This window comes from Pezoporus wallicus, unplaced genomic scaffold, assembly GCF_028554395.1.
Source record: "Pezoporus wallicus isolate ANWC-B61680 ecotype Strahan unplaced genomic scaffold, APGP_CSIRO_Pwel_v1 contig_11778, whole genome shotgun sequence".
In the NCBI taxonomy this organism is placed as follows: domain Eukaryota; kingdom Metazoa; phylum Chordata; class Aves; order Psittaciformes; family Psittacidae; genus Pezoporus; species Pezoporus wallicus.
In genome coordinates, this window is record NW_026642959.1 from 56022 (window position 1) to 125739 (window position 69718).

Here is a 69718-nt window from a genome sequence, read left to right on the forward strand (position 1 = left end):
TCAGCCCATAGAGCTGCAGCCTCTGCCAGGACCATGGTGAAACCTGGAGCCATCGCTGAGCTTTAGGGCTATCCTAGAGACATGCAATAACCTAGGCTGGAGAGAGAAGCTCCATGATTGAATTGAATCAAGCCAGGATCAAAGTGTTTGCTGATTCCTTAACAATACACAACTCACAGGCACCCAGGGTCAATCAGCTGAATCCTGCTTTGTTCCCAAAGCTTCCTGATAACTCCCTGGTTATTATTTAACCCAGATGACTGCTGTTTTCCTCCTGAGCCTTGGGGACAACCAAGGACAGAGGTTTCACACCCTCCCTGGCCCCTATGTCAGTGTTTGGCTGCTCTTACAGTGGGGTTTTCTCTCTCCCTCTGTTTCTAACTGGAATTTCCCATGCTGCACATTCACAATAGGAAATCTCAGATTTACCCTCATCTGCAAGATAAAGCACATGGAGAACTTGCAGGAGGCATCAAGTCAAAAAGAATGGGACACCATTAATTCTTGCAGGAATCCTTTCTCTGTCCCTGAAATCATTGAATCATGGAATGGGTTGGGTTGGAAGGGACCTTAAAGCTCCTCCAGCTCCAACCCCAACCCCTTCCACTGGAGCAGTTTGCTCCAAGCCCCTGTGTCCAACCTGGCCTTGAGCACTGCCAGGGATGGGGCAGCCACAGCTTCTCTGGGCACCCTGTGCCAGCGCCTCAGCACCCTCCCAGGGAAGAGCTTCTGCCTAAGAGCTCAGCTCAGTCTCCCCTCGGGCAGGTTCAAGCCATTCCCCTTGGCCTGTTCCTTGTCCCAAGCCCCTCTCCAGCTTTCCTGTAGTACCCTTAATGTACTGATAGGCCACAATAAGATCTCTCTGGTGCCTTCTACAACAATATTCAATGACTTTATGTCCAGCTGCTCTCTCCTTCACCATCACCAAGTGTTTAAACAGGAACATGAGCTCTTAGTGTCTTGAAAGCACAAGTTTGTGCCTACAACCCTATCGCTCTGCTCATTGTGGCTTCACATTGGAGCTGCTGCCATCAAAACCAAAAGCTTTTTGCTCCTTGTTGTGTGTGTTTAAGGAAACCAGTGGTTTGCTGTGTCTAAGGGCTGCCACTGCCTTCAATGGGGTTATCATCTGACCAGGAGAGCAGAGCAAACACCAGGTGAGGTTCCAGGAAGCAGAAGCAGCAGCCAGCATTGCAATGCATCTTCCTGCTGGGTCATGATGAGCAGGCAATGAGGTGCCTGGCTTCTGGCATTCCTGCTGATGAGCTCCTAATGGCTTTAGCTCCCCACTCTCAGGTGGAGCTGCTTTCATTGTAGTTAAATCTGGTTTAAAGGCAGCTGAGCAATTGCTGGGTAGGAGCTACCTCCCCTTCTTTGGGTACTTAGTGACTGGATTTAGGAATCACCTCAAATGTCCTTAGGGAAGCACTTATCTCCTTACATTGGAATGCACCATGTCACCTCTATGTGTTTACTGGGTCCATCAGCTCCCTTTAGTGTTGAGGGAGATTTGGTGGGATTCATGCCCCTCACTGCAAGGCAGACACCTCCATTGCTCCAGGTGAAGAGATCTGAATGAGCTCTGCTGATTGCATTGGCCTGAGTCTCATCAGCTGTAATGGGACCTTGGCTCATAAATAGGTAAGGAGATGCACTCATTTTTGGCTCTTAGTATTAGCTGTAGCTTGAGCTGGGTGAAACAAATATTCTGATAGGTTAATAAAGGCCCAGAAGCAAGCGAATTATGGGTTTTCCCTTTGGTTGAAAAGGTTTTGAAGATTAGGGCTTCAAATGAGTAGATCCTGCACTGAGGTTGGGATGCCCCTGTTGTGTAAATTCATGTATGGGAAGAACCAGGAACATTGAGTGCTGTTTTCTTGTCTCCAGGTTAGCTGGAAATGGAGCTGTCTTGGTTTGGTCTTACTCCCTTTGAATTTGGTGGCTAGGGTATTTCTCTTATTTTGGGTATTTTTTCTGGGTTTTTCTTTCTTTTTTTTTTTTTTTTAATGAGAATTGAGAGAGATGAGAATGGTTTCTTTTAGTCACCATTTCTACCATGAAGGGAAGCAACCTTCTGAGGTTGTGGTGGAAGAAACAAGGATCTCTTCTTCAAACACTGGTGAGTTCATTTCTGTGTCTGCCTTTATCACTGTTCATGGCTTGGAAAGACATGGGGTGGATTGAGATGAGCTCTTAGGCAGAAGCTCTTCCCTGGGAGGGTGCTGAGGCGCTGGCACAGGGTGCCCAGAGAAGCTGTGGCTGCCCCATCCCTGGCAGTGCTCAAGGGCAGGTTGGACACAGGGGCTTGGAGCAAGCTGCTCCAGTGGAAGGGGTTGGGGTTGGAGCTGGAGGAGCTTTAAGGTCCCTTCAAGCCAAACCGTTCTGTGATTCTGATTTATGATAGTTTGAACTCAAGAAAGAGCAATTTGCATATCCCAGATCTTGAGAAAGGGAAGGTTGGGTTGAGCAAGGAGAGACAAACCCGTAGGTGTTAAAGCTTTAGCAAAGCCCTGTCTGCTGTCAGCTGCTTCTCTCTCCAAGGAACAAGTCCCACTCTTGGTTTCATTTCCTCCTTTTGCAAGTGCCAAAGAGCCATCTCGAGGCATATAATGTAAAATAGCATTTCCAATGCAAAATTTGGGTCCAAAATGGGCAGGTGGAATCAGACTTCAAAAAGGGAAAATGCTGAGTCCTGCCCATGTGGAAGAGGTGCTCTAAGAACCAAGACAGGCTTGGGGGGGGGCAGTTTATCAGAGAGGGACAAGGTGGTTGTGGTGTCCACTGAGTTGAAATGAGCCATCAATGTGTCCTTGCAGCAAAGGCACCCACCAGCAACATGAGAAGAGCACTGGGGGTGAGTCAAGGGACTTTGTGCAATGAACATCTGAGCCCAGGCTGGGGAATGGGGAAGTAAAAGCTGCTTTGGGAAGGGTAGAGGGAGAAGATGAATTGTGCTGAAGAGATGGTCATCTTGCTTGAAAAGGGGCTGATGGAAAGAAGGAAGTGGTAGGGGAAGGGGGAGGAATGCTCATTTCTCAACAGGCAATATGCGTATTTTAAGGTCGTCTCGTGTGCACTCATATATACACACATGTTCTTTAAATATAAGCAAGAGGAAGAAATATATGCAAGAATAATTCAGATGAGAAGCGGCTGGTTTTTCCCTTGAAGCTACAAGTACATGGAATTGCATTCAGGGATTCTGGTCTCACCTTAATCAACTCAAACACCACTACAGAGTCAGAATTTGATTTCTTATCTATTTAATGCAACACTAATCCATGTGGCAGATTAAGGCATGATATTGCTGTATTTACTTGTCCTTAAATAAGAACCCTCCCAAACAGGAAAGAAATCATCCCAAACAAGCCTCCTTGTTAAAAAGAATTTGGTTGCTCATGAGAAGATGCTTATGTTTTGCAGGACCAATTCTTCCCCTAGCAGGCCAGCCAGAGCTTTAGGATTTAAGCGTTAAGATTATTTTTTTTCCATATAGGAACTATTGCCTATTATTTTATCAAGGTATTATTTTTAATATATTATTTAGGACCTTCAACCATCATGGTTTTATCTCCCAGGAATTGGGTGCAGTCCTAAAGGAAACCCCAAATCCTGCATTAACCTCATGCACTGTGTGCCCCTATGAGCTGGGAGAAGTGATTCAACCTCTTCCCATGTTTCTTTGTCTCCTGCTGCCCAGAGAGTGGCTGGAGGAAAGCACTTGAGTGTGACCACGTTTGTCCTCTTGGGCTTCCCCAGTGTGTAGAAGCTGCTCTTTGTGCCTGTTTTACTCATCTCCATCAGCATGGTGGTGGGGAACCTTATGCAGACCAGCTCTCAGCTTCATGTGCCCATCTACTTCTTTCCTCATAGGAAATGTGCTTTTTTTCTTCTGTAGGATGTAGCTGGGCATTTTGCTCTTCTGGATGGGCCTGCTCCATGGGAAGCTGCCACCATGCTGACGTAGGAGCAAGGTGAAATTTCATCCCCTGTGATAAGCAGTCACCCAACTTGGTGCAGGAACAGCCTTTCAAGGCACTGTCTGGGCAGTGTTGGCTTTTCCTTGGATGCCATCTGGAGCTGATGACACAGATGCTCCACGCTTCTGGCCATATGTTGTATGCCGACGTGCCCAACTTGTTTCATGGCCCAAAGACTCTCAGTGTTGTCCAGAACTACCCTATCTCTTCTTCATTTCCTTATCTTTGTCCATCCAGGCCAAGCTTATTTTCCATCCCAGCTGCAGCTTACTCATGATTTCTCATTCCAGGGTTTGAGGGTTGAGTCAAAGGTCAAAGGAGTGATAGTATGTAATGGTAGGTTTCCACATCTGAATTAGTCACAGAAGGTTCCCCTTATGGAGACAAGGATGCATGTGGGGGCTTTGATTCAGCTTGGATCTATTTTAAACATCCATATCAGGGGTTTCTTCTGGAAAAAGTGGATGGTTCTCTGCCCTTGCAGTGAAGGGTGCTGGGCAGACACAGCTACAATGTGGGTTGTGTTCAGAGCAGACAGAGGCCGTGGCCTGAAGAGTCAGTTTAAGCCTAATGGGAAGCATCAGCTCACTGTGCTGATGTGTTGGGGTCCTTGAGAAACCCCACTCAAAAGTGAGGAGGTGAAAGCAGCTTTTCATACAACCATGGAATGGTTTGGGTTGGGTTGGAAGGGAGCTTAAAGCTCCTGAAATTCCAGCTCCCTGCCGCAGACAGGGACACCTTCCACTAGAGCAGGTTGCTGCAATCCCTATTTAATCTGTCTGCTATCAGTTCTATTGATCAGTAATTTCCAATGCATCAAGGCCTCAGTGCTCAGCATCCATAAAACATTTCCTGGACAGAATAGGAATACAAAATGAATGTAGGCAGTGTCCTGGCTGTGCATTTTCTCTTATGAAGGTTGGTAATAGCAGATATTAACTTCCTGATGAGGGGTGTCTATTCTGCATCGATGGATAGGAAATTATTCCTCTAGGAAATACGAGTGTTGGTTTGCTCTTTTCAGAGCAATGAGATAGAAGCTATTCTCCATAAACCTGGCTGGGCCTGAAGGGGCTGAAAGAAAGCTGGAGAGTGGCTTTGGAGAAGGGCCTGTAGGGTCAGGACAAGGGGAATGGCTTTTTTTGGATGCAGGGGCTGGAGCTGGAGGAGCTTTAAGGTCCCTTCCAACACAAACCAGGCTGGGTTTCCATGATCCAGGCCCATGAAATTGTCCTTAATGCCAAAACATGCCAACACACTGACCCTCCAACTCCTTTGCTTTGGGCATGAGCCATCTCTGTCAACAAGGCAGCTGTAGAAGTGAACTTTGCTGTTAACAAAGAAGAAAGTTTCTTTCTTGTTATCCCCAGCTAATTAATCTCTGATGGCTTGTTATGAAGAATGAGGGAAGTCACATCCAAGTCTTCTGAGAAACTTTTGTGGTGATGAGGAAACTTCCTTGGTAAACCCCAGAAGGTCTTGTTAAAGCTGGTGACTCCTGGAAGGGTCCTTGGTCCCCAAGGACCACTTCTTGCTTTGGCAAAGTGAGCAGCATCACTTGTGATGGAAATAGCTGTGACTGCTTGTATTGTGAAAGCCTGGATCTCGGGCCTGCTGGAGGGCTTTCTGTGCCCATGCATGCTTGGTCCTACTCTCTCTTTAAGGACACATCCCTGTCTTCATGACATGTGCAGATCATGTGGTTCTTGCTAATGGGGTGCTTTGTCCCTTCCTGCTTTTGACCCCTAATAAAGGGAGCTGGGGAAGCTCATTGCATTTCTCTTCACTTTTCAACCTCCTCAAGGACACTTCATACATTGAATTTCTTGTTATTAGTTGCCTTTGGATGGATTTATTTGTGTCTTTTAAGCTGTGAGGCAAGTTGAAGTCCCCTACATCCATCCTCCATGCCTGACTGGCTTTCATAAATGTGGTTTTCCTACCATTATGGATTTGGGATTGGAGAATAAGCATGGGAATGGGGTCACCTGACTCAACATCTAAAATTCATTGTCTAGTTATGAGACAGTCAGGTCCCTTCTAGAATGGATAGAAATAAGAGGATGTTTTATCCCATCCTAGGGCAGCTGGTGAGGGTGGATGTGGTCCAGAGCAGGTCCGAACATCAGAAGCACTTGTACCGTGCACCCTCTCTCCATGGTATGTGCATCCCAGAATAGCTTTGTCTGCATTAATCTAATTCCCGTCAGGATGTGAAGGCCTCCTGGAGGTCAAACTAGATCAGCTGCCCCCCTCAAACCTGTTTGCAGTTTGTTTTAATCCAAGAGACAGGACAAGAGGAAACGGCCTCAAGCTGCCCCAGGGCAGGTTTAGATGGAGCTGAGGAACAATTCCTGCCCCAGAGGGTGCTCAGGCATTGGAACAGGCTGCCCAGGGCAGGGCTGTAGTCATCATCCCTGCAAGTGTTCACACACTGTGGAGACGAGGCCCTCATTGCCATGGGTTAGGGATGGCCTTAACAGGGCTGGGCAGTGGTTGGACTGGATGAGCTTGAAGGGCTTTTCCAACCTGGTTGATTCAATGAGTCTAAAAGGAGCCCAGTTCATGCAGCCTGACCCCAGCCTCTGATGGGGATGGAAACACAGGGAGGGGAGAATGCTCTGTGTGTGTGTGCGTGTGTGTGTGTGAGTGTCTTCAAACTTGAACTCTTGAAGCTGCTCTTTATCTGTACAAATACTAGAGATACAGAAACACACCTTCACTGAGCACAGATGGAGACACAAAACTCTGATTGAATGACTCAACTTTTAAGTATCTAAATTTGAAGATGAAACTCCTTCAGATCTCCTAATCCCTCCTCCCTTAAAATATTTTAGTTTTCCTTTCAGTTGGACTAAAACTTTATAAAGGGAAAAAAATGAAGATAATGTAAGAACTAAGAAACCACCTTTTTTTTGCATGTTTTCCTGTAAGTGGTGGTGGAAAGTACCACTTAAGTTGCAGGGAAGGAGACAGATGCAGTGAAATGCCCCAGGTCTGGTTCGGTTGCCCTCATATAGAAATGTGGTGCTATTTCCTCTGTCCTGAAGGGCCCAGGTCACTGGCTTGCACTTGGCATGTACATCATGCAGCCTTCAGAAGGGTTGGGTCGTTCTGGAGCCACATCTGAAAGCTCAGAGGGAGCCCCAGGAGCATCTCCAGGGTGTTAATAGTCAATGTTCAGGCAACTGAACTCAAACCCAGATGCCTGTGTGCTTGTTGACATTGGTTCATGCAATCTGATCTGCTCTACCCATGCTCATGTGTATGTTTCATTGGGATAATAGTCTAGGACTGTGGAATTGTGTCTGTGTGGTTCAATACAGCATCATGAAGATACAACTGGGACAGCTCAGGAACAGGCACACGATAATTCATGACTTCTGGTTGCCCAAGTAAGTGGTAAATGCTCCACCCCTGGCAGTGTACATGGTCAGGTTGGACACAGGGGCTTGGAGCAAGCTGCTCCAGTGGAAGGGGTTGGGACTGGGTGATCTTAAGGTACTTTCGAACCCAAAGCAGTCTATGATTCTCTGACACATGGAGCTTTAGCTGAGCTACTGATTTGAGCATAAGTAATGAATGTTTAATTCAGATGAAGCACAGTGTGAAGGTGATGTGCAACCAACTCAGCTACTGCTATAATCTCATTTTATAGCAAATATCAGTTGTATATGGGGAGAGGTGGGAATGAGAGGAGGTCTGTCTGCACAGTGACACCTCATGTCCACCATGAAGCACTTCAGGATCAGGAGAGCTTATGGTCCTGCATGGACTGTGAAAAGTGACAAAGTAAGACGCAAGCAAGACAAGGTCTGTGCACTTCTTGCTGTGTGCATCATTAGGGACATAACCCCTGGGTTCCTTCTGTTAGGAAGCTGTCTGTCTCTTCAGCAGAGTCTTCAGTGCCTCCTTCACCTCCTGGCTCCTCACGCTGTAGACGAAGGGGTTCAGCATGGGAGTCACCACTGTGTAAAGCACAGAGACCACCTTGTCCCTCTCCAGCACATAGGAGGAGCTGGGCTGAGTGTAAATGAAGAGGATGGAGGCATAGTAAAGGGTGGTGGTGGTGAGGTGGGTGGCAGAGGTGGAGAAGGCTTTGCCCTGCCCCTCGGCTGAGCACATCCTCAGGATAACAACCGGGATGGAGACGTAGGACTTGAGGATGATGTTGAAGGTCAGGATGAAGTATGAAGTAGAGGAGGGACTGGGAACTCTGTCACATCCCAGGAGAGCTTCACCAGTGGAGCAGGTCGCAGAGGAAGCCATCGATGACGTTGGAGTCGCAAAAGCTGAGGGTGAACGTGTAGCTGGCAATGAGGGTAGAGTTGGCAAAGCCGCTGAGGTAGGAGGTGACCACCAGCCCTATGCAGAGCTTCTTGGTCATGGCAGCAGCATGGAGCAGTGGGTTGGAGATGGCCACGTACCTGTCATAGGCCATGGCTGCCAGCAGGTAGCTCTCGGTGCAGGCCAAGCCACCGGAGACAAAGAACTGAGCAGCACACCCAGCAAATGGGGTGCTCTTGTCCTCAGAGTTGTGGTTCAGAAGGATCTTGGGGGTGTAGACAGAGGAATACCAGAGGTCCAGGAAGGACAAATTGCCAGTGAAAAAGTCCATTGGGGTATGGAGGCGTGAGCTGCGGCATATCACCACTATGAGGGTGATGTTGCTCATGAGGGTGTTGATGGAGGCTAAGGTAAGCACCATGAACAAGAGAAGCTGCAGCTTTGGGTCAGTGGTGAGCCCCAGGAGGATGAAGCTGGTGATTGAACTGTGGTTCCTCTTCCATGGATCTGGAGACATGGATCCCAGTGGGTATTTCATAGCTGCAGTGTGGGGTCTTGATCCTGGGTTAAGCGAAGGGCTTCCATGGTGCTGGCATTGCTCTCTGTCCCAAAACACAGCTGCACACACAAAAGAGAAAAGCAGAGTAAATTTTGTATTGAGAAGATCTGTTGTGCTGATTTTGGTTGTGCTCTTCTACGGAGAATGACGGAATGGCTTGGAAACAACCTTAAAGCTCATCCGGTTCCAACCCCCTGTCCACGAGAGGGGCACCTACTAGAGCAGATTGCTCCAAGTCTCATCCAAGTTGGCCTTGAACCCTTCCTTGCATTCCCGAACTTCTGTGAATGGGAAATCTCAGTCTCAGTGTCACATGAAATTGCTCATATATTAAGACTCTTTAATTTGAATTTCATGTGGCGGAACTGGAGGTAGAGGCTGAAGACAAATGTATGTAGGGTCACCATGTGCTACAGCCCAACACAGTTTGATTAGATTCATTGTCATCAGTCCTACCACTAAAAGCATTGTCTCATTGAGTTTTCTCTTTTGCATGAGCAAGCACTGAAGGGTTGGAGGTGCACCTAAAAGCCTTAATTACAAGTGTATGTATGTATATTAGGACCTCTGGTTTTAGGCACATTATTGAAAGCAGCAGTTATTCAGCGCTAGTGTGTGTTTGCACAGCTGAGTGCAGGCCCAGAAGCTGGAATTCATCTCACCCAACATTGCCAGCCTAAAAATGAATGACTTCAGCTCTTCTGTAGCCAATGGAAGTGATAGACTCTTCCATAGGAAGACCAGAAAATGAGCTGTGGCTTGCTGCTTCTTTGCAACTTCATCTATGCTCCAGCCTTGAAGGACCCTCTCTCAATTGCCTCTCGTGCTGGATGCTCCTCAATGGGCTTGATGGTTTTCTTATCTGGCCTCATATGTTGATTCTGATGTTTGTCATCAGGTACCACAAGGGGTGGGCAGAGAGATGAGGAGACAAAGAAAAGAGAGATGAATCCCCTGGAAGATTTACCTTCTTGGCTAATATGATTCTGTACCCCTTGTTGACCCTTTTTACCTGAGAATACTCGCTCACGGTCTTATCCAGCAAGATCCCATGTGTCCCATGGAGCCTTCGGCTAGAGCATATCACCACCATGAGGGTCCAATGTAGAATCACAAGTTTAGAGACCACAAGGACAAAAGCACGCTGAAGATCTCTGTGTGACAGCCCCACAGCAGCTCATCTCCCAGGGCAAAGCAAGCAGGTATGGCCTCTCCTGTCCCAGCATTGCCTGTGGTGTGTGGTTGGGGATATTTATCCATTGCTTCATTCTGTATCTCCTTAGGTACCAGGGCGCTGAAGCAGATACTCAGTGTGTCCTTTGCCCCCAGTGAAGTGTTGCTGCACAGCCGTGCATCCCCCAGAGATGGCCTCAGTTACTCCCTGCACCAAGAAAGACCATTTCAGAGCTTTCATAGCTCTCCATGTTACGTGCTCACTGTTTCCATCACTGCAGCTGCAGAACAAAGGTGCAATCTCAAGAACATCCATGTTCTTTACATTGAGCTGATTATACCTTTTTACCAGCCTGAATGTAGGAGGAAACAAGAACTCATCCTTGGAGTCTTCCCCAGAACATCCTTCAGCTCTGTGCGCCTGCAGATGTGGATCTGGGCTCTCAGCATGGGGATTATCAAGGTGAAGTCAACAGGCACCAGGCTGGACAGAGTCTTGGGTGACTTGGTGTAGTGTGAGGCATCCCTGCCCATGGCAGGGGGTTGGGCTTTCAGGTCTTTTCCAACCCAAACCATTCCATGATTCTATGACACCCCTTTGTCCTGGTGCAGGGAATAACTTGAGCTCTGCAGTCCACAGTGAGAAGTGGGAATTTCTGGGTAGTACTCAGTTCAGCTATTTAGGGTGGTTGTTTCGGAGGAGGTGAATTGCTTCTTAGAGGACCTGGCAACAATAGGGTGAGAAGGGTCAGATGAAGAACCAAGCCTGTAGACGACAACATTCAGCTAAACCATGCTCAGATTTAGCTGGTATGCTCAATATAAGCACCGAGTTAGTTATAAATGATCTGTCAAAGAAAAACCCAAGCAGAGCAACCCCAAATGTTCTTTCTGATTGGATTTTGACATTTCTTCCTGGAGTCCTGCAGGAGAAATCCCATCCCAATCCATTGGACTGACCACAATGACTGGCACCAGCCTGTGCATCACATGCTAAAGCCACGGAATGATTCATTTCATCCCCTTTTAGGCAACTGAGTGCTCATCAAGTCAGTGTTGAAATGATACAGATTGGAGTGGAATGAAATGAAGCTTCAAGTGCAGCTGATGAGCATTTTCTTATGCATTTGTCTGGGTGCCTTTTCTGATTCTCAGGACAACTTCTTGGGGGTTATGGACCCAAAATGGATCTATTTAGGGAAAGAAACCACACAGACCCAATAGTATTTTATTTTTTGGGTAGGTTTTGGTTTCTGCATCCCTTTTCGTTAAAATTCACTGGAGGGGTTTGGTGTCATGGCACATTCGAGCACAGACTGTGTTTTTGAATCACTCCTGAGTGACTGAGGTTTAGTGAATGGAATGAGAATGATTAAAACCAATAACCCAGACACAACCAGGCAGACTCCCTGGTGCTTCAAGCTGATGATGCTTTCCCTACCTTAGATATCTGCCAGAAAATGTTGCTCTTGGCTTTTTAGACATAAACTGTGCTGGAAAGCTGGGCACATCATTGTGTGTAAGTGAGCTGTGAATGTGGGATGAGGTAGAGCTTTGGTGAGAAGCTGCGAGGGCTGGAGCAGCTCTGCTCTGGAGGAGGCTGAGAGAGCTGGGCTGGGGCAGCCTGGACAAGAGAAGGATCCTGAAGGGGAGACCTGAGAGCAGCTCCAGTGCCTGAAGGGGCTGCAGGGAACCTGGAGAGGGGCTTGGGACAAGGGATGTAGGGACAGGCCAAGGGGAATGGCTTGAACCTGCCCGAGGGGAGACTGAGCTGAGCTCTTAGGCAGAAGCTCTTCCCTGTGAGGGTGCTGAGGCGCTGGCACAGGGTGCCCAGAGAAGCTGTGGCTGCCCCATCCCTGGCAGTGCTCAAGGGCAGGTTGGCCACAGGGGCTTGGAGCAAGCTGCTCCAGTGGAAGGGGTCCCTGCCCGTGGCAGGGGTTGGAGCTGGAGGAGCTTTAAGGTCCCTTGCAACACAAACCAGGCTGGGATTCTGTGATGGGTTTGGGAGCATCCATCAGAGTCACCAGTGACAGGGGCAACCCTAAAGCACCCTTCAGAAGGGCCCTTTTCCCCTGGTGCTGCCCATTTCAGTCCTTTACCACACTCCTCACTGTTCTTCCCCATCTCCTTCCTTCCACTTTCTGGCACTGCTTCCTCAGGCTCTCCTTTGTCTCTTGTGCTTCCAGCACGATGGGTGGAAGAAGGTGAACGTCATCATCGGGGAGAGCACAAGGACTGGGGCTGCCTCAGGCCCACTGAGGTTAACATCCAAATTCCCCAGGAAGGCCTCTCCAGGCAGAGGAAGGACAGGAGGGTGACCATGAGCAGCCAGCACAGAGGTACCAAGGAAAAGTCACACCTGACCAGCCTGGTGCCTTGGGTGATGTGAGCATTGATGTTTGCATGGACAAGAAGTAGAGGACAGCATTTACCTTGCTATTAGCAAGGTCACCACGATCTTCTCTTGGCTATCTGCAAGTCAAACTTGTGAGCTATGGTTTGAGTACAAGGAATTGAAGATGGGTTTAAAGCCGGTTCGTTGCACATGATGCCTGACATTGCTGATGGACACTGGTACCAGCTCCCATTGGCGAGGTTCCCCTGCTCTCCCTGCCACGATAATGTCAACCATGGCCCTTGTGAAGCTGTAACTGCCTCAGAAATGCTCCAAAAGTGGATGTCAAAGCTGGGCTTGTTCTGTGCCTTGCTCTAAGGGAGCCCAAAGCCCTGTTGATTGCTCAAGCTGAGGTCATCTCCTCTGGGTATATTTCTTCTCCTCCAAACTAATGAACCCAGAGAAGAGATAATGACCTGCTTTGGGCTTTGTCACCTCCTGGGGCCCAAAGAGATTCACAGTCCCACATCCCCACATCACTTGAAATAGGAAGGGGGTTTGCTGATGCTGGTTCATTCCCAGGCTCCCTGCACAGCTCCAGGCACGTTCATCTTCACATCCATCTCCGAGAGCATGAGGAGGGCAGCAGAGACAGAGCTGAGATGTAAGTGAGGGGCAGCATCTTCCAGCCCATCTTTCTCCTGTGCTTCTCTCTTGCCAACAAGCAGCAGCTCCTGTCTTCATGTCCTGCCCTACTGCAGGGTCCTGGGCTTCTTGATGATGCTCTGGGCTTCCCAGGGAGCTGCTTGTGCTGTGTGCTCCCCATGCTGCTGCTGAGAAGGCAGGTTTGGAGATCACCCTGGTGGAGAGCACCCTCAGGAGGCTTCCTCACCTCTGAGCACAGATGTTTCCTGGGTGAGCACCAGAAGCTTCCCTGTACAGGACATTCAGGGTGCTCCCCATTGCTGAGATGAGGCAGCGCCAAAAGATGACTTTTTTCCCCCAAAACATGTGTGCAAGTAGGGATTTCTGAGCTCTGGGGTTTGCCCATTTCTATTGGAGACTCAAGGAACAGGTTAAAGAACCATGAAAAGGTTTTAGATGTGACAGAGTGTGTCAGGAGGGAGGGGAAACGGATATTAACCCCTGTGTAAGGTTGCATAGGAGCATTGTATGGCTTGTGTTGGAAGAGACCTTAAATCTCACCCAGTTGCAAGCCCCTGTGATGGCCAGGGACACCTTCCACTAGAGCAGGTTGCCCTGTCCAACCTGCACTTTCCATAGGTCAGGAATTTGTTCCAGTTAGGAAGAAACCCAAGCAGAGAGGGAAGGAGCGGGTGGTTAGAAAATGCCCATGAGAGGATGAGGGATCAGCTCTGCACTGTGAAAGCACCACGTTTCTCTGTGTTCCAGGTTGAGCCGGATGGTCTCCAAGCCCCAGGCTCAGGACGAATGCAGACGATGAGGTGCAGCACTAAGGTAAAGTTACTCAGGTGAGTGGAACCTCACCTTTCCACAGAGGTCATTGCTCAACATCTCAAGGTGAGCCAGAGGAGCAGGCACCGCGTTGTGCCATGGTGTTTAACTGCTTGAGCACCCCTTTGTTCTACCTGTGCTGGCACAGGACTTTCACCAACCTGTTCCTCATTGAGCTGTGCCTGAACTCTCCCTTTCCATCCTGCAGGACTGTCTCTGAGCAGCTCCCACCACACAGAGGCTTTTCCACCTGGGACATCCCTGCCTCTTGGAGAAGAAACCTCCAGCCAGGAGCTCACCCACAAAGCACCATCCAGCCCATGGCACAAAGCAACTGCACCCAAGTGACCGAGTTCAGCCTGGCAGGGTTCACAGAGGACCCGGTGACTCAGGTCTACTTGTTCCTGCTCTTCCTGCTCACCTACCTTGTCACCATCATGGGCAACCTGGGCATCATCATCTTAACCAGGGCCAGCCCCCACCTCCACTCCCCCATGTATTATTTCCTGAGCAACCTGGCCTTTGTAGACCTCTGGCTTTCCACCATTGTCAACCCCAAGATGTTGCTTGACTTGATGTCAGAGAAGAAGAGCATTGCTTATGCTGGCTGCGTGGCTCAGGTCTTCCTCTTTCAGCTTTTTGGGATAAGTGAAAGCTTTCTGCTGGCTGCAATGGCCTATGACCGTTACGTGGCCATTTGCCATCCCCTGCTGTACCCCCTTGTCATGTCCCCAAAGTGCTGTTCCCAGCTGGTGACTGGCTCGTACCTCATGGGGCTGACCAATGGTGTGGGACAGACCATCAGCATGTCCACCCTGTCCTTCTGCAGCTCCAGCACCATCGACCTCTTCTTCTGTGACATTTCTGCTCTCATCTCGCTCTCCACCTCTGACCCCACCCTCAGCCACATCATCCTGACCACTGCAGCATCTCTCTTTGGTGTGTCCTGCATCCTGGTTATCCTGCTCTCCTACGTGGCCATCATCGCCACCATCCTGAGCATCAATTCAGCCGAGGGCAAGCGCAAAGCCTTCTCCACCTGCACCTCCCACCTCACCACTGTCAGCATCCTCTATGGGGCATGGTTTTTTATGTATTTATTCCCCAGCTCTCACAGCTCAAGAGCAGCAGATAAATGGGCTGTGGTGATCTACACCGTGGTGACTCCCATGCTGAACCCCTTGATCTACAGCCTGAGGAATAAGGAGGTGAAGGAAGCTTTGAGGGGACTCTTGAAAATAAAATGATCCTGAATTCTCCCAGTATAGGACCAGATAGAATGGAGATGTGGAGGGTAGATGCTCAGCTTTTGGTTAAGTATGGATAACATGTTGGGGGTCTTCTGCACCCAGCCTTATGTGATGCACTGCTTGATGTGACTGAGAATACAAATAATTTCATACTCTAAACTTTGATAAATATATTTAGTAGTTAATTTCACCTAATTGGTTAATTAGTCATTTATTTCACCTAATGAAGACACAAGTAGATAACTACAAGCGTGCGCTTCTCTTCATCTTAGGGTAAGGGGGACCTTACTGCCCTCTACGCCTGCCTGACAGGAGGATGGAGCCAGGAGGGGCTGGGCTCTGCTCCCAAGGAACAAGGGATGGGACAAGAGGAAACGGCCTCAAGCTGCCCCAGGGCAGGTTTAGATGGAGCTGAGGAACAATTCCTGCCCCAGAGGGTGCTCAGGCATTGGAACAGGCTGCCCAGGGCAGGGCTGCAGGCACCGGCCCTGCACGTGCTCACAAAATCTATAGAGGAGGTCTCAGTGTCATGGGTTTGGGATGGCCTTGACAGGGCAAGGGAACACTTGGACTGCATGAACTTAAAGCTCTTTTCCTTTTTGCTCTCCCTTTTGCTTGGCAAATGAGAATAAACAGAGAGTGAATTCTACCGTTCCACTGGATCAAACTCCATTTCTAGACAGTGTTGGTAAATTCATTGAGGGCCTTAAGAAAAAACACCTTTATCAAGACAAATAGAAATAAGAGCAAATAAGTGTGATGCCATGCAGGGAGTAGTATTACGTTTTGATGTACAAACCTCATTAAAAGATTTCCAGCACCATTCACCTCATTTCATTTCAGACAGCAAAGAATTTAAGTGAACTATGGTACTTGTGTGACCTCTGGTATGAATGAAGGTGCTTTGAAAGCATTTTAAGATGTGATAGTGATGAATCTCCTCCAAATGGAAGATACTATCAAGGGACCCCTGTCCACTGCTCCACATCTTTGGTTTCCAGCTTCCTGTTGGCAGCAATAGAAGCCATGATCTCCATGGCAGCCTGACCACAACAGAGCACAGGAGCTGTGGTGTTGCTCAGCAGCCTTCAGACCTCCTGTGTGTAAGCCCATGGCAGCCTGGAGCAATGGCATTGCCTGCCCTGATGTCTCTCCTGTTGCCTTCCTGCGCAGAGAGCTGATGGGTGATGGACACACATTGCATACATAAACCACCCCAAAATACTCCACTGTGTGCATTACCTCAGCCCATAGAGCTGCAGCCTCTGCCAGGACCATGGTGAAACCTGGAGCCATGGCTGAGCTTTAGGGCTATCCTAGAGACATGCAATAACCTAGGCTGGAGAGAGAAGCTCCATGATTGAATTGAATCAAGCCAGGATCAATGTGGTTTGCTAATTCCTTAACAACACACAACTCACAGGCACCCAGGGTCAATCAGCTGAATCCTGCTTTGTTCCCAAAGCTTCCTGATAACTCCCTGGTTATTATTTAACCCAGATGACTGCTGTTGTCCTCCTGAGTCTTGGGGACAAGCAGGGGCAGAGGTTTCACACCCTCCCTGGCCCCTATGTCAGTGTTTGGCTGCTTTTACAGTGGGGTTTTCCCCCTCCCTCTGTTTCTAACTGGAATTTCCCATGCTGCAAATTCCCAATTGGAAATCTGAGATTTACCCTCATCTGCAAGATAAAGCACATAGAATCATAGAATCATAAAATAATTAGGTTTGGAAAGGACCTTAACATCTTCCAGTTCCAACCCCCCTGCCATGGGCAGGGACACCTCACACTAAACTATGGCACCCAAGGCTCTGTCCAACCTGGCCTTGAACACTGCCAGGGATGGAGCATTCACAACCTCCCTGGGCAACCCATTCCAGTGCCTCAGCACCCTCACAGGAAAGAATTTCCTCCTTAGATCCAATCTAAACTTCCCCTGTTTCAGTTTGAACCCGTTACCCCTTGTCCTGTCACTGCAGTCCCTAATGAAGAGTCCCTCCCCAGCATCCCTATAGGCCCCCTTCAGATACTGGTAGCTGCTCTGAGGTCTCCCCGCAGCCTTCTGTTCTCCAGGCTGAACAGCCCCAACTTCCTCAGCCTGTCTTCATACAGGAGGTGCTCCAGTCCCTGAGCATCCTCGTGGCCTCCTCTGGACTTGTTCCAACAGTTCCATGTCCTTTTTATGTTGAGGACCCCAGAACTGCACACAATGCTCCAGGTGAGGTCTCACAAGAGCAGAGCAGAGGGGCAGGATCACCTCCTTGGACCTGCTGGTCACGCTGCTTTGGATGCAGCCCAGGACACGGTTGGTTTCTGGCCAGAAGCGCACACTGAAGCCGGCTCATGTTCATTTTCTCATCAGGCAACACCCTCAAGTCTTTCTCCTTGGGCTGCTCTGAATCTGGATGGCATTCCTTCCCTCCAGGGTATCAACCGAACCACCCAGCTTGGTGTCATCGGCAAACTTGCTGAGGGCGCACTCAATCCCACTGTCCATGTCACCAACGAAGATGTTGAGCAAGACCGGTCCCAACACCGATCCCTGAGGGACACCACTCGTTATGCATCTCCAGCTGGACATTGAGCCATTGACCACAACTCTTTGTGTGCGGCCATCCAGCCAGTTCTTTATCCACCGAGTGGTCCATCCATCAAATTGATGTCTCTCCAATTTAGAGACAAGGATGTCGTGTGGGACAGTGTCGAACGCTTTGCACAAGTCCAGGTAGATGACATCAACTGCTCTACCCCTGTCCATCAGTTCTGTAGCCCCATCATAGAAGGCCACCACATTGGTCAGGCAGGATTTCCCCTCAGTGAAGCCCTGCTGGCTGTCACCAAGCACCTTGTTGATTTTCATGTGCCTTAGCATGACTTCCAGGAGAATCTGCTCCAAGATGTTGCCAGGCTCAGAGGTGAGACTGACTGCTCTGTAATTCCCCGGGTCATCCATTTTCCCCTTCTTGAAAACGGGGGTTATATTTCCCTTTTTCCAGTCATGGGGAACTTCACCTGACTGCCAGGATTTCTCAAATATGATGGCCAGCGGCTTCGCAACTTCATTCTCCAGCTCCTTCAGGACCCGCGGATGGATCTCATCAGGACCCACGGACTTGTGCACGTTCACATTTTTAAGATGGTCTTGAACCAGTTCCTCTCCTACGGTGGGCGCAAGGTCTTCATTCTCACAGTCCCTGCATGTGCCTTCCAAGACTTGGGTGGTGTGGTCAGAGCCTTTGGCAGTGAAGACCGAGGCAAAGAAGTCATTCAGAACCTCAGCCTTCTCCAAATCCTGTGTAGCCAGTTCTCCTGAGAGCTTCCTAAGGGGGCCTGCATTCTCCCTTGTCTGTTTTTTATTTGCTATGTACCTGTAGAATCCCTTCCTGTTATCTTTAATACCTCTAGCTAAGTTTAATTCTAACTGGGCCTTAGCTTTCCTAACGTGGTCCCTAGCTTCCCCGATAACATCCCTGTACTCTTCCCATGCCACCTGTCCTTGCTTCCACTTATTATAAGCCTCTTTTTTCAATTAAATTTTCCTCAGGAGCTCCTCATCCATCCAAGGAGGTCTCCTGGACCTCCTGCACTTCCTTCTGGTTGGGATGCAACACTCCTGAGCTTGCAGCAGGTGATCCTTGAATATCAACCAACAGTCTTGGGCCCCCCTGCCCTCTAGGGCTGTATCCCATGGAACCTTCCTAAGCAGGTTCCTGAAGAGGCCAAAGTCTGCTCTTTTGAAGTGCAGGGCAGTGAGCTTGCTGCACGCTCTTCCCACTGTCCTGAGGATCTCAAATTCGACCATGTCATGATCGCTGCATCCAAGGCTGCTCTGGAGAGTCACATTTCCAAAGAGCCCTTCCCTGCTGGTGAGCACGAGGTCAAGCATGGCACCTCTCCGTGTTGACTCCTCTATTACTTGCAGAAGGAAGTTGTCTTCCACACAGTCGAGGAACCTCCTGGAGTGCTTGTGCCGGGCCGTACCGTTGTTCCACAAACTCTCTGTTAACTGCTCACCTGTTCCCAGACAGAGTTCCACACTCTCCAGCCTACCCCTAACATGAAGGGCAGCCCCCCACTCCCCGCCTGCCAGGCCTGTCTTTCCTAAAGAGTCTGTAACCTTCCATCCCAACACTGCAGTCATAGGAGCCATCCCACCATGTTTCTGCGATGCCTGTTATATCATACCCCCGTAGACGTTCACACATCTCTAATTCCTCATGTTTGTTCCCCATGCTACGGGCATTTGTATAGAGGCATCTGAGCCGAGCTCCAACTGAAGCCGGCTCATTGGCTGGAGTGGCTGGAATATCTCTACATTGCTCTGAGCATTTATTAGGTGCTGGACACTGACTGGGTGTGTTGGGATGGAACGATGCCCCCCTCCCCCAACACATCTGGTTTAAAGCCTCCTTGACCAGCCTGGCAAGCCTCCTACCAAAACTGCTCTTTCCCTTCTTTATCAGACCAGCTCCACCAGCCCCCACTAGATCTGGCCTACAAACTTGGGTCCCGTGTTCAAGGCACCCAAACCCCTGACTATGACACCACCCTTTTAACCATTTATTAACCTGGCTAATCCTCCTAGCTTTTTTTAGGTCCTTCCCTGTACCCTGGAGAATTGATGAAAAGACCACCTGAGCTCCAGAGCCCCTTAACCACCTCCCCCAGGGCTCTGTAGTCCTTCTTTATGTTCCCCAGGCTACTACTATCTATATCCGTAGCACCCACATGTATCACCAGGAGTGGGTAATAGTCCGTGGGACTTACTAGAGCAGGCAGCCTCTCTGCCACATCCCTGATCCATGCCCCTGGTAGGCAACACACCTCCCTTGAGACGGGGTCAGGACAGCATACGAGTGCTTCTGTCCCTTTCAGTGTAGAGTCCCCTACTGCTACGACCCGCCGCTTTTTCCTGGCAGCACCAGCAGAGATCTTCTTTAGCAGTGCATCAGCCGGCTGCTTCTTTCTCATGAGCCTCCTGCAGGACAGCAAAGCGATTCTGCCTGGGGACAGGGGATTTAGGGGGAAGCCCCTTGCTTTTGGTTGTTCTTTTCCTACCTTGTTGGGTTTTTTGTCACTAATTCCCGGGTTCCCGGTTTAACGGCCTCCTTCTTTCCTTCATGAGGCAGAGGTGAAGCTCGAGGCCCCTGCACAGTTTGGGCCAGGAGAAAACATTCCTGCCTCCTCTCAGCTTCCCTGACATCTCGCAGTCCATTAACAGCATCCCGCAGCTCAGCCCCTGCTGCAGGAGGACCTCCACCAGGGAGCACCGAGTGCAGCCCTGCCCATTGCGCACCATTCCCTCACCAGACCGGTGCAGGCACTCTCTGCACTGCAGCCTCCCTCCCCTCTCATCGGCTCTGTCTGGGTGCCTACGCAGCCACCGCCGGGGCAGCCAGAGCAGAGCTCCCGCACCGGGCCCTGCTCACACACCGAGTGCTCCCCATCCCGCTCGCCTGCCCGCACAATCTGCCTCCATCCGCTCTGTTCGCCGCGCTCCTGCTAACTTAAGGACATTGAATGTCAGGTGGAGGAGGCCCAGCCGGACTATGGAGACCTGACAGTAACTGTGCATCGGAAAGAAAGGTGTTCTCCAAAGCGATTGTTGCATAAACATTACTTGAAATTAATATATTTTATTCCTTAAGTGTTATTAAACATCAAAATAAAATTTCAGGCTTCAGAGAGCAAGAGGGAGAAGGTAGGTGGTGGCTTTGCCCTGCTGGCATCAAACCGGATGGTATCTGAGCTCATGTTTTATATCAGCAAATGATTTCTGGTGTTATTTCTGGTTTTAAAGAAATATTAACTGATATTTCCAGGTATTTCAACTCCAGACCACAAGGTTTGGTCACGTAAAATGACAGAGGGGGTATTGAGGTGAGCTCTTGGGCAGAAGTTGCTCTCTGGGAGGGTGCTGAGGCGCTGGCACAGGGTGCCCAGAGAAGCTGTGGCTGCCCCATCCCTGGCAGTGCTCAAGGCCAGGTTGGACACAGGGGCTTGGAGCAAGCTGCTCCAGTGGAAGGGGTTGGGGTTGGAGCTGGAGGAGCTTTAAGCTCCCTTCCAACCCAACCCATTCCATGATTCAATGATTTCAGGGACAGAGAAAGGATTCATGCAAGAATTAATGGTGTTCCATTCTTTTTGACTTGATGCCTCCTGCAAGTTCTCCATGTGCTTTATCTTGCAGATGAGGGTAAATCTGAGATTTCCTATTGTGAATGTGCAGCATGGGAAATTCCAGTTAGAAACAGAGGGAGAGAGAAAACCCCACTGTAAAAGCAGCCAAACACTGACATAGGGGCCAGGGAGGGTGTGAAACCTCTGCCCCTGCTTGTCCCCAAGACTCAGGAGGACAACAGCAGTCATCTGGGTTAAATAATAACCAGGGAATTATCAGGAAGCTTTGGGAACAAAGCAGGATTCAGCTGATTGACCCTGGGTGCCTGTGAGTTGTGTGTTGTTAAGGAATCAGCAAACACTTTGATCCTGGCTTAACTGAATCCAGCCATGGAGCTTCTCTCTCCAGCCTAGGTTATTATGTGTGTCTAGGATAGCCCTAAAGCTCAGCGATGGCTCCAGTTTTCACCATGGTCCTGGCAGAGGCTGCAGCTCCATGGGCTGAGGTAACGCACACATTGGAGTATTTTGGGGTGGTTTATGCATGCAGTGTTTGCCCATCACCCATCAGCTCTCTGCGCAGGAAGGCAACAGGAGAGACATCAGGGCAGGCAATGCCATTGCTCCAGGCTGCCATGGGCTGCCACGTAGGAGGTCTGAAGGATGCTGAGCAACACCACAGCTCCTGTGCTCTGTTGTGGTCAGGCTGCCATGGAGATCATGGCTTTTATTGCTGCCAACAGGGAGCTCAAAAGCAAAGGTGAGGAGCAGTGGATGGGGACTCCTTTACAGTTTCTGCCCTTTGCTAGGGATTCATCACTATCACATCTTAAAACACTTTCAAAGCACCTTCATTCATACCAGAGGTCACACAAGTGCCATATTTCACTTAAATTCTTTGCTGTCTGAAATGAAATGAGGTGAATGGTGCTGGAAATCATTGAATGAGGTTTGTGAATCAAAACCTGAAAATACTGCCTGCATGGCATCACACTTATTTGCTCTCATCTCTATTTCTCTTGCTAAAGGTGTTTTTGTCCTTTCCTTAAGGCCCTCAATGAATTTAACAACACCGCCATGAAATGGAGTTTGATCCAGTGGAACGGTAGAATTCACTCTCTGTTTATTCTCATTTGCCAAGCAAAAGGGAGAGCAAAAAGGAAAAGAGCTTTAAGCTCATCAAGTTCAAGCGTTCCCCAGCAGTGCCAAGGCCACCCCTAACCCATGGCACTGAGGGCCTTGTCTATAGGGTTTGTGAACACTTGCAGGGCCGGTGCCTGCAGCCCTGCCCTGGGCAGCCTGTTCCAATGCCTGAGCACCCTCTGGGGCAGGAATTGTTCCTCAGCTCCATCTAAACCTGCCCTGGGGCAGCTTGAGGCCGTTTCCTCTTGTCCCATCCCTTGTTCCTTGGGAGCAGAGCCCAGCCCCTCCTGGCTCCATCCTCCTGGCAGGAAGGTGTAGAGAGCAATAAGGTCCCCCCGTTATCCTAAGATGAAGAGAAGTGCACGCTTGTAGTTGTATACCTGTGTCTTCATTAGGTGAAATAAAATATTAATTAACCAATTAGGTGAAATTGACTACTAAATATATTTATCAAAGTTTAGAGTATGAAATTATTTGTATTCTCAGTCACATCAAGCAGTGCATCACATAAGGCTGGGTGCAGAAGACCCCCAACATGTTATCCATACTTAACCAAAAGCTGAGCATCTACCCTCTACATCTCAATTCTATCTGGTCCTATACTGGGAGAATTCAAGATCATTTTATTTTCAAGAGTCTCCTCAAAGCCTCCTTCACCTCCTCATTCCTCAGGCTGTAGATCAAGGGGTTCAGCATGGGAGTCACCATGGTGTAGATCACCACAGCCCATTTATCTGCTGCTCTTGAGCTGTGAGATCTGGGGAATAAATACATAAAAAAGGATGCCCCATAGAGGATGCCGACAGTGGTGAGGTGGGAGGTGCAGGTGGAGAAGGCTTTGCGCTTGCCCTCGGCTGAATTGATGCTCAGGATGGTGGCGATGATGGCCACGTAGGAGAGCAGGATAACCAGGATGCAGGACACACCAAAGAGAGATGCTGCAGTGGTCAGGATGATGTGGCTGAGGGTGGTGTCAGAGGTGGAGAGGGAGATGAGAGGGGAAATGTCACAGAAGAAGAGGTCGATGGTGCTGGAGCTGCAGAAGGACAGGGTGGACATGCTGATGGTCTGTCCCACACCATTGGTCAGCCCCATGAGGTACGAGCCAGTCACCAGCTGGAAACAGCACTTTGGGGACATGACAAGGGGGTACAGCAGGGGATGGCAAATGGCCACGTAACGGTCATAGGCCATCGAAACCAGCAGAAAGCTTTCACTTACCCCCAAAAAATCAAAGAGGAAGACCTGAGCCCCGCAGCCAGCATAAGCAATGCTCTTCTTCTCTGACATCAAGTCAACCAACATCTTAGGGGTGATGATGGTGGAAGAACAAAGGTCTACAAAGGCCAGGTTGCTCAGGAAATAATACATGGGGGAGTGGAGGTGGGGACTGGCCCGGATTAAGATGATGATGCCCAGGTTGCCCATGATGGTGACAAGGTAGGTGAGCAGGAAGAGCAGGAACAAGTTGAGCTGAGTCACCGGGTCCTCTGTGAACCCCGTCAGGCTGAACTGGGTCACTTGGGTGCAATTGCTTTGTGCCATGGGCTGGATGGTGCTTTGTGGGTGAGCTCCTGGCTGGAGGTTTCTTCTCCAAGAGGCAGGGATGTCCCAGGTGGAAAAGCCTCTGTGTGGTGGGAGCTGCTCAGAGACAGTCCTGCAGGATGGAAAGGGAGAGTTCAGGCACAGCTCAATGAGGAACAGGTTGGTGAAAGTCCTGTGCCAGCACAGGTAGAACAAAGGGGTGCTCAAGCAGTTAAACACCATGGCACAACGTGGTGCCTGCTTCTCTGGCTCACCTTATGTTGAGCAATGACCTCTGTGGAAAGGTGAGGTTCCACTCACCTGAGTAACTTTACCTTAGTGCTGCACCTCATCGCCTGCTTTAGTGCTGAGTTTGGGGCTTGGAGACCATCCGGCTCAACCTGGAACACAGAGAAACGTGGTGCTTTCACAGTGCACAGTTAATCCCTCATCCTCTCGTGGGCATTTCCCAACCACCCACTTCTTCCCTCTCTGCTTGGGTTTCTTCCTAACTGGAACGAATTCCTGACCTATGGAAAGTGCAGGTTGGACAGGGCAACCTGCTCTAGTGGAAGGTGTCCCTGGCCATCACAGGCAGTTGGAACCGAGTGAGATTTAAGGTCTCTTCCAACATACAATGCTCCTATGCAACCTTACACAGGGGTTAATATCCGTTTCCCCTCCCTCCTGACACACTCTGTCACATCTAAAACCTTTTCATGGTTCTTTAACCTGTTCCTTGAGTCTCCAATAGAAATGGGCAAACCCCAGAGCTCAGAAATCCCTACTTGCACACATGTTTTGGGGGAAAAAAGTCATCTTTTGGAGCTGCCTCATCTCAGCAATGGGGAGCACCCTGAATGTCCTGTACAGGGAAGCTTCTGGTGCTCACCCAGGAAACATCTGTGCTCAGAGGTGAGGAAGCCTCCTGAGGGTGCTCTCCACCAGGGTGATCTCCAAACCTGCCTTCTCAGCAGCAGCATGGGGAGCACACAGCACAAGCAGCTCCCTGGGAAGCCCAGAGCATCATCAAGAAGCCCAGGACCCTGCAGTAGGGCAGGACATGAAGACAGGAGCTGCTGCTTGTTGGCAAGAGAGAAGCACAGGAGAAAGATGGGCTGGAAGATGCTGCCCCTCACTTACATCTCAGCTCTGTCTCTGCTGCCCTCCTCATGCTCCCGGAGATGGATGTGAAGATGAACGTGCCTGGAGCTGTGCAGGGAGCCTGGGAATGAACCAGCATCAGCAAACCCCCTTCCTATTTCAAGTGATGTGGGGATGTGGGACTGTGAATCTCTTTGGGCCCCAGGAGGTGACAAAGCCCACAGCAGGTCATTATTTCTTCTCTGTGCTGATTAGTTTGGAGGAGGAGAAGTGTACCCAGAGGAGATGACCTCAGCTTGAGCAAGCAACAGGGCTTTGGGCTCTCTTAGAGCAAAGCACAGAACAAGCCCAGCTTTGACATCCACTTTTGGAGCATTTCTGAGGCAGTTACAGCTTCACAAGGGCCATGGTTGACATTATCATGGCAGGGAGATGAGGGGAACCTCGCCAATGGGAGCTGGTACCAGGGTCCATCAGCATTCCCAGCACCACAGGCAATGAACCAGGTTTCCACCCGTTTTCAATTCCTTGTACTCAAACCATAGCTCACAAGTTTGACTTGCAGAGAGCCAACAGAAGATCGTGGTGACCTTGCTAACGGTGAGGTAAATGCTGTCCTCTGCTTCTTGTCCATGCAAACATCAATGCTCACATCACCCAAGGCACCAGGCTGGTCAGGTGTGACTTTTCCTTGGTACCTCTGTGCTGGCTGCTCATGGTCACCCTCCTGTCCTTCCTCTGCCTGGAGAGGCCTTCCTGGGGAACTTGGATGTTAACCTCAGTGGGCCTGAGGCAGCCCCAGTCCTTGTGCTCTCCCCGATGATGACGTTCACCTTCTTCCACGCATTGGGCTGGAAGCACAAGAGACAAAGGAGAGCCTGAGGGAGCAGTGCCCAAAAGTGGAAGGAAGGAGATGGGGAAGAACAGTGAGGAGTGTGGTAAAGGACTGAAATGGGCAGCACCAGGGGAAAAGGGCCCTTCTGAAGGGTGATTAAGGGTTGCCCCTGTCACTGGTGACTCTGATGGATGCTCCCAAACCCATCACAGAATCCCAGCCTGGTTTGTGTTGGAAGGGACCTTAAAGCTCCTCCAGCTCCAACCCCTGCCACGGGCAGGGACCCCTTCCACTGGAGCAGCTTGCTCCAAGCCCCTGTGTCCAACCTGGCCTTGAGCACTGCCAGGGATGGGGCAGCCACAGCTTCTCTGGGCACCCTGTGCCAGCACCTCAGCACCCTCCCAGGGAAGAGCTTCTGCCTAAGAGCTCAGCTCAGTCTCCCCTCGGGCACGTTAAAGCCTTCATGGGGGTTGTGGGGAACCTCCTTCTACAGCCAAACACTGATTCCCACCAGAGAGCAATCCCCTGGCAGTGCACACTGGGAGCAAACCCCCACAATCTGGGCATCCTTTGGGGTTCCAACCCCTTCCAGAGCCACATCCTCCCCTTTCCTTCTCTCTCCAGCAGTAAAACCATTCATAGGAGCTGCAGGACACGGTGCAATGCTGCGGATGAGCCCCCTCCATCCTCCTCCTGCTGTCAGCTTTGCCTCTCGCACCTCCTCATCTCCCTGCTCAATACCAGCCCCACAGCCACAGCCTGGCTGACAGTGGGAGCTGAATGGGACTGAGTCAGTTCTCCAGGGCATGGGATATGTGTATGGATGTGTAGGGATGTGATGGACATAGGGGGATGTGCACGGATATGGTCCCTCCTTGCTTTGCATCAGTCCTGGTCCCAAATCCTCTCACTGCTCACACAGCCCTCATTGCCACCCTGCAGCACATGGAGGGCAGAGGCTCTCCTCCCTGCTATGATGGACATAGGAAAGATTTAAGCACTGATCCCAAAGAAGTGAAAGCTGAGTCCCAGTTTGGATCCAGCTCCATGCAGAGCAGGGAGGGATTTCAGCCCTTGCCCAGTGCCTCCATCACCAGGGCACCACCAGGGGCAGAAGCCATCAGCATCCATAGGAGAATGTCCCTTGTTTCCTGCAGAGCCCCAGCATCCTTCATCCTGCCCCATGGTGTGCAGTGAGGTGCTGGAGTTTGCAGTTTGAAAGATGTCACAATGCAGATTTTAAGCTATCACCTGGAGATGCTGACAGCTTTGGAAGATATTTTTGACAGGGCTAGCAAGGAGCCAGGTAATAATGTTGTGTAGATCAGAAAAGACCAAGACACAGGGGAAAAAAGTAACCACTAAGGGCAATAAAAGAGTGTAGATAAATCAGATTATCTGTGGTCTTGTTGCACAAACCAGTCGTAGGAAGAAAGCAAGACCTAGAAATGGTTCCAAACCAAACCTGCAAGCCTAAGGAAGAGGTTGGGGAAACCAAAGTGCTTGGTATCAGTGAAGCTCTGGTGTCCTCTGTCACACAACAAGAAGATAAACATCATCCCAAAGATACTTCCAAACCAAAGTGTTGGCAATCTGCTGAGACTGAAAGTCTAATGTTATACTTGGTAAAGGAGAAGGCACTAAGGAAAAGATAACAACGCTTGAATGTAAGGATCAATTTGTTACTCTACTTTTCATCACTGAAAAGCTACCTCCTAATTTGCTCAGGTAGGGACATGTTCTGGATGGAAAATGACTGCCAGAGCAGTGAGCACTGGCTGGGCTGTCAGGTGCAGAGGGTGATGGGTTCTACTCTGCAGGAGCCTGGGGACTGCCACAGGGGTTTGTCTCCTTTACCTGTCTAAACAGAACCAAAGGAGAACACCCTGGTGTGCAGGGACCATCCCACGGTACCTGAGCAAGTGAAGCAGGGCAGGAACAGAGAACTCGGCCAAGTTCAACCACGGCTCCAGAGCATCAGGAAAGCTGGTGATGAGGAGGCAGATTCAAGACCAAACCAAGTCAGGTCCAGCCAGTCCCTTGTGCAGGATCAGGTGAAAAAATTGTGAGGAAGACAGATGAGAAACCCTAGGTGACCACCAAAAGATTGCACAGGTGTGCTGAGCTCCTACTAAACTGGAAACCAGAACTCCTCTAGTAAAGCTCAATCTGCCTGTTCTGAGCTTAAATAGAGATGGGGGAACAACAGGAAGAGGGTGGGGATGGAGCCCCAGCTGAGGCTGCTCAGGGGGATAAAGGCCTATTAGTTCATCCTGGGACAATTCCTCTCTGCCTCAAAATGCCAGTTTTTCACCCTTGAATACAGTGGAAGTCCTGAGGCACCAGCTCAGCTGTTGGACATCCAGGCACTACATGTGGGTAACCCCACTGGGGCTGGAAAACTGGGTTCACCCTCCACAGAGGGACATCAGCAGCTCCAGAGATGGAGTCACTTGTGCTTCATGTCCCATTTGAGGACCTGTGCAAGATCTGGAATGTCTCCAAACCCATTTTCATTGTGTCAGTATGGTCAGACCAAAACATTTGCATGGTCCACAAGTATGTAGGAAGCATCCTATGAGCTGCTCATCACTGCTGCTGTGCAGCTGTGCTCAGGCATGGCTCACCCACTCCATGTCTCTCAGATGCCCAAGCACCACAATGCCTTTCAGAGGTGATTTCACACCCTTTGCTTTTCCTTCTCTTTGTTTTCCTGTGGTAAATCATGAGCAGCCCTGGAGGCTTCCTCCCAGGAGAGCACATGCAACTGTATTTACAGCCCCAGCACCACAAGCTGGGCTCTTGGAGTCTGGCAGGAGCTCACCTCTCTTCACATCAGGTGCTTAACAGAGATGATGCTGGCACGTAGATGTTCTCTGCTGCGTTGGGGATAAATCCTTGGCTCCCATCACTCGGTGGCAGAGGGAAGGCACAGGAGGTAACACCAACACAAAGCAGAGCCTCACCTGCATTGAGGCAGTGGGCTTGCTTCTGCATGTCCTCGTGTAATCTGTGGTAAAGCTTTGTCAGAAAACAACCTTACCAATGTGGGTTTTCTTTATAATAATAGGGAGCAATGTCTGATGCAGGTTGTGTTTCTTTTGCTTAAGCCAGATACATTGATTTATTCAAGAGTTAAATGATGAATCTTATTCTGTTATGTAGAAATGCAACAGTTCATATTGTCATCAGAATATAGTTACTAACAAATCAGCCTTTAGAATCAGCTGGTTATAACAGCAACTCATTTTTAAAGCAAGAAACTGAATGCCCATTAGGTTTAGGATGCTTTATCGTGCTGGAGCTCAGGAAGGTACATATCATGAATTTAACAAAGTCAATGTTATTTGTTGTTAATGATCTCAAATAGTTTGTTAAATGTGATTTGGTGACAGGAATGATAATCAAAAACCAAAGGGAAATGTCTGGAGGTCATGCATGTGTAAGCTGGGCTTTCACTGGGACTGACAAATTCTCTTGCTTCACGTTTACGTGCAACCCTATGAGGATCCTCTGAGGTGTCTTCTGACACAGATTTCCTTCAAATTGAAAGTGAATAAAGATCTGATTCTTTGCTCAAACCTGAAAACACACATGCTTGATTAAGCCAGCGTTAATTGTCCCACCACAGAAAAATACAAATGCCATTCACTGCTTCAGTAAACTACCTGTTCTTTTCTGATTACCTCATCTGAAAAACATAATATCTGCATATAATTTTGGTTAGAAAATATATGAGAATAATCTAATGTGTGGCAGGTACAGTGGTCATTGATTGGAGATAGATGTGGTCCAGATCTGAATCTCCATTTTTGATCAGTTTGACGTTTCTCTTCCTTTTGCCTCAGCAGGTAACACCTGGTCATGGGAGGAAATCACACCCAGAATAAATTCATCCTGTTGGGAATTACAGACAGCCCATATGCACAGACTCCTCTTTTTGTCTTGTTTCTATTGATTTACATTGTCACTTTGGTGGGGAACGTTGGCATTATCACATTGGTGCGGGTGTCTCCCAGCCTCCACACCCCCATGTACTTCTTCCTCACCCATTTTGCCTTCACTGACATCTGCTATTCCACAGTCATCTCCCCCAGGATGCTGGCAGACCTGTTATCAGAGGACAGAACCATTTCTTTCTCTGGCTGCATGATGCAGTTCCTCACCTTTGCTTTTTTTAGTACTATTGAGTGTCACCTCCTGGCCATGATGGCCTACGACCGACACGTTGCTATCTGCCAGCCCCTGCTTTATGTTACCATCATCTCCAGCCACATCTGCTGGCAGCTGATAGCAACATCCTACCTATTCGCCTTCCTGAGTGCCATCATCTACACATGGTGCACGTTTGGAGGTTCCTTCTGCGGTCCCAACCGCATCGACCACTTCTTCTGTGATGAAGTTCCTGTGCTGAAGCTCATGTGCTCTGACACTCACAGCAGTGAGATGGTCATCTTTGCCTTCATCACCATCAACGTGGTGGGCACTAGCATGATCATTCTGCTCTCCTACATCTCTATCCTCTGCACCGTGCTGAGGATGTGCTCAGCACAGAGCAGGGCCAGAGCCTTCCGCACCTGCGCCTCCCATTTGATGGCTGTTGCCTCCTTCTTTGGTACAAAGTTCTTCATGTACCTACAACCTCCATCTAGCCACAGGAGCCGCGATAAGGCCGCCTCCATCATCTATACCATCATCACCCCCATGCTTAACCCATTCATCTACAGCCTGAGGAACAAGGAGGTGAAGGGGGCTCTGGTGAAGTGCAGGAGCAGGCTCTTCAACCCCTGGCAACCTAAGAAAGTTCTATCATCTAGCACATGTCAACTGAGAAAGCCTATGGTACACTAAAACATTTTTTTCCAATACTCCCCATGATTTGATGCAGATTCTTCCACACTTCCTACACAAAAGTCAATGACAGTATTGAATGAGAAACAGGCCCCCAGAATCACACCATTCTTGGAAGAAAACCAGAAGAAGACTAAGCCTCAAATTTCAATTCACTTCTCAGTCACCAGCCTGCGGGAAGAAATCACCCTCAATTATCTCAGGCCTCTTTTCCTCACAGAAAACACCAATCAGCTTTACCCAGTTATAGCTTTTGTCACTGATAAATATCTATTTTTCTTGCAAGATTCTTGACCTTGTCCCTCAGCTCCAATGAAATTCCTCACTCTTACCTGCGAGTTCTTTATTAAAGCTGCTGGGGTGGGAGGGAAGAGGAAGTGTAGTTTTACATTTGCTTGCTGAAAAAGAGTCAGAGAAAAGGTTTCAAAAGATTCATTGCGTTTGTTTGTGCCTTTCAAAGAGAAGAAGCTGGTGGGAATCAAGATCTCCAGCTTCACTTTTGAATGTCAAGGGGAATCCCTCCCCAGGCTGCAGCTTCACAAGAGATTTCACTTAAAGAAAGCTATTGTAGGCAATTGTTCCAGAGTTTGAGGATTGCGGGTTGAGAGAAATGCTACACAGTAATGAATCACAGCAAGTTTATTAATACAGGGAAAATATAGAGATAAGATACATAAAGGATAATCCTGATGGCTGGTTATCTTACCAACCCCAAAGACCATGTAATGATGAGCAGGAAACCGGCCCTGAGAAACGTCATTGCAGTGCGAGGTGGCAGGCTCAACCTTAGCAGGCGTCCCTGCGAAGACAACACTGACCTGGTAGTATGAGGTTCTGCCTCCCTGCATCGCATGAGGCTCTGGCTTTTGTACTAGCAAGAATGTGCACTCATTCTGATGTAGGCGTCCAGCCTCCATTGGGAGAAGTGGCCAGCAATATCTAGAAAGGTCTCCCAGGGTTGGGACTTTTCCAGGGATCAGGCAAAGCGGGATCTTCCAGAGAGGAGCCAAAGGAGGACTTTCCGGGGAGGAGCCACCACGAACAAACAGTACTTTTCTATTTTTGTGTGTTTCACCATGGACCATTATCTGGTGTCACTGACACAGCAATATAATTCATAATACATGGTGATGAACTGTGCTGAGACCACCCACTGTGAAGGACAATTTGAGCACATCAAAGGATCCTCTCATTCCCTTTAAGGGGTGTTTTACATTCATCTGAAATGACCTTTTACCTAAATGGTGACATAAATGGAACTCCATAAATGGAGATAAAAAAGAGCAGACTTTGGCCTCTTCAGGAACCTGCTTAGGAAGGTTCCATGGGATACAGCCCTAGAGGGCAGAGGGGCCCAAGACTGTTGGTTGATATTCAAGGATCACCTGCTGCAAGCTCAGGAGTGTTGCATCCCAACCAGAAGGAAGTGCAGCAGGAGGGCCAGGAGACCTCCTTGGATGGATAAGGAGCTCCTGAGGAAAATTCAAATGAAAAAAGAGGCTTATAATAAGTGGAAGCAAGGACAGGCGGCCTGGGAAGAGTACAGGGATGTTATCGGGGAAGCTAGGGACCACGTTAGGAAAGCTAAGGCCCAGTTAGAATTAAACTTAGCTAGAGGTATTAAAGATAACAGGAAGGGATTCTACAGGTACATAGCAAATAAAAAACAGACTAGGGAGAATGCAGGCCCCCTTAGGAAGCTCTCAGGAGAACTGGCTACACAGGGTTTGGAGAAGGCTGAGGTTCTGAATGACTTCTTTGCCTTGGTCTTCACTGCCAAAGGCTCTGACCAAACCACCCGAGTCTTGGAAGGCAGATGCAGGGACTGTGGGAATGAAGACCTTGCGCCCACTGTAGGAGAGGAACTGGTTCAAGACCATCTTAAAAATGTGAACGTGCACAAGTCCATGGGTCCTGATGAGATCCATTCGTGGGTCCTGAAGGAGCTGGAGAATGAAGTTGCGAAGCCGCTGGCCATCATATTTGAGAAATCCTGGCAGTCAGGTGAAGTTCCCGATGACTGGAAAAAGGGAAATATAACCCCCATTTTCAAGAAGGGGAAAATGGCTGACCCAGGGAATTACAGAGCAGTCAGTCTCACCTCTGTGCCTGGCAACATCTTGGAGCAGATTCTCTTGGAAGGCATGCTAAGGCACATGAAAATCAACAAGGTGCTTGGTGACAGCCAGGTTCACTGGCTTCACTGGCTTCAGTAAGGGGAAATCCTGCCTGACCAATTTGGTGGCCTTCTCTGATGGGGCTACAGAACCGATGGACAGGGGTAGAGCAGCTGATGTCATCTACCTGGACTTGTGCAAAGCGTTCGACACTGTCCCACACGACATCCTTGTCTCTAAATTGGAGAGACATCAATTTGATGGATGGACCACTCGGTGGATAAAGAACTGGCTGGATGGCTGCACGCAAAGAGTTGTGGTCAGTGGCTCAATGTCCGGCTGGAGACCAGTAACGAGTGGTGTCCCTCAGGGATTGGTGTTGGGACCGGTCTTGTTCAACATCTTCATCGCTGCCATGGACATGGGATTGAGTGCAACCTCAGCAAGTTTGCCGATGACACCAAGCTTTGTGGTTCGGTTGATACCCTGGAGGGAAGGAATGCCATCCAGAGGGACCTCGACACGCTTGTGAGCTGGGCTGATGCCAACCTCATGAGGTTTAACCATGCCAAGTGCAAGGTCCTGCACCTGGGTCGGAGCAATCCCAGGCCCAGCTACAGGTTGGGCAGAGAAGAGATTCAGAGCAGCCCAAGGAGAAGGACTTGGGGGTGTTGGTTGATGAGAAAATGAACATGAGCCGGCTTCAGTGTGCGCTCACAACCCAGAAACCAACCGTGTCCTGGGCTGCATCCAAAGCAGCGTGACCAGCAGGTCCAAGGAGGTGATCCTGCCCCTCTGCTCTGTTCTTGTGAGACCTCACCTGGAGCATTGTGTGCAGTTCTGGGGTCCTCAACATAAAAAGGACATGGAACTGTTGGAACAAGTCCAGAGGAGGCCACGAGGATGCTCAGGGGCTGGAGCACCTCCTGTATGGAGACAGGCTGAGAAAGCTGGGGCTGTTCAGCCTGGAGAAGAGAAGGCTGCGGGGAGACCTCAGAGCAGCTTCCAGTATCTGAAGGGGGCCTATAGGGATGCTGGGGAGGGACTCTTCATTAGGGACTGTAGTAACAGGTCAAGGGGTAACGGGTTCAAACTTAAACAGGGGAAGTTTAGGTTGGATCTAAGAAGGAAATACTTTCCTGTGAGGGTGATGAGGCACTGGAATGGGTTGCCCAGGGAGGTTGTGAATGCTCCATCCCTGGCAGTGCTCAAGACCAGGTTGGACGAGGCCTTGGGTGATATGATTTAGTGTAAGGTGTGCCTGCCCACAGCAGGGGGGTTGGAACTGGATGATCTTAAGGTCCTTTCCAACCCTAACGATTCTATGATTCTATAAACACACATATCCCATGTCCATGTCCAGCTCATGCTCAAGAACACCAGGAAAACCAAATTGTCTATTTCCCGCAAGAATTAATTCTGTAGAAAGCTTCCATAGATGAAAGACAATCCTGAACACAGAATCGATGGTAACTGAGAGCTGTCTGGGTCTCAATAAAGCCAAAACACACTGATGGGGGGGAATATCTTTCTTCCAGCTGTTGTAAGAATTAACTTATATTGGGAACAGAATTTTTATGTGCTCAGAAAAACAACGGTATGAAAGGGAACATTGTCTTAGGTGTGAGGGAAACATAGCTTCTAGCATCATTCAATGAAGGAGCCAGAACCTACAAAATTAAAGGCTATAAAGCTTGGCAGGACAGAGACCTTTGATATCAGAGAGCTTCATTTAAAAACCTCACCACAACTTGTTTTCTTCCTTCTATTTTATTGGATATTTCTGCTTAGACTATAGGTGTGGAATCTTAGAGTCAAAAATCCCCAGGTTGGGCCAGAAAGGATCATCTGATCCAAGCTTTTCTGGGAAAGGGAGCCTAGAAGAGAAGTGTCATGTGCTGGGCTCATCACTGCTTAATGAATTATCCCACTCTGGTGTCCTTATTTCCTCTTGGCTTTAATAAAGTTTCCAAAGCAGAGATAATTGAAATGCTCAAACATTTACCCATACTTGATGCTCTGGTCCTAAGAGGGCTCTGGATTGCCATAGTCTTGTATGCAACTTTGTGACTGTCCAAGAGGAATCTCAGTCTAATGTGCAAGAAAAACAGAATTGTGAATTCCAGCAATACAAGAAAGAGTCCTGAGGTTTTGGGAATATATTTTATACAGAGAGTGTCATTGCATGATTCTCCTTCAATCTTTGCAGAGAAAGGGTCTATGTAATGCAGAAAGTCCTGGCTGTGACACAAAATTCCCACACCAAATACATACCAGATTTCCTCTCGATCAAAGTCTAATATTATACTTGGTAAAGGAGAAGGCACTATGGACCAGGGAATGACGCTTGTATGTAACGTTCAATTCATTACTCTATTTCCCTCACTAAGAACACTGTCTCCTATTTTGCCCATGCAGGGACATAGTCTGGATGGAGACGGCAGTCAGAGCAATGAGCACTGTTGGGTGCAAAGGATGATGGGTTCTACTCTGCAGGAGCCTGGGGACTGCCACAGGGTTGGTCTCATTCATCTCTTTAAACAAAGACAAAGGGGACACCTTTCCAGAGACCATTCCACAGTACCTGAACTACAGAAATATGGCAGGAACAGAGACCTGGGCCAAGTTCAGCCAAGACTCCAGAGCATCAGGAAAGCTGGCGATGAGGAGGCAGGTCCAAGAACAAAACAGGTCAATACAGAAGTAGTCAACAACCTGCTCAGGATCAGGTTCAGCAATGGCTGGGGAGATCCATTAGCAAAGCCTAGGTCACCATGAAAAGATTCCATAGGTGTGCACAACGCCTGCTAAACTGGAAACCATAATGCTCTAGCAAAGGTCAAGCTCCCTGGGCTAAGCTTAAATAGAGATGGAGGTCAAATCTGCAGAGGGTGGGGATGGAGCAGCAACTGAGGCTTCTCAGGTGGATAAAGGCCAATTAGTTTACCCTGGAACAATTTGTAAATGTTTGAAAATGCACATTTCTCACCCTTGAATACAGTGGAAGCCCAGAGTCACCAGCTCAGGTGTTGGACAGCCAGGCACTTCAAAGAATCATAGAATAGTTAGGTTTGGAAAGGACCTTAAGATCATCAAGTTCCAATCCCTCTGCCGTGGACAGGGACACCTCACACTAAACCATGGCACCCAAGGCTCTGTCCTTGAACACCACCAGGGATGGAGCTTTCATAAGTTCCTTGGGCAACCCATTCCAGTGCCTCACCACCCTTACAGTAAAGAACTTCCTCCTTACACCCATTCTAAACTTCCCCTGTTGAAGTTTTAACCCATTACCCCTTGTCCTGTCACTCCAGTCCCTAATGAAGAGTCCCTCCCCAGCATCCCTATAGGCCCCCTTCAGACACTGGAAGCTGCTCTGAGGTCTCCCCGCAGCCTTCTCTTCTCCAGGCTGAACAGCCCCAACTTTCTCAGCCTGTCTTCATACAGAGGTTGCTCCAGTACCTTGATCATCCACGTGGCCCTCCTCTGAACTTATCATCATAGAATCATAGAACAGTCAGGGTTGGAAAGGACCTTAAGATCATCCAGTTCCAACCCCCTGCCATGGGCAGGGACACCTCACACTAAACCATGGCACCCAAGGCTCTGTCCAACCTGGTCTTGAACACTGCCAGGGATGGAGCATTCACAACCTCCCTGGGCAACCCATTCCAGTGCCTCAGCACCCTCACAGTGAAGATTTTCTTCCTTACATCCAATCTAAACTTCCCCTGTTTCAGTTTGAACCCGTTACCCCTTGTCCTGTCACTGCAGTCCCTAATGAAGAGTCACTCCCCAGCATCCCTATAGGCCCCCTTCAGACACTGGAAGCTGCTCTGAGGTCTCCCCGCAGCCTTCTCTTCTCCAGGCTGAACAGCCCCAACTTTCTCAGCCTGTCTCCATACAGGAGCTGCTCCAGCCCCTGAGCATCCTCGTGGCCTCCTCTGGACTTGTTCCAACAGTTCCATGTCCTTTTTATGTTGAGGACCCCAGAACTGCACACAATGCTCCAGGTGAGGTCTCACGAGAGCAGAGCAGAGGGGCAGGATCACCTCCTTGGACCTGCTGGTCACGCTGCTTTGGATGCAGCCCAGGACACGGTTGGTTTCTGGGCTGTGAGCACACACTGAAGCCGGCTCATGTTCATTTTCTCATCAACAAAGACCCTCAAGTCCTCCTCTGCAGGGCTGCTCTGAATCTGAATGTGGATAACCACACTGGGGATGGAAAACTGGGCTCTCAAGTGTCCACAGACGGACAGCAGCAGCTCCAGAGATGGAGTCACTTGTGCTTCATGTCCCATTTGAGGACCCTCTGCGAGATCAGAAATGTCTCTAAACCCATTCTCATTCTGTTGCCAAAGACAAACAAAAACCGTTGCTTTCCCCACAAGCATGTCAGAAGCATCATGTAAGCCTGTCATCACTGCTGCTGTGCAGCTGTGCTCAGGCATGGCTCATCCACACCATCTCTTTCAGATGCCCAAGCACCACAATGCCTTTCAGAGGTGATTTCACACCCTTTGCTTTTCCTTCTCTTTGTTTTCCTGTGGTAAATCATGAGCAGCCCTGGAGGCTTCCTCCCAGGAGAGCACATGCAACTGTATTTACAGCCCCAGCACCACAAGCTGGGCTCTTGGAGTCTGCAGGAGCTCACCTCTCTTCACATCAGGTGCAACAGAGCTGATGCTGGCACATAGACGTTCTCTGCTGCGTTGGGGATAAATCCTTGGCTCCCATCACTCGGTGGCAGAGGGAAGGCACAGGAGGTAACACCAACACAAAGCAGAGCCTCACCTGCACTGAGGCAGTGGGTTTTTTCTGCATGTCCTTGTGTAATCTGTGGTAAAGCTTTGTCAGAAAACAGGCTTACCAACGTGGGTTTTCTTTATGAAAGGGGGAGCTAAGGCTGATGTATATTGTGTTTCTTTTACATAGGCAGCTAAAACAAGATTCACTGATTTACTGAGTTAAATAAGGATGAATCTTATTCTGTCATAAAGAAATGCAGCATTTCCGATTATCAGCAGATTATAGTCACTAACAAATGAGCCTTTGGAATCAGCACATTTTAACATCAACTCGGCTTTCAAGCAAGCAGCTTAATGCCCGTGGGTTTAAGACGCTTTAGCCTGCTGGAGCTCACAAAGGTATAAAACATGATTTTACCAATGCATATTTCATCCTTTGCCAATGATCTCAAATACTTTGATAAATGTGATTTGGTGACTGGAATGATAATTGAAAGCCAAGGGAAAATATCCGGAGGTCATGCATGTGTAACCTGGGGTTTCCCTGGGACTGGGACTTTCTCTTGCTCCAAGCTTGCGTGAACTCACCATGAGTTCCCTCTTAGCTGTCTTCTGACAAGAACTGCCTCCAAACTGAAAGTAAATAACGATTTGATTCCTCTTTTAAATCTCAAAAACAAGCATTAAATTAAATCCGTATTTTTAAGTGTCACATCTTAGAGAAACAAAAATGCCATTTGTTGCTTCAATGTTCTTACTGTTCATTTTTAAATACCTCAACTGAAAAACATGAAGTATACATAAATTGGGTCAGAAAATGTAGAAAAATATTCTAAAATGTGCCAGTTCCAATGGTTACTGATCGAGATTAGATATGGTCCAAAAGTGAACCACCATTTTTAATCAGTTTGATGTTTCTCTTCCTTTTGCCTCAACAGGTAACACCTGGTCATGGGAGGAAATCTCACCCAGAATAAATTCATCCTGTTGGGAATTACAGACAACCCATATGCACAGACTCCTCTTTTTGTCTTGTTTCTATTGATTTACATTGTCACTTTGGTGGGGAACGTTGGCATTGTCACATTGGTGCGGGTGTCTCCCAGCCTCCACACCCCCATGTACTTCTTCCTCTCCCATTTTGCCTTCACTGACATCTGCTATTCCACAGTCATCTCCCCCAGGATGCTGGCAGACCTGTTATCAGAGGACAAATCCATTTCTTTCTCTGGCTGCATGATGCAGTTCCTCACCTTTGCTTTCTTTGCTACTACTGAGTGTCACCTCCTGGCCATGATGGCCTACGACCGACACGTTGCCATCTGCCATCCCCTGCTTTACGTGACCATCATCTCCAGACGCGTCTGCTGGCAGCTGGTAGCAACATCCTACCTATTTGCCTTCCTCACTGTTACCATCTGCACATGGTGCACGTTTGGAGGTCCCTTCTGTGGACCCAACCACATCGACCACTTCTTCTGCGACGTCGTCCCTGTGCTAAAGCTCGTGTGCTCTGACACGCACAGCAGTGAGATGGTCATCTTTGCTTTATTCACTGTCAATGCAGTGTTTGCAAGTGTGATCATTTTGCTCTCCTACATCTCTATCCTCCGCACTGTGCTGAGGATGTGCTCAGCACAGAGCAGGGCCAGAGCCTTCCACACCTGCGCCTCCCATTTGCTGGCTGTTGCCTTGTTATATGGGACATCATTCTTCACGTACCTACAACCTCCATCTAGCCACAGGAGTCTGGATAAAGTGGCCTCCATCTTCTATGCTGTGCTCATCCCCATGCTCAACCCCTTCATCTACAGCCTGAGGAACAGGGAGGTGATGGGGTCTCTGGTGAAATGCGGGAGGAGGTTTTTCAGCTGCTGGCAACACAGAAGATTTCTGTCATCGAGGACATGAACAGTTCATCTCAAGTGAGAAAGCCTATAGGGCACTAAAACAAAGGGATTTCTCCCAGTAAACCCCATGATTTGATGTAGATGCTTCCACGCTTCCTGCACAAAACTCAATTACAGTTTTTAATGAGATATAGATCCCCCAAATCACAATTTCCTTCCTTGGAAGGAAGCCAAAAGGACAGGAACCTCAAACTTCAATTCACTTCATAGTCAGCAGCCTGTAGGAAGAAATTACCCTCAATTATCCCAGGCCTCTTTCCCTCACAGGAAACACCAATCGCCTTGATACAGTTATAACTTTTGTCACTGATAAAGACGTCTTTCTCTTGCAGGATTCTTGACCTTGTCCCTCAGCACCAATAAAATTCCTCCCTCTTACCTGTGAGCTCTTTATTAAAGCTGCTGGGGTGGGAGGGAAGAGGCAGTGTAGTTTTACATTTGCTTGCTGAAAAAGAGTCAGAGAAAAGGTTTCAAAAGATTCATTGCATTTGTTTGTGCCTTTCAGAGGGAAGAAGCTGGTGGGAATGAAGATCTCAAGCTGCCCCTTTGAATATCAGGGGGAATCCCTCCCAGGGCTGCAGCTTTACAGGAGATTTCATTTAAAGTAAAAAGTTGCAGACAATATAATTCATAATAGAGGCTGATGAACTGTGCTGAGACAACCCAGTGTTAGGGACATTTTGGGCACATCAAGATCTCCTCCCATTCATTGTAAGTGGTGTTTTACATTCATCTGAAATAACCTTTTACCTAAATGGTGAGAGAAATGCAATTCCACTTGGAGATAAGCACCCATATCCCATGTCCATGCCCTGCTCATGCTCAAGCACACCACGAAAACCAAATTGTCTATTTCACATTAGAAATAAGTTTGTAGGAAGCTTCCATAAATGAAAGAACACAGAATTGATGGTAACTGAGAGCTCTCTGGGTCTCAATAAAGCCAAAACACACTGATGGGGGGGAATATCTTTCCTTTAGCTGTTGTGAGTGAGAATTAACTTATATTGGGAAAGTATATGGATGGTGAACAGAATTATTACATGCTCAGAAAAACAACAGTATGGAAGCATGAACTGTCATAGGTGTGGGGACAACGTGGCTTCGACCTGCAGTCAATGAAGGAGCCAGAGTCTGTACCATTAAATGCTAAAGGGCTTGGCACCTTTGATATCAGAGAGCTTCCTTCAAAACTTTCACCATGTCTTGTTTTCTTCCATTTTGTCGGATATTTTGGCTTACACTATGCATATAGAATCATGGAGCCACAGAAAGCCCAGGCTGGGCCTCAAAAGATCATCTGGTCTGAGCTTCTGTGGAAACAGGAGTCTAAATGAGCAGTGTCATGCGGAGGGCTCATCGCTGCTTGATGAATTACCCCACCCTGGTGTCCTTATTTCCCCTTGGGTTTAAGAAAGTTTCCAATTCAGAGACAACCAAAATGCTCAAACATTTACCCAGACTGGATGCTACTTCACTAACAGAGCTCTAGATTGCCTTTGTCTTGTGTGGAGGAACCTGCTCAGTGGGCTGGCAATAGAAACCTCAGTTTAACATGCAGGGGAGGCAGCATGGTGAATTCCAGCAACACAAGAAACAGGCTTGAGGTTTTGGAAATACATTTCATACTGAGAGCATCATTGCACAAATTCTGTTTCAATCTTTGCAGAGAAGGGATCTATAAAATACAGCAACCCCTGGCTGTAGGCCCAAAGTTCCCACATCAAACACATGACAGGGATCCTCTGCATAAATGGTTCTGATACCTCAAATAGCAATCACCTTTTTGGCAGGAAGAGCTGGACATGGGTCTCTTTGTCCTGTGCTTCAGGTGCTGTTAGATCAGCCTAAATGTTTTGGAGAAGAACATTGGTTTTTGTGGAGATGATTCAAAACCTGGCCTCTATTGACATGAGCATTAAAGATGATATTCATATGACAGCCTCGTTAACCTAACAATTAGTTAGCAATTCTCATCTATAAGTAACATATAGTCCTTTCAGATCATCCAGTCCCAGCACCCTGCCATGAGCAGGGACACCTTTTGCTAGAGCAGGTTGCTCCAAGCCCCTGTGTCCAACGTGGCCTTGAACACTGCCAGGGATGGAGCATTTACCACTCTTTTGGGCAACCAGAAGTGCTGTCCCAGTTACTTCTTCACGATGATGTCTGCACCACACAGACGTAATTCCATAGTCCTAGACCATTATCTCAATGAAACATTCACATGAGCATCGCTAGGTGGATCAGAATGGAGGAACCATGTCAGGAATCATAAAGGCATCTGGGATTGAATTCAGTTGCCTGAACATTGACTATTAACACCATGGAGGAGACCCTGGGTCTGCCTCTGAGCTTTCAGATGTTGCTCCAGAATGACCCAACTGTTCTGAAGGTTGCATGATGTACATGTCAAGTGCATGGCAATGCCCTGGGCCCTTCAGGACAGAGCAAATGGCACCACATTTCTATATAAGGGAGAGCAAACCTGACCTGGGGCATATCACTGCATCTGTCTCCTTCCCTTCAACTTAAATGATAGTTTTCCAACCACTTCTAGGAAAACATGCAAAGAAGTGGTTTGTCAGTCCTTCAATTATCGTATATGTTTTCCTCCTCTATGAAGTTTTAGTCCAACTGAATGGAAAACTAAAATACCTCTTTCAAGAGTGTTGGGAGGAGGGATTAGGAGATCTGAAGTAGTTTCACCTTCTTCGAATTTAGATACTTAAAAGTTGAGTCCAATGCCTGAGCACCCTCTGGGGCAGGAATTGTTCCTCAGCTCCATCTAAACCTGCCCTGGTGCAGCTTGAGGCCCTTAACTCTTGTCCTGTCTTTTGGATTAAAACAAACTGCAAACAGGTTTGAGGGGGGCAGCTGATGCAGTTTGACCTCCAGGAGGCCTTCACATCCTGACTGGAATTAGTTTAATCCAGACAAAGCTATTCAGAGATGCACATACCATGGAGAGAGGGTGCACGGTACAAGTGCTTCTGATGTTCAGACCTGCTCTGGACCACATCCATCCTCACCAGCTGCCCTAGGATGGGATAAAACATTCTTTTATTCCCAACCACCCTAGAAGGGACCGACTGTCTCATAACTAGGCAATGAATTTTAGATGTTGAGTCAGGTGACCCCATTCCCATGCTTATTCTCCAATCCCAAACCCATAACGGTAGGAAAATCACAGTTATGAAAGCCAGTCAGACATGGAGGATGGATGTAGTGGACTTCAACTTGCCTCAGTTTAACAGTTTAAGAACATTTTTAACAGGTAAAGAACTAAAGAGAGACAAATAAATCCATCCCAAGGCAACTAATAACAAGGAATTTAATGTATGAGGTGTCCTTGAGGAGGTTGAAAAGTGAAGAGAAATGCAATGAGCTTCCCCAGCTCCCTTTATTAGGGGTCAAAAGCAGGAAGGGACAAAGCACCCCATTAGCAAGAACCACATGATCTGCACATGTCATGAAGACAGGGATGTGCCTTTAAAGAGAGAGTAGGACCAAGCATGCATGGGCACAGAAAGCCCTCCAGCAGGCCCGAGATCCAGGCTTTCACAATACAAGCACTCACAGCTATTTCCATCACAAGTGATGCTGCTCACTTTGCCAAAGCAAGAAGTGGTCCTTGGGGACCAAGCACCCTTCCAGGAGTCACCAGCTTTAACAAGACCTTCTGGGGTTTACCAAGGAAGTTTCCTCATCACCACAAAAGTTTCTCAGAAGACTTGGATGTGACTTCCCTCATTCTTCATAACAAGCCATCAGAGATTAATTAGCTGGGGATAACAAGAAAGAAACTTTCTTCTTTGTTAACAGCAAAGTTCACTTCTACAGCTGCCTTGTTGACAGAGACGGCTCATGCCCAAAGCCAGTGAGCTGGAGGGTCAGTGTGTTGGCATGTTTGGGTATTAAGGACAATTTCATGGGCCTGGATCATGGAAACCCAGCCTGGTTTGTGTTGGAAGGGACCTTAAAGCTCCTCCAGCTCCAGCCCCAACCCCTTCCACTGGAGCAGCTTGCTCCAAGCCCCTGTGTCCAACCTGGCCTTGAACACTGCCAGGGATGGGGCAGCCACAGCTTCTCTGGGCACCCTGTGCCAGCGCCTCAGCACCCTCCCAGGGAAGAGCTTCTGCCTAAGAGCTCATCTCAGTCTCCCCTCTGGCAGGTTCAAGCCATTCCCCTTGGCCTGTTCCTGCAGGCACCTGTCCTAAGCCCCTCTCCATGTTTCCTGAAACCCCTTTAGGCACAGGTTTATGGGGAAAAGTTCCTTTCTTATGGCTCTGAAAAGAGCAAACCAACACTAGTATCTTCTAGGCAATAATTTCCTATCCATCCATGCAGAATAGAAACCCCTCATCAGGAAGTTAATATCTGTTATTAGAAACCTTTATAAAAGCAAACACACAGCCAGGACACTGCCAACATCCATTTTGCTTTCCTATTCTGTCCAGGAAGTGATTTATGCATGCCGAGCTTTGAAGCTCTACTGCATTAGACATTACTGACCAACAGAAATGATTGAGGACAGGTTGGATGGGGCTTGCAGCAACCTGCTCTACTGGAAGGTGTTCTGCTCATGGCAGGTGTTGGAACTGGGTGAGCTTTAAGCTCCCTTCCAACCCAAACCATTCCATGGTTGTATGAAAAGCTGCTTTCACCTCCTCACTTTTGAGTGGGGTTTCTCAAGGACCCCAACACATCAGCACAGTGAGCTGATGCTTCCCATTAGGCTTAAACTGACTCTTCAGGCTATGGCCTCTGTCTGCTCTGAACACAACCCACATTGTAGCTGTGCCTGCCCAGCATCCTTCACTGCAAGGGCAGAGAACCATCCACTTTTTCCAGAAGAAACCCCTGATATGGATGTTTAAAATAGATCCAAGCTGAATCAAAGCCCCCCCATGCATCCTTGTCTCCATAAGGGGAACCTTCTGTGACTAATTCAGACGTGGAAACCTACAATTAGATAGAATATCCCCTTGGTCCAATGTGACTCAACTCTCAAACCCTGGAATGAGAAATCCTGAGCAAGCTGCAGCTGGGATGGAAAATAAGCTTGGCCTGGATGGAAACACTTAAGGAGAAGAGGAGGTGATGGGGGATTTCCGGACAACACTGAGAGTCTTTGAGCCATGAAACAAGTTGGGCACGTCGGCATACAACATATGGCCAGAAGCGTGGAGCATCTGTGTCATCAGCTCCAGATGGCATCCAAGGAAAAGCCAACACTGCTCAGGCAGTGCCTTGAAAGGCTGTTCCTGCACCAAGTTGTATGACTGCTTATCACACAGGATAAAATTCCACCCTCTCCCTAGGTCAGAATGGTGGAAGCTTCCCATGGAGCAGGCCCATCCAGAAAAGCAAGACGCCCAGATATATCCTATGGAGGAAATAAGCACATTACCTATGAGAAATGAAGTAGATGAGTTCATGAAGCTGAGAGCTGGTCTGCATAAGGTTCCCCACCACCATGCTGATGGAGATGAGTAAAACAGGCACAAAGAGCAGCTTCTACGGGTTGGGGAAGCCCAAGAGGACAAACGTGGTCACACTCAAGTGCTTTCCTCCAGCCACTCTCTGGGCAGCAGGAGACAAAGAAACATGGGAAGAGGTTGAATCACTTCTCCCAGCTCATAGGGGCACACAGTGCATGAGGTTAATGCAGGATTTGGGGTTTCCTTTAGGACTGCACCCAATTCCTGGGAGATAAAACCATGATGGTTGAAGGTCCTAAATAATACACTGAAAAATGATACCTTGACAAAAGAATAGTCAATAGTTCCTATAAGCTAAAACCTCATCTTAGAGCTTAAAATATAAAGGTCTGACTGGCCTGTTATGGAAAGAATTGGTCCTGCAAAAGATAAGCATCTTCTCATGAGCATCCAAAATCTTTTTAAGAAGTCCGCAAGTTTGGGATGATTTCTTTCCTGTTTGTGGGAGCTGTTCTTATTTAAGGACAAGTAAATACAATAATATCATGCCTTAATTTGCCACAAGAATTAGTGTTGCATTAAATAGATAAGAGGTCACATTGCAGTGATTTTTTTACTCTGTAGTGATGTTTGAGTCGATTAAGGTGAGACCAGAATCCCTGAATGCAATTCCATGTACTTGTAGCTTCAAGGGAAAACCCACCCCCTTCTCATCTGAATTATTTTTCCATATATTTCTTCCTCTGTTCTTACTTCTATTTTAAGAAAATGTGTGTATATATAGATGTACACGAGATGACCACTGTTCATGTTAACCTGAAATATGCAGACCTTAAAATGATGAGGAGACAACCTTAAAATATGCATATTGCCTGCTGAGAAATGAGCATTCCTCCTCCTTCCCCTACCACTTCCTTCTTTCCATCAGCCCCTTTCCAAGCAAGATGACCATCTCTTCAGCACAATTCATCTTCTCCCTCCACCCTTCCCAAAGCAGCTTTTACTTCCCCATTCCCCAGCCTGGGCTCAGATGTTCATTGCACAAAGTCCCTTGACTCACCCCCAGTGCTCTTCTCATGTTGCTGGTGGGTGCCTTTGCTGCAAGGACACATTGATGGCTCATTTCAACTCAGTGGACACCACAACCACCTTGTCCCTCTCTGCTAAACTGCCCCCCCAAGCCTGTCTTGGTGCTTAGAGCACCTCTTCCCCATGGACAGGGCACAGCACTTTCCCTATTTAAGTCTGTGTGATTCCATCTGCCCATTTTGGACCCCAAACTGGCTTTTGAAACAACATTTTGCATCATATGCCTCAAGATTTAAATATCCTCAGGGTGGCTTTTCCTGCTTGCAAAAGAAGGAAATGAAACCAAGAGTGGGACCTGCTCCTTATAGAGAAAAGCAGCTGACAGCAGACAGGGCTTTGCTAAAGCTTTAACACCTTCAAAGGGGTTCAGAAGATCCAGCTGAAGTTGTCTACACTCACCTCAGGCAGGGGGATGAAGGCAGCTGCTGTTTCCCATTGCTAATGGCTCACACACTCAATGGCCATCTCCTCATCCTCATTCTTCTCCTTCACCTTGGATAGTACTTACATAACTAAGTTAGAGCTACATAAACAGTAGACATCTCAAACACCTTGCATCTAACAACACCACTGAAACCAGCCATTCTCAATACCACAGCTTGTCTAAACATCACCCATCCCACATCAAATACTCACATCTTGTCACACACAGAAGCATCCTTTCCTCTGTGGTATCTGGTTTGCACACACAGGCTGACACTGCAGGTGGCTAAAGCCACCTAAACCCAGTCCTGCCAATGGCTCTGTCTGCCCTTGCTCAAACCAACCTTCCCCTTCTCACTTTGACCCTGTCTCCACATACAAGAAATGCAAATTGCTCTTTCTTGAGTTCAAAAATCAGAATTCCAGACAGGTTTGGACTGGGAGGGACTTTAAAGCTCCTCCAGCTCCAACCCCAACCCCTTCCACTGGAGCAGTTTGCTCCAAGCCCCTGTGTCCAACCTGCCCTTGAACACTGCCAGGGATGGGGCAGCCACAGCTCCTCTGGGCACCCTGTGCCAGCGCCTCAGCACCCTCACAGGGAAGAGCTTCTGCCTCAGAGCTTATCTCAATCCACCCCATGTCTTTCCAAGCCATCAATAGTGGTAAAGGCAGACACAGAGATGAACTCACCAGTGTTTGAAGATCTCCTTGCTTCTTCCACCACCAACCCCAGAAGGTTTCTTCGCTCCATAATAGCAGCAGTGGTGTCTAAAAGAATCCACACTAATATCCCCCAGTTCATTTTCAAAAACTAAGATAACATGGCCAACAGTTTTAAAGGGAGTACTGAAATCAAACTGAATTTATCCTTTTTATTTCTACACCAAGGGAAACTAAGGTAGCTCAGCTTCCAGCCACCCTACAGACAACAGCTTGGTACTCCATGTTCCTGGAGTCTCCTAGACACCTAGAACCCACACACTGGAGAGGAACCACATGCCCAGGGTAGGATCTATGCAATCAAAGCCCAAGTCTTCAAACCCTTTGCAATCAAAAGGGAAAAACATACTTCCCTTGCTTCAGGACATTTCTTAACTCATCAGCTAAAAGAGACATAGCAAAGACCTCCAAAAACTAACCCAGTCACCCTCCTTAAGACATGACTTACATTAAGACCCAAAAGTGAGTGTATCTCCTTACCTATTTATGAGCCAAGGTCCCATTACAGCTGATGAGACTCAGGCCAATGCAATCAGCAGAGCTCATTCAGATCTCTTCACCTGGAGCAATGGAGGTGTCTGCCTTGCAGTGAGAGGCATGAACCCCACCAAATCTCCCTCAACACTAAAGGGAGCTGATGGACCCAGTAAACACATAGAGGTGACATGGTGCATTCCAATGTAAGGAGATAAGTGCTTGCCCAAGGACATTTGAGGTGATTCCTAAATCCAGTCACTAAGTACCCAAAGAAGGGGAGGTAGCTCATGTGGTGTTTGCTCTGCTCTCCTGGTCAGATGATAACCCCATTGAAGGCAGTGGCAGCCCTTAGACACAGCAAACCACTGGTTTCCTTACACACAACAAGGAACAAAATCTGGTTTTGAGAGCAGCAGCTCCAATGTGAAGCCACAATGAGCAGAGTGATAGGGTTGTAGCCACAGACTTGTGTTTTCAAGACACTAAGAGCTCATGTTCCTGTTTAAATACTTGGTGATGGTGAAGGAGAGAGCAGCTGGACATAAAGTCATTGAATATTGTTGTAGAAGGCACCAGAGAGACCTTATTGTGGCCTATCAGTACATTAAGGGTACTACAGGAAACCTGGAGAGGGGCTTTGGACAAGGGCCTGTAGGGGAGTCTGAGGGGAGACTGAGCTGAGCTCTTAGGCAGAAGCTCTTCCCTGGGAGGGTGCTGAGGCGCTGGCACAGGGTGCCCAGAGAAGCTGTGGCTGCCCCATCCCTGGCAGTGTTCAAGGCCAGGTTGGACACAGGAGCTTGGAGCAAGCTGCTCCAGTGGAAGGGGTTGGGGTTGGAGCTGGAGGAGCTTTAACGTCCTTCCAGCCTAACCCATTCTATGATTCTATGGCTGTAGCATAGCCCAGAGGCTCAGCCATGCCTCCAGGTTTTAGCATGGTCCTGGTAGAGACTGCAGTTCTATGAGCTGAGGTAATGCACACTCTTTAGTGTTTGAGGGGCTTTTTATCTATATAAATGTATATATGTATATTTATGTATATAAGCTATATAACAGCTCTCTGTACAGGAAGACAGCAGAAGAGAGGTCAAGGCAGGCAATGCCATTGCTCCAGGCTGGGATGTGCCATTGTGGGATGCCAAGTGTCAGGTGTGAAGGCTGCTGGGCAACACCATAGCCCCTACACTCTGCTGTGCTCAGGCTTACATGGAGTTCACAGCTTTTATTGCTGTCAACAGGGAAATGGAAAGCAAAGATATGGAGCAGTGGATGGGGGTTCCTTGATAGTATCTGCCCTTTGGTGGGGGCTCATCGCTACCATGTCTTAAAACTCTTTCAAAGCACCTTCATTCATAATAGAGGTCACACAAGTACCACTTTTAATGTAAATTCTTTGCTGTCCAAAATGAAATGAGGTGAATGGAGCTGAAAATCATTGAAGGAGGTTTGAGAATCAGAACTTACAAAAACTTCCTATGCAGTGTGCCAGCTATTTGCTGCCAACTCTGTTTACCTTCCAGAAGATGTTTGTATCCTTTTCTTATGACCCTCAATGACTTCACAGCACTGTCTAGAAATGGAGTTTGATTTAGTGGAACAGTAGAATTCACTCCCTGTTTATTCTGATTCGCCAAGCAAAAGGGGACCAACACAAAACACAGCTCATACCTTGCTTCAGGGCAATTGTAAAACCTTTTGCAATGCTCTTATTTGTATTCTCAGCTGGTGATATCAAAGCAGGAGGTGTATCACCTAAGTTCAGATGCAGAAGACCTCCCATATGTGGTCCCTTTCAGACACTTCAGAAACAGCTTAGCATCCCCCTCATATCTTCATTGTACCTGAGCCTGAACTTAAAACAGTCAAGATCACTTTATTTTCATGAGTATTCTCAAAGCCTCCTTCACCTCCTTATTCCTCAGGCTGTAGATCAAGGGGTTCAACATGGGAGTCACCAAGGTGTAGAGCACCACAGCCCATTTATCTGCTGCTCTTGAGCTGTCTGAGCTGGGGTTTAAGTAAGTGAAGAAGGATGCCCCATAGAAGATGCTGACAGTGGTGAGGTGGGAGGTGCAGGTGGAGAAGGCTTTGCGCTTGCCCTCGGCTGAATTGATGCTCAGGATGGTGGCGATGATGGCCACGTAGGAGAGCAGGACAACCAGGCTGCAGGACACACCAAAGAGAGATGCTGCAGTGGTCAGGATGATGTGGCTGAGGGTGGTGTCAGAGGTGGAGAGGGAGATGAGAGGGGAAATGTCACAGAAGAAGAGGTCGATGGCGCTGGAGCTGCAGAAGGACAGGGTGGACATGCTGATGGTCTGTCCCACACCATTGGTCAGCCCCACGAGGTATGAGCCAGTCACCAGCTGGAAACAGCACTTTGGGGACATGACAAGGGGGTACAGCAGGGGATGGCAAATGGCCACATAACGGTCATAGGCCATTGCAGCCAGCAGGAAGCTTTCACTTATCCCAAAAAAATCAAAGAGGAAGACCTGAGTCACGCAGCCAGCATAAGCAATGCTCTTCTTCTCTGACATCAAGTCAACCAACATCTTAGGGGTGATGATGGTGGAAGAACAAAGGTCTACAAAGGCCAGGTTGCTCAGGAAATAATACATGGGGGAGTGGAGGTGGGGGCTGGCCCTGGTTAAGATGATGATGCCCAGGTTGCCCATGATGGTGACAAGGTAGGTGAGCAGGAAGAGCAGGAACAAGTTGAGCTGAGTCACCGGGTCCTCTGTGAACCCCGCCAGGCTGAACTGGGTCACTTGGGTGCAATTGCTTTGTGCCATGGGCTGGATGGTGCTTTGTGGGTGAGCTCCTGGCTGGAGGTTTCTTCTCCAAGAGGCAGGGATGTGCCAGGTGGAAAAGCCTCTGTGTGGTGGGAGCTGCTCAGAGACAGTCCTGCAGGATGGAAAGGGAGAGTTCAGGCACAGCTCAGTGAGGAACAGGTTGGTGAAAGTCCTGTGCCAGCACAGGTAGAACAAAGGGGTGCTCAAGCAGTTAAACACCATGGCACAACGCGGTGCCTGCTCCTCTGGCTCACTCCTGGATGTTGAGCAATGACCTCTGTGGAAAGCAGTGGGGAGGTCACACACCTGAGTAGCTTTACCTTAGTGCTGCACTTCCTTGACTGCATTCGTGCTGAGCCTGGGGCTTGGAGACCATCCGGCTCAACCTGGAACACAGAGAAACGTGGTGCTTTCACAGTGCAGAGCTGATCCTTCATCCTCTCACGAACATTGGCCAACCACCCGCTCTTTCCCTCTTTGCTCGGGCTTCTTGATAACTGGAAACTGGACTGAGTTCCTGACCTATGGAAAGTGCAGGTTGCCTGGGGTTTGGAGCAGCCTGCTCTAGTGAAAGTTGATCCTGTCCATGGCAAGGGGCTCCAGATGCATCACCTCTGATTTCCCATCAACCAGAACCATACTATTAACCTGTGCATTCTTACACAAAGGTTGAGATTGGTTTCCCCTCACTCCTGACACACTCTGTCAGATCTAAAACCTTTTCGTGGTTCTTTAACCTTTCCCTTGAGTCTTCAGTAGAAAGAGGGTTCAAGAAATCTTTTCTTGAACACATGCTTTGGGGGAAAAAAAATCATCTTTTGGAGCTGCCTCATCTCAGCAATGGGGAGCACCCTGAATGTCCTGTACAGGAAAGCTTCTGATGCTCACCCAGGAAACATCTGTGCTCAGAGGAGAGGAAGCCTCCTGAGGGTGCTCTCCACCAGGGTGATCTCCAAACCTGCCTTCTCAGCAGCAGCATGGGGAGCACACAGCACAAGCAGCTCCCTGGGAAGCCCAGAGCATCATCAAGAAGCCCAGGACCCTGCAGTAGGGCAGGACATGAAGACAGGAGCTGCTGCTTGTTGGCAAGAGAGAAGCACAGGAGAAAGATGGGCTGGAAGATGCTGCCCCTCACTTACATCTCAGCTCTGTCTCTGCTGCCCTCCTCATGCTCTCGGAGATGGATGTGAAGATGAACGTGCCTGGAGCTGTGCAGGGAGCCTGGGAATGAACCAGCATCAGCAAACCCCCTTCCTATTTCAAGTGATGTGGGGATGTGGGACTGTGAATCTCTTTGGGCCCCAGGAGGTGACAAAGCCCAAAGCAGGTCATTATCTCTTCTCTGTATTGATTAGTTTGGAAGAGGAGAAGTGTACCCAGAGGAGATGACCTCAGCTTGAGCAAGCAACAGGGCTTTGGGCTCCCTTAGAGCAAGGCACAGAACAAGCCCACCTTTGACATCCACTTTTGGAGCATTTCTGAGGCAGTAACAGCTTCACAGGGGCCATGGTTGACATTATCATGGCAGGGAGAGGAGCAGAACCAGGGAAGCTGGTATCAGTGTCCATCAGCAATCCCAGCACCACAGGCAATGAACCAGGTTTCCACCCATCTTCAATTCCTTGTACTCAAACTATAGCTCACAAGTTTGGCTGCAAAGGAGCCAACAGAAGATCATGGTGACCTTGCTAACAGTGAGGTAAATGCTGTCCTCTGCTTCTTGTCCATGCAAACATCAATGCTCACATCACCCAAGGCACTCAGGTTGGTCAGGCGTGACTTTTCCTTGGTACCTCTGTGCTGGCTGCTCATGGTCACCCTCCTGTCCTTCCTCTGGAACAGATGAGGTGTGTGGTAAAGGACTTAAATGGGAGGCAACAGGGGAAAAAGGCCTTTCTGAAGGGATGCTTTAGGGTTGCCCCTGTCACTGGTGACTCTGATAGATGCTTCCAAGCCCATCACAGAATCCCAGCCTGGTTTGTGTTGGAAGGGACCTTAAAGCTCCTCCAGCTCCAACCCCTTCCACTGGAGCAGCTTGCTCCAAGCCCCTGTGTCAAACCTGCCCCTGAACACTGCCAGGGATGGAGCATTTACCACTGCTTTGGGCAACCAGAAGTCATGAAGTAACGTGTGCCTGTTCCCGACCTGTCCCTGTTATTTCTTCACGATGATGTCTGCACCACACAGCCGTAATTCCATAGTCCTAGACCATTATCTCAATGAAACATTCACATGAGCATCGCTAGGTGGATCAGAATGGAGGAACCATGTCAGGAATCATAAAGGCATCTGGGATTGAATTCAGTTGCCTGAACATTGACTATTAACACCATGGAGGGGACCCTGGGTCTGCCTCTGAGCTTTCAGATGTTGCTCCAGAATGACCCAACCCTTCTGAAGGTTGCACGATGTGCATGTTAAGTGCATGGCAATGTCCTTGGCCCTTCGGTGTTAGTAATAGGTGAAATTGTGAGTTGAAACAATAGTACAAAGAGAAAAGATGATTATATTTGAAAATCTGCTAATTAGTAGAGGGTTTCTTTGTATTAAGAACCAGTTGAAATTCTGCTATTATGTATCTTAGTTACTTTATAACTAAAAGTTATAAGCAATTAACGTAGCCATATATGGGGAAGGGTATATGGGTGGATCCAGGGGAGTATTGTGAGACTCTACCGAAGCAGAACTCACGAAGGTACCAGGAGTAGTCAAGTGAAAATAAGAGAATGCTGGCATCCACATAATGACTGGGACATGCCCAAGGAACAGAAAAGTGAACAGGACGACCTGAGGAAGATTTCTTACTTCATCCGAGGAAGACTCCTTACTTCATCAGGACGACCACCAGAGGGGGGCTGCGCAAGCGCAGAAGAGGCTGATGTTGTAATAGACTGATGTGGCAATCCTTAATGCATATATATTAGTCAGTGATGTAATCTGCGTTGAATATGTATTAGTGATGACATTTTAGTGTATAAATTGACAGCGATGTGACGGGGTGGAAGCCAGATTTGGGTGCGTGCCCCTGGTTTCCCAGCGCTGCAATAAGGCACCTCATATAATCATCCCGGTGGTTATGTGTCAGCTCTTACGCTAACATCAGGACAGAGCAAACAGCGCCACATATCTATATGAGGACAACCAAACCTGACCTGGGGCATTTCACTGCATCTGTCTCCTTCCCTGCAACTTAACTAGTTCACCACAACTTACAGGAAAATATGAAAAAAAAAAAAGGTGGTTTCTTGGTTTTTAAATTATCTTATTTTTCCCCTTTATAAAGTTTTAGTCCAACTGAAAAGAAAACTAAAATACCTCTTTTAAGAGTGCTGGGAGGAGGGATTAGGAGATCTGAGGTAGTTTCACCTTCTTCGAATTTAGATAATTAAAAGTTGAGTCATTCAATCAGAGTTTTGTGTCTCCATCTGTGCTCAGTGAAGGTGTGTTTCTGTATCTCTAGTATTTGTACAGATAAAGAGAGCAGCTTCAAGAGTTCAAGTTTGAAGACAGACACACACACAGAGCGTTCTCCCCTCCCTGTTTTTCCATCCCCATCAGAGGCTGGGGTCAGGCTGCATGAACTGGGCTCCTTTTAGACTCATTGAATCAACCAGGTTGGAAAAGCCCTTCAAGCTCATCCAGTCCAACCACTGCCCAGCCCTGTCAAGGCCATCCCTAACCCATGGCAATGAGGGCCTCGTCTCCACAGTGTGTGAACACTTGCAGGGACTGCGACTCCTGCACTGCCCTGGGCAGCCTGTTCCCATGCCTGAGCACCCTCTGGGGCAGGAATTGTTCCTCAGCTCCATCTAAACCTGCCCTGGTGCAGCTTGAGGCCGTTTCCTCTTGTCCTGTCTTTTGGATTAAAACAAACTGAAAATAGGTTTGAGGGGGGCAGCTGATCCAGTTTGACCTCCATAAGGTATTCAGATCCTGACAGGAATTAGTTTAATCCACAGAAAATTATTCAGAGATGCACATACCATGGACAGAGGGTACATGGTACAAGTCCTTCTGATGTTCAGACCTGCTCTGGACCACATCCATCCTCAACAACTGTCCTAGGATGTGATAAAATAACCTCTTACTCCCATCCATTCTAGAAGGGATCTGTCTATCTCATAACTAGACTATAAATTTTAGATGTTGAGTCAGGTTGTTAGAGGGTGAAGTTTTTACAATAAAATAATCATATAAAATAGTAAAATGATTATATTTGAGAAGTTTATAAATCAATTGTAAGGCTTTGTATATTAGAAAATGTAACGTTGCTGTTTTGTATCATAGTTCCTCTATAACTAAATGTTACAATGGTAGTCTTGGTAGCAAGAGCTAACATAACTCTATATGGTGAGGGGAGTATGGGTGTATGTATTGTAAAACTCTACCCCAGCAGAACCTAAGTTTAAGATAGCCAAAAAGGGCATACCAGAAGCATCCTGGTGAAGATAAGAGAATGCTAACGTCCACAAGGCGATTGAGACCTAGCCAAGTAGAGAAAAGGTGAAGAGGACAACCGGAGGAAGACTTCTTACTTCATCTGAGGAAGACTCCTTACTTCATCAGGGCGACCACCAGAGGGGGCTGCGCAAGCGCAGAAGAGGCTGATGTCGTAATAGACTGATGTAGCAATCCTTGATGCATATGTATTAGTCAATGATGTAATCTGTGTTGAATATGTATTAGTTACGAAATTTTTAGTGTATAAATGGGGAACGCGATGTGACGGGAACCGGAACCAGATTTGGGTGCGTGCCCCTGGTTCCCGGCGCCTCAATAAAGCGCCTCACATAACCATCCCGGTGGTGATGTGTTTGTCTCGACGCTAACAAGGTGGCCCCATTCCCATGCTTATTCTCCAATCCCAAACTCATAATGGTAGGAAAACCACATTTATGAAAGCCAGTCAGGCGTGGAGGGTGGATGTAGTGGACTACAACTTGCCTCACAGCTTAAGAGACACAAGCAAATCCATCCCAAGGCAAATAACGACAAGTAGTTAAATTTATATCAGAGAGTAATTAGCTGGGGATAGCAAGAAAGAAACTTTCTTCTTTGTTAACAGCGAAGTTCACTTCTGCAGCTGCCTTGTTGACAGAGATGACTCATGTCCAAAGCAAGAGAATTGGAGGGTCAGTGTGTTGGCATGTTTCTGTATTAAGGACAATTTCATGGGCCTGGATCATAGAATCCAGACTGGTTTGGGTTGGAAGGGACCTTAAAGCTCCTCCAGCTCCAACCCCAACACCTTCCACTGGAGCAGCTTGCTCCAAGCCCCTCTGTCCAACCCGGCCTTGAGCACTGCCAGGGATGGGGCAGCCACAGCTTCTCTGGGCACTCTGTGCCAGCGCCTCAGCACCCTCCCAGGGAAGAGCTTCTGCCTCAGAGCTCATCTCAAGCCACCCCCATTTCTTTCCAAAGCATGAACTGCGGTAAGCAAAGACACAGAAATAAACTCACCAGCGCTTGAAGAAGATCTCCCTGCTTCCTCCACCATGACCTCAGAAGGGTTCTTTGCTCCAAAGTAACAACAGTGTCTAAAAGAAGCCATTCTGAAATCACCCAATTCTCTTTCTAAAACAAAAGAAAATAACTTGGCCAACAGTTTTAAGGGAGCAAACCCAAACCCAAACTGAGATTCTCCTTTTCATTTCTACACCAACGGAAACTAAGGTAGCTAGGTTTCCAGGCAGTCTGGAGAGAAAAGCTTAGTACTCCATTTTGCTGGTTCTTCCCATATCAAGACTCCACACACTGAAGAGGAATCACATCCCCAGTGTAGAATCTACACAATCAAATCCCAAGTCTTCAACTCCTTTTCAACCAAAAAGGAAAAAATACCTATTTTACTTGTTTCCTGACCTGTTTTAACCCACCAGCTAAAAGAGACATAGAAGAGACCTCCAAACAGGACATGAATCACCTTTTTCAAACACAGCTGACATTAAAAGCCAAGGTTCAGTGTCTCCTTACCTATTTTTGAACCAAGGTCCCATTACAGCTGAGGAGACTCAGGTCAATGCAAACAGCACAGTTCATTCAGATCTCTTCACCTGGAGCAATGGAGGTGTCTGCCTTGCAGTGAGGGGCATGAACCCCACCAAATCTCCCTCAACAATAAAGGGAGCTGATGGACCCAGTAAACACATAAGGGTGACATGGTGCATTCAAATGCAAGGAGATAAGTACTTGCCCAAGAACATGAGATGATTCCTAAATCCAATCACTAAGTACCCAAAGAAGGGGAGGTAGCTCCTACCCAGCATTTGCTCAGCTGCCTTTAAACCAGATTTAACTACAATGAAAGCAGCTCCAGCTGAGAGTTTGGGAGCTAAAGCCATTAGGAGCTCATCAGCAGGAATGTGGAAACCCAGCCACCTCATTGCTTGCTCATCATGACCCAGCAGGAAGATGCATTGCAATGCTGGCTGCTGCTTCTGCTTCCTAGAACCTCATGTGGTGTTTGCTCTGCTCTCCTGGTCAGAGGATAACCCCATTGAAGGCAGTGGCAGCCCTTAGACACAGCAAACCACTGGTTTCCTTAAACACACACAAAAGGAGCAAAAAGCTTTTGGCTTTGAGAGCAGCAGCTCCAATGTGAAGCCACAATGAGCACAGCAATAGGGTTGTAGGCACAAACTTGTGCTTTCAAGACACTAAGAGCTCATGTTCCTATTTAAACACTTTGTGATGGTGAAGGAGAGAGCAGCTGGACATAAAGTCATTGAATATTGTTGTAGAAGGCACCAGAGAGACCTTATTGTGGCCTTTCAATACCTTAAGGTACCGCAAGAAACCTGGAGAGGGTCTTTGGACAAGGTCCTGTAGGGACAGGGCAAGGGGAATGGCTTGAACCTGCCTGAGGGGAGACTGAGATGAGCTCTTAGGCAGAAGCTCTTCCCTGTGAGGGCGCTGAGGCGCTGGCACAGGGTGCCCAGAGAAGCTGTGGCTGCCCCATCCCTGGCAGTGCTCAAGGGCAGGTTGGACACAGGGGCTTGGAGCAAGCTGCTCCAGTGGAAGGGGTTGGGGTTGGAGCTGGAGGAGCTTTAAGCTCCCTTCCAACCCAAACCATTCCATTATTCTATGATTTCAGAGACAAAGAATTCATGTAAGAATTAATGGTGTCCCATTCTTTTTGACTTGATGCCTCCTGCAAGTTCTCCATGTGCTTTATCTTGCAGATGAGGGTAAATCTGAGATTTCCTATTGTGAATTTGCAGCATGGGAAATTCCAGTTAGAAACAGAGGGAGAGAGAAAACCCCACTGTAAGAGCAGCCAAACACTGACATAGGGGCCAGGGAGGGTGTGAAACCTCTGTCCTTGGTTGTCCCCAAAGCTCAGCAGGAAAACAACTGTCATCTGGGTTAAATAATAACCAGGGAATTATCAGGAAGCTTTGGGAACAAAGCAGGATTCAGCTGATTGACCCTGGGTGCCTGTGAGTTGTGTGTTGTCAAGGAATCAGCAAACACTTTGATCCTGGCTTGATTCAATTCAATCATGGAGCTTCTCCCTCCAGCCTAGGTTATTATGTGTGTCTAGGATAGCCCTAAGGCTCAGAGATGGCTCCAGGTTTCACCATGGTCCTGGCAGAGGCTGCAGCTCCATGGGCTGAGGTAATGCACACATTGGAGTATTTTGGGGTGGTTTATGTATGCAATGTGTGTCCATCACCCAGCATCTCTCTGTGCAGGAAGGCAACAGGAGAGGCATCAGGGCAGGCAATGCCATTGCTCCAGACTGCCATGGGCTGACACACAGGAGGTCTGAAGGCTGCTGAGCAACACCACAGCTCCTGTGCTCTGTTGTGGTCAGGCTGCCATGGAGATCATGGCTTCTATTGCTGCCAACAGGGGGATGGAAAGGAAAGGTGTGGATCAGGGGGTAGTGGTTTCTCAATAGTATCTGCCCTTTGGTGGGGATTCATTACTACCACATTTTAAAAGACTTTCAAAGCACCTTCATTCATAATAGAGGTCAGAGAAGTCCCCAAGAAAGGTCTGGATTGCCATAATCTTGCATGTAGTGGATTCAACTTTGTGAATCTCCAAGAGGAACCTTGGTCTAATGTGCAGGAAATACAGAATTGTGAATTTCAGCAATACAAGAAACAGGCCTGAGGTTTTGGAAATACATTTTATACCGAGAGCACCATTGCATGATTATGCTTCAGTCTTTGCAGAGAAAGGGTCCACATAATGCAGAAAATCCTGGCTGTAGACAGAAAATTCCCATACCAGGTTTGATTGGCTGATGGCTTGGCTTCGTGAGCGAAGATTTGGGAAGGGTTTTAACCACGCTTACTACAAGCACGATGACCAAGGGCAAGTGGGCTATCCAAATCTGGTTGGATAAAAGGTTGCTTAGGCAATCAGGAAGTGTCCGACCACAGCTGTCAACTCCTGATCTAAGTCCGCCCCTATGCAGCATTGGATCTGAAGCTGCCCATGCACCCTGTCACCTACCGTTTCGACCCTTAGACAAGTGAGAGTGAGCCCTTCCAGCCTCCTCAGTGGATTTTTTAGGTGAAGCACAGCTTGCATAGAACTGCCCCCCCCCCCCCCTTTAAACCTGAGGTTTAACTGCCACGACCCGGCTAGCTAGGACGGTGACAGCAAAGTCCACAGGTCGTAGGTTTTGTAAGAGTGTCCTTCTCTTTGATGGAAGACCATACAAGGCTAGGCAAGCTCCATCAGCCCGGGTTTGAAGATAGGAGTTTTCCTTCTCCGATGAGGAAGGCCTGTCTTCGCTAACGAAGATTCGGAAAGACCTTTAACCACGCACTCTGAACAAGACTGTCATCTCCTGGGTCAATCACAAGCGACCAATGATGCAATAGCACAACAAGCATCTAGGCGGGTTCTTAGAGGCGTTGTCATAAGCCCGCGGATGGTAGCCTCACGCCAGTGGCTCCTCAGACAAGCGCACGCACCAGGGGTATGAACCTGTGGTTCCTCTCGTACTGAGCAGGATTACTATTGCAACAACACATCATCAGTAGGGTAAAACTAACCTGTCTCACGACAGTCTAATCCCAGCTCATGTTCCCTATTAGTGGGTCGGCTCTTCCTATCATTGTGAAGCAGAATTCACCCATACCAGGTAGATAACAGAGGTCCTGCCATGGAAGTCTAATATCATACTTGGTAAAGGAAAATTAAATAGTGACCAGAGACAAATACTGGGAAATAAGTTCCCCTTTCTACTCTATTTCTGTCCCTGAGAAGAATAACTCCATTTTTACCCATGCAGGGACGTGGTCTGGAGGGAGGGAGACTGCCAGAGCAGTGAGCACTGCCTGAGCTGTTGGGTGCAGAAGGTGATGGGTTCTACTCTGCAGGACTGCCACGGGGGTTTGTTTCCTTAATCTCTTTAAACAGAGACAAAGGAGAGCACCACGGTGTGTAGGGACCATCCCACAGTACCTGAGCAAGAGAAGTAGAACAAGGACACAGAACTATGTCAACTGTATCCAAGACTCCAAAGCATCAGGAAAGTTGGTGATGATGAAGCAGATACAAGGCCAAGCCAAGTCAATCCCCTGGTCAGAATCCTGTCTAGCAACTGCTAAAAAGATCCTTGAGGAAGCCTAGATCACCAACAAAGGATTATAAAGATATGCACACCTCCTGCTAAACTGGAAGCAAGAACTCCTCTAACATAGCCCAATCTCCCTGGGCTGAGCTTAAACAGAGATGGGGGCAAATGGGAAGAGGGAACCCCAGCTGTGGCTGCTCAGGGGGATAAAGGCCTATTAGTTCATCCTGGGACAATAGAGCACTGCCTCAAAATGCCCCTTTCTCACATCTGGGGAAGCCCAGAGGCACCAGCTCAGGTGTTGGAAATCCAGGCACTGTATGTGGATAAGCCCACTGGGGATGGAAAACTGGGCTCTCGAGTATCCACAGATGGACATTAGCAGCTCCAGAGATAGATTCACTTGTGCTTCATGTCCCACTTGGGGACCCTGTGCAAGATCTGAAATGTCTTTAAACCCATTCTCATTCATTTGTCAAGGTCAGACTAAATACTTTGCATGGTCCACAAGTATGTCAGAAATATCTTAGGAGCTGCTCATCACTGCTGCTGGGCAGCTGTGCTCAGGCATGGCTCACCCACTCCATGTCTCTCAGATGCCCAAGCACCACAATGCCTTTCAGAGGTGATTTCACACCCTTTGTTTTTCCTTTTGTTTTCCTGTGGTAAATCATGAGCAGCCCTGGAGGCTTCCTCCCAGCAGAGCACATGCAACTGTATTTACAGCCCCAGCACCACAAGCTGGGCTCTTGGAGTCTGGCAGGAGCTCACCTCTCTTCACATCAGGTGCTTAACAGAGCTGACGCCTGTGTGTGGATGTTCTCTGCTGCACTGGGGATAAACCCTTGGCTCCCATCACTCGGTGACAGAGGGAAGGCACAGGAGGTAACACCAACACAAAGCAGAGCCTCACCTGCAGTGAGGCAGTGGGCTTGCGTCTGCATGTTCTAGTGTCCCTTTTTTGGGAGCTATGTCAGAAAACAGCCTTACCATTGTGGGTTCTTTTTATAATAATAGGGAGCAATGTCTGACGCAGGCTGTGTTTCCATAGGCAGCTAAAGCAAAATGAAGTGATTTATTAATTAACTTATTATTATTTATTAATTAACTTATTATTATTAACTCACAAAATGAAGAGTTAAATGAGGATGAATCTTACTCTGTTATAAAGAAATGTAACATTGCAGATCGTCAGCAGAATATAATCACTAACAAATCAGCCTTTGGAATCAGCCTGTTATAACACCAAGTACTTTTGAAAGCAAGCAACTTAATGCCCATGGGTTTAGGATGTTTCAGCATGCTGGAGCTCAGAAATTTATAAATCATGTATTTATCCATGTGAATATTGTCTGTTGTGAATGATCTCAAATATTCTGATAAATGTGATCTGGTGACTGGAATGACAACTAGAAGCCGAGGAAAATTTCTGGAGGTCATTCATGTGTAAGCTGGGATTTCACTGGGAATGTGTCTTTTTCTCGCTTCAGGTTTCCGTTCACTCCTATGAGCTTCCTCTGAGGTGTCTTCTGACACAACTTGCCTCTAATCGTAAGGTGATTGAAGATCTGATTCTTTTCTCAAATATAAAGAACCAACGTCTGTGAATAAATCCAGAGTTCTAATTGTCCCAGCATAGAAATCTGAAAAATGGCATTTGTTGCTTCAGTATGCTCTTTGTTCTTTTTGAAATATCTCAACATAAAACCATAAAGTATATATCATTTGGGTGAAAAAAATGTAGTAGAATATACTAAAATGTAGTAGTTAAAATGGTCACCGATTAGAATTAGGTATGGTCCAAATATGAATCTCCATTTTTGAATGTTTTGATGTTTCTCTTCTTTCTGCCTCAGCAGGGAACACCTGGTCATGGGAGGAAATCACACCCAGAATAAATTCATCCTGTTGGGAATTACAGACAACCCATATGCACAAACTCCTCTTTTTGTCTTGTTTCTATTGATTTACATTGTCACTTTGGTGGGGAACGTTGGCATTATCACATTGGTGTGGGTGTCTCCCAGCCTCCACACCCCCATGTACTTCTTCCTCTCCCACTTTGCCTTCACTGACATCTGCTGTTCCACAGTCATCTCCCCCAGGATGCTGGCAGACCTGTTATCAGAGGACAGAACCATTTCTTTCTCTGGCTGCATGATGCAGTTCCTCACCTTTGCTTTCTTTGCTGCTGTTGAATGTTACCTCCTGGCCATGATGGCCTACGACCGGCACGTTGCCATCTGCCATCCCCTGCTTTATGTGACCATCATCTCCAGACGCATCTGCTGGCAGCTGGTAGCATCAAGCTACCTATTTGCCTTCCTCACTGCTATCATCTGCACATGGTGCGTGTTTGGAGGTTTCTTCTGTGGTCCCAACCACATTGACCACTTCTTCTGCGACCTCGTCCCAGTGCTAAAGCTCGTGTGCTCCGACACCCACAGCACTGAGATGGTCATCTTTGCCTTTGTCACCATCAACATCGTGGGCACAAGCATGACCATTGTGCTCTCCTACATCTCTATCCTCCGCACCGTGCTGAATACGTGTTCAGCACAGAGCAGGGCCAGAGCCTTCCACACCTGCGCCTCCCATTTGATGGCTGTTGCCTCCTTCTTTGGGTCAGCATTCTTCATGTACCTACAATCTCCATCTAGCTACAGGAGCCTGGATAAAGTTGCCTCTATTATCTACACTGTGATCAACCCCATGCTTAACCCCTTCATCTACAGCCTGAGGAATAAAGAGGTGAAAGGGGCTCTGGCAAAGTGCGGGAGGAGGTTGTTCTACCACTGGCAAAATAAAAGAGTTCGGTCATCAAGGACATGAATAAATCAGCCTTTGGAATCAGGCTGATAAAACATCAACTCCTTTTTAAAGCAAGCATCTTAACGCCCATGGGTTTTGAATGCTTCATCGTGCTGAAGCTCAGAAGGGTCCAAATGTCCAATTCACCAATGTAAATTGTAAATTTTTTCTGTTTGAATGATCTCAAATAGTTTGATAATTGTGATTTGGTGACTGGAGTGATAATTACAAGCCAAGGGAAATGCCCAGAGCTAATGCATGTTTAAGCTGGGATTTCACTTAGACCGGGAACTCACCTTGCTCCGAGTTGCCATGCACTCTCCATGAAGTTCCGCTGAAGTGTCTTCTGACATACCTTGCCTCCAAAGGGAAAGTGAACAAAGATCTCATTCTTTTCCCAAACCTGAAAACACACGATTGAATAAATCCATAGTTTCAGTGTCTCAGCAGAGAAAACCAAAGAAGCCATTTCTGTTGCTTCAATGCATTCCATGTTCTAAATACCACAACTTAAAAACATAAACCATATAAAATTTCTCTTAGAAAATAAAGTATGAATATACTAAAATATGGCAGTTATACAGGTTAATGATTGCAGTAATAAATGGTCCAAAAGCAAATCTCTATTTGTAATTATTTTTGAATTATTTTTACCTCAGCAGGTAACACCTGGTCGAGGGAGGAAATCACACCCAGGCTAAATTCATCTGTTGGGAGTGACAGAAATCCCATGTGCGCAGACCTCTCTTTTTGTCTTGTTTCTATTGATTTACACTGCCACTTTGGTTCGGGTGTCTCCCAGCCTCCACACCCCCATGTACTTCTTCCTCTCCCATTTTGCCTTCACTGACATCTGCTATTCCACAGTCATCTCCCCCAGGATGCCTGGACACATTCCTGTGTAACATTATCTAGGTGTTCCTGCTCCGGCAGGGGGATTGGACTAGATGAACTTTTGAGGTCCCTTCCAATCTGTAGCATACTCTGTGTGTGATGCTGGCAGACCTGTTATCAGAGGACAAAACCATTTCTTTCTCTGGCTGCATGATGCAGTTCCTCACCTTTGCCTTCTTTGCTATTATTGAGTGTCACCTCCTGGCCATGATGGCCTATGACCGACACGTTGCTGTCTGCCAGCCCCTGCTTTATGTGACCATCATCTCCAGCAGTGTCTGCTGGCAGCTGGTAGCATCAAGCTACTTATTTGCCTTCCTCAGTGCCATCATCTGCACATGGTGCGTGTTTGGAGGTTCTTTCTGTGGTCTCAACCACATTGACCACTTCTTTTGTGATGCAGTCCCAGTGCCAAAGCTCGTGTGCTCTGACACTCACAGCACTGAGATGGTCATCTTTGCCTTCATCACCATCAACGTGGTGGGCACTAGCATGATCATTTTGCTCTCCTACATCTCTATCATCCGCACCGTGCTGAGGATGTGCTCAGCACAGAGCAGGGCCAGAGCCTTCCACACCTGCGCCTCCCATTTGCTGGCTGTTGCCTTGTTATATGGGACATCATTCTTCACGTACCTACAACCTCCATCTAGCCACAGGAGCCTGGAAAAGGTGGCCTCCATCTTCTACGCCATGGTCAACCCCATGCTCAGCCCATTCATTTACAGCCTGAGGAACAGGGAGGTGAAGGGGGCTCTGCTGAGTTGCAGGAGAAGGTTCTTAAACCACTGGCCTGTGGGGCACTAAAACAATGGCATTCTCCCAATAATCTCCATGATTTGATGTAGGTTTTCCTACAGTTACTGCACAACAGTCAATGACAGTATTGCATGAGAAACAGTTGCCCCAAATCACATCATCATTCCTCTGAAGGAAACCAAGAGTAGTGGAACCTTAAACTTGAATTCACTTTGCAGTCACCAGCTTGCATGAAGAAAATACCCTCAATTACCCCAGGCCTCTTTCCCTCACAGGAAAGGCCAATCAGGTCTATTCATTTATAACTTTTCTCACTGGCAAATATCTATTTTTCTTGCAAGATTCGTGACCTTGTCCCTCAGCTCCAATAAAATTCCTCCCTCTTACCTGTGAGTTCTTTATTAAAGCTGCTGGGGTGGGAGGGAAGAGGAAGTGTAGTTTTACATTTGCTTGCTGAAAAAGAGTCACAGAAAAGGTTTCAAAAGATTCATTGCATTTGTTTGTGCCTTTCAAAGAGAAGAAGCTGTTGGGAATCAAGGTCTCAAGCTCCAGCTTTGAATATCATGGGGAATCCCTCCCCAGGCTGCAGCTTCACAAGAGATTTCACTTTAAGGCAGAAACTGTGGACAATATCATTCATAATACAGGATGATGAATGGTGCTGAGGCTACCCAGTGTTAAGGATAATTTGGGCACATTAAGGGGTGATCCCATTCATTTTAAGGGGTGTTTTACATTCTTCTTAAGTGCCATTTACTTAAATGGTGCGATCCATGGAATTCCATCACGAGACAAGCACCTACATTCCATGCCCATGTTTAACTCTTGCTAGTGCACACCAGGAAATACCAAACAGTGTATTTCATATAGGAGTTAAGACAGTGGCTCATTTCCATAGATGAAAGACAACCCTGAACACAGAATCGATCCTAACCGAGAGCTGTCTGGGTCTCAGAGAAGCCAAAACACACCGATGGGGGAAAATATCTTTCCTTTACCTGCTGTGAGTGGGAATTAACTGATGTTGTGAGCAGAACACGGATGGTGAACAATCTCTTCTGTGTGCTCTGGCAAACAGCAGCAAGAGATGAGATGTTGTCTGTTGTCTGTGGGAAAGTGGCTTCAACCTGTGCTCAGAGAAGGAGGCAGAACCAATATAATCAGAGGCTAAAGAGCTTGGCAGGACAGAGACCTTTGATATCATAGAATCATAACATCATAGGATAGTTAGGGTGGGAAAGGACCTTAAGATCATCCAGTTCCAACCCCCTGCCATGGGCAGGGACACCTCACACTAAACCATGGCACCCAAGGCCTCGTCCAACCTGGCCTTGAACACCACCAGGGATGGAGCATTCACAACCTCCCTGGGCAACCCATTCCAGTGCCTCAGCACCCTCACAGGAAAGAATTTCCTCCTTAGATCCAATCTAAACTTCCCCTGTTTCAGTTTGAACCCGTTACCCCTTGTCCTGTCACTGCAGTCCCTAATGAAGAGTCCCTCTGAGTTTCAAATGATGAAGATACTTGTATTTTGAAACATGTTTCTTACATGTATTAAGCTATCAGTGAAACTTGATTGAAAGACATTTTCCTATGGTGTTGCTATAATCTGTCATCCTTAACTGGTACTTACCTGGCAGTCACAGTGGTTCAGTCATTTTATATACTCAGATTTCATTGCTTATTTACTTCATTTCCAAATGCACTAAAGACAAAAAACTGGGGTTGTTTTTCCTGATCTGTCTTCCCTTAAATGTTTCAATCCATACTTTGTCCTAACAGGAGATTTTTAATTCAGTATTCCTGGTTTATCTCCGAACACTTTTGTTGTGACCACAGCGAAATGGGGTTCTGGTGAGGGGATGAATGTTTAAAGAAGTAATCAGAAATGGAAGTAAGAGGTGGGAAAATGCTTATAGAAGGGAAGTAAAATAAGTCAGCAGCAGGATAAAGCAGCTGCAAACAGTCTTCAACCCTACCCACTTCTTGCTGGCCTGAGTATCATTGTAGTAGTAGCACTAGTACGTTGTGATGCATCACACTGTCACAATGCCACAAATAGCTCAAGGAATGAGGCAGAAATGACAAAACATTTCTAACAAAGTCGAACTGCCCTTTCATGTACCTTTAATTGACTCAAAGGAACATTAAAGCTTGCTGCCATTGTGCCAATTGGTGCACACAAAACTCAGTGAGCCTCAAGTAAAATCATGAGTGTGACCACAGAACCCAGGTTTGGTGTTTGTACACTTGGCTTGTGCTGAAGTACACGTTGTGCTTCATCCCTTTGGGTTGGGAGTGCATCTCCTCTGCTTCCATGGCTCTCTGGGTGCAGTTGCAGTGGTGATCTCCAGGCACAGAGTGATCAGTGGGAGAGATCAGGGGGGTTTAAGTTCAAGCTATAAAAACCATTGCCATACGCAGGGAGATGAAGTGATTCATGTGCACATTTGAATTTGGTTACAGCACTTGGTGCTTCCAAGTAACTGCAATCCTCAGTTATGCAAAATCATGGAATCATGGAATGGTTTGGGTTGGAAGGGAGCTTAAAGCTCCTCCAGCTCCAACCCCAACCCCTTCCACTGGAGCAGCTTGCTCCAAGCCCCTGTGTCCAACCTGGCCTTGAGCACTGCCAGGGATGGGGCAGCCACAGCTTCTCTGGGCACCCTGTGCCAGCGCCTCAGCACCCTCACAGGGAAGAGCTTCTGCCTAAGAGCTCAGCTCAGTCTCCCCTCGGGCAGGTTCAAGCCATTCCCCTTGGCCTGTCCCTACAGGCCCTGATGAAGAGTCCCTCTCTTATTCTATCTGAATAAGTTGCTTCACATGTTGTGTTCTCTTTTCTTGAGGGAATTGTCCAAATGTCTCTATTTTTCATGAAAACTCCATCAGAAACTTTGATTAAAAGCTTAGAAAGTGAGCATTTCACTTCACACCAACTTAAATTAGATTTTGACTGGTTGCCATTGCATTCATTCATTATTCATCACAGTTCTTTGCAGAAGACCACGGTTTCCAAAGGTGCTTATTTTAAACCACAAATTTATTCAGTTTGTCATTGTACAAGTTCATGTTCTTCCAGCAATTGTACAGTTCATTAAACAGAAATGGTGTGTTTGGATTAAATGTTAAAACCCCTCCATCTACTGTTTCATTTAGAGCATCTTCCCCCTCAATAATGCGATGACATACAGAAGGGGATGTGACATGGTCAAATCCACAAAGCACAGACCTGGTACTGAGCATCCAGAAAGGAAAAGATGTAAGGACCACACATCCCAGGAAGATTTTAGCTGGGACACACTTCTGGCCACATACTAACCTATGTGTGCCTGTCACAGGTCCTTAGCACTGCTCCAGCTCACTTACACGGGATAAATGTATTGGATGCTCATATCAGGTATCACAGAGTCCCAGAGTGGTTTGTGTTGGAAGGGACCTTAAAGCTCATCCAGGTCCAACCCCTGCCATGGGCAGGGACCCCTTCCACTGGAGCAGCTTTCTCCAAGCCCCTGTGTCCAACCTGGCCTTGAACACTGCCAGGGATGGGGCAGCCACAGCTTCTCTGGGCACCCTGTGCCAGCACCTCAGCACCCTCACAGGGAAGAATTCCTTCCTTACATCCAATCTGGATGCCACCTGTTTCAGTTTGAACCCATCACCCCTTGTCCTGTCACGCCAGTCCCTGATGAAGAGTTCCTCTCCTGCATCCCTATAGGCCCCCTTCAGACACTGGAAGCTGCTCTGAGGTCTCCAAGCAGCTTCTCTTCTCCAGGCTGAACAGCCCCAGTGTTCTCAGCCTGGCTCCATACGGGAGCTGCTCCAGCCCCTGAGCATCCTCGTGGCCTCCTCTGGACTTACTCCAGCAGCTCCATGGCCTTCTTATGTTCCCTGCAGAGAAGGACTTGGGGGTGTTGGTTGATGAGAAAATGAACATGAGCCGGCTTCAGTGTGCGCTCACAGCCCAGAAACCAACCGTGTCCTGGGCTGCATCCAAAGCAGCGTGACCAGCAGGTCCAAGGAGGTGATCCTGCCCCTCTGCTCTGCTCTCGTGAGACCTCACCTGGAGCATTGTGTGCAGTTCTGGGGTCCTCAACATAAAAAGGACATGGAACTGTTGGAACAAGTCCAGAGGAGGCCACGAGGATGCTCAGGGGCTGGAGCACCTCCTGTATGAAGACAGGCTGAGAAAGTTGGGGCTGTTCAGCCTGGAGAAGAGAAGGCTGCGGGGAGACCTCAGAGCAGCTTCCAGTATCTGAAGGGGGCCTATAGGGATGCTGGGGAGGGACTCTTCATTAGGGACTGCAGTGACAGGACAAGGGGTAACGGGTTCAAACTGAAACAGGGGAAGTTTAGATTGGATCTAAGGAGGAAATTCTTCACTGTGAGGGTGCTGAGGCACTGGAATGGGTTGCCCAGGGAGGTTGTGAATGCTCCATCCCTGGCAGTGTTCAAGGCCAGGTTGGACAGAGCCTTGGGTGCCATGGTTTAGTGTGAGGTGTCCCTGCCCATGGCAGGGGGTTGGAACTGGATGATCTTAAGGTCCTTTCCAACCCTAACGATTCTATGATTCTAGGATTCTATAGACACCAAAACTGTATCAGAACTGCAGGGGATACCAGAGCTGTATTGAACCTTTGGTCCTTCCCTCAGATCTTCAAGCTCGTTTGGGATGAAGAGTTATCAACCAGGCAATGGAGACAGTGGTCACTGCCTTACCTCAAGGCTGAGCCTCCTTTTTGTGGGAACTACTTTCATTTAGCACAATTTAGACACAAAACACCATGGTGCTGTCTCAGTCCTGCTATTAAATAACTGATACTTATTTGGATGAATTCTTGACTACTCAGTCCATGCTTAAGATCACCTGAACCTGTCTGAAGAAAACCATTCATTCCCCAAACTCCTTCTGGCTGCATCAACACCTCCAAGACCAGTTCTGCAGAGACCTACCCAGGAAGGTAGATGAAGAAACATTATAAAACCTTTAGGAGAAATATTAAATGATAACCTTGTCCCAGACATTTAGAAAAGACAAAGGATGGGGCAGATAGAAGAGAAAACCAAGCTACGTAAATGTGGGGAAGGAAGAAAGAGAAGAATGTAGATGGCTTTAGATGTTTTCAGTGTCAACCTGTTTTTCTGCTGGAAGGCACCAGACTGACAGTCCAGGAGATGCACTGAAGGAGGGAAGGAAAGGATTTCTTTGTGGTTTTGAATGTCTTTCTTCCTCATTTTGCACTGGGCTAAACCAAAGGCTTGTGAAGTGGGAAAATCAATATAACAGCGGGAGAAATAACCCTCAACCAAATTTAAAAATGAAGAATAATTATAATTCAAAGACTATTGAAAAGAACT

The 69718-nt window shown here is 47.9% G+C and overlaps 7 protein-coding genes and 1 pseudogene across 7 annotated transcripts; 5 read left to right on the top strand and 3 right to left on the bottom strand.

The window, feature by feature from the left end:
- Positions 1-7850: 7850 nt before the first annotated feature.
- LOC130612023 (olfactory receptor 1013-like) lies at positions 7851-8784 on the bottom strand (annotated as a pseudogene).
- A 5340-nt stretch (positions 8785-14124) lies between these two features.
- Positions 14125-15057, top strand: LOC130592241 (olfactory receptor 5G3-like). The gene has a single exon (XM_057396448.1). It carries the CDS (start codon positions 14131-14133, stop codon positions 15055-15057), a length of 927 nt encoding a protein of 308 aa, XP_057252431.1. The 5' UTR covers positions 14125-14130.
- A 7883-nt stretch (positions 15058-22940) lies between these two features.
- On the bottom strand, positions 22941-23867 carry LOC130592240 (olfactory receptor-like protein COR4). The gene has a single exon (XM_057396447.1). It carries the CDS (start codon positions 23865-23867, stop codon positions 22941-22943), a length of 927 nt encoding a protein of 308 aa, XP_057252430.1.
- Positions 23868-28452: 4585 nt separating this feature from the next.
- On the top strand, positions 28453-30636 carry LOC130612024 (olfactory receptor 1020-like). Its single transcript, XM_057433312.1, has 2 exons — positions 28453-28723; positions 29634-30636. Exon 2 carries the CDS (start codon positions 29650-29652, stop codon positions 30634-30636), a length of 987 nt encoding a protein of 328 aa, XP_057289295.1. The 5' UTR covers positions 28453-28723; positions 29634-29649.
- A 7818-nt stretch (positions 30637-38454) lies between these two features.
- On the top strand, positions 38455-39375 carry LOC130612025 (olfactory receptor 1020-like; the record flags this gene model as incomplete). Its single annotated transcript, XM_057433313.1, has 1 exon — positions 38455-39375. A coding segment is annotated over exon 1 (921 nt), but the record flags the coding sequence as incomplete, so codon positions are not given.
- Positions 39376-49431: 10056 nt separating this feature from the next.
- Positions 49432-50358, bottom strand: LOC130592244 (olfactory receptor 1002-like). Its single transcript, XM_057396453.1, has one exon. It carries the CDS (start codon positions 50356-50358, stop codon positions 49432-49434), a length of 927 nt encoding a protein of 308 aa, XP_057252436.1.
- A 10508-nt stretch (positions 50359-60866) lies between these two features.
- Positions 60867-62728, top strand: LOC130612026 (olfactory receptor 1020-like). Its single transcript, XM_057433314.1, has 2 exons — positions 60867-60890; positions 61790-62728. Exons 1-2 carry the CDS (start codon positions 60867-60869, stop codon positions 62726-62728), a joined length of 963 nt encoding a protein of 320 aa, XP_057289297.1.
- A 68-nt stretch (positions 62729-62796) lies between these two features.
- LOC130612027 (olfactory receptor 1020-like) lies at positions 62797-64408 on the top strand. The gene is made up of 3 exons (XM_057433315.1): positions 62797-62835; positions 63448-63573; positions 63686-64408. Exons 1-3 carry the CDS (start codon positions 62797-62799, stop codon positions 64406-64408), a joined length of 888 nt encoding a protein of 295 aa, XP_057289298.1.
- The last annotated feature ends 5310 nt before the right edge of the window (positions 64409-69718 follow it).

Bases quoted from the DNA above. Each gene is read 5' to 3' on its own strand.
- LOC130592241 (XM_057396448.1), top strand. From the start codon at position 14,131: ATGGCACAAAGCAACTGCACCCAAGTGACCGAGTTCAGCCTGGCAGGG.
- LOC130592240 (XM_057396447.1), bottom strand. From the start codon at position 23,867: ATGGCACAAAGCAATTGCACCCAAGTGACCCAGTTCAGCCTGACGGGG.
- LOC130612024 (XM_057433312.1), top strand. From the start codon at position 29,650: ATGGGAGGAAATCACACCCAGAATAAATTCATCCTGTTGGGAATTACA.
- LOC130592244 (XM_057396453.1), bottom strand. From the start codon at position 50,358: ATGGCACAAAGCAATTGCACCCAAGTGACCCAGTTCAGCCTGGCGGGG.
- LOC130612026 (XM_057433314.1), top strand. From the start codon at position 60,867: ATGTCAGAAAACAGCCTTACCATT. The intron at 60,891-61,789 runs GTGGGTTCTTTT...AATCACACCCAG, and splicing joins CAGAAAACAGCCTTACCATT to AATAAATTCATCCTGTTGGG.
- LOC130612027 (XM_057433315.1), top strand. From the start codon at position 62,797: ATGGGTTTTGAATGCTTCATCGTGCTGAAGCTCAGAAGG. The intron at 62,836-63,447 runs GTCCAAATGTCC...CCATGTGCGCAG, and splicing joins TCGTGCTGAAGCTCAGAAGG to ACCTCTCTTTTTGTCTTGTT. The intron at 63,574-63,685 runs GTCATCTCCCCC...TCCAATCTGTAG, and splicing joins CTGACATCTGCTATTCCACA to CATACTCTGTGTGTGATGCT.